The 72089-nt window shown below is 39.9% G+C and overlaps 2 protein-coding genes across 5 annotated transcripts; one reads left to right on the forward strand and one right to left on the reverse strand.

Annotated features, from left to right (window-relative positions):
* The first annotated feature begins 43269 nt into the window (after positions 1-43269).
* Positions 43270-44464, forward strand: LOC110901524 (tetraspanin-18). The gene is made up of 6 exons (XM_022148347.1): positions 43270-43487; positions 43561-43660; positions 43774-43854; positions 43944-44048; positions 44147-44356; positions 44435-44464. Exons 1-6 carry the CDS (start codon positions 43270-43272, stop codon positions 44462-44464), a joined length of 744 nt encoding a protein of 247 aa, XP_022004039.1.
* A 1150-nt stretch (positions 44465-45614) lies between these two features.
* LOC110899058 lies at positions 45615-49467 on the reverse strand. 4 transcript variants are annotated; one of them, XM_035989039.1, is made up of 7 exons: positions 49283-49467; positions 49114-49169; positions 48593-48745; positions 48413-48486; positions 46675-48303; positions 46487-46580; positions 45615-46402 (listed from the first exon to the last, which is right to left on the reverse strand). In XM_035989039.1, exons 3-7 carry the CDS (start codon positions 48729-48731, stop codon positions 45774-45776), a joined length of 2565 nt encoding a protein of 854 aa, XP_035844932.1. In that variant the 5' UTR covers positions 48732-48745; positions 49114-49169; positions 49283-49467; the 3' UTR covers positions 45615-45773. The 4 variants fall into 4 exon arrangements, with proteins under 4 accessions (XP_035844932.1, XP_022001616.1, XP_022001619.1 ...); XM_022145924.2 differs by having other exon boundaries at positions 49114-49172; XM_022145927.2 differs by having other exon boundaries at positions 48413-48508; positions 49114-49172.
* Positions 49468-72089: the final 22622 nt, after the last annotated feature.

The following is a 72089-nucleotide window of genomic DNA, read 5'->3' on the forward strand; positions in this document are numbered from 1 at the left end:
CACATACTTACAATATATGTATACTTATACTTACTACTATCCTCGGTTGTGAAGGATACTTACGTAATACCTACGTAAAACTTGTATGTACTACTGTTCTCGGTTGGGAAGAACACTTATGGTTACGAATAGTCTAGTGGATATACAACATGGGAAGCCCCCACCAATAGAACGTACTATCGGCCCAGTAGAGCCACATGTTACAAACAAATATACTATTACGCATTTACTTTCTGTGAACTCAATCAACTAGTTGTTGATCCTCTGTTACATGCCTTGCACGTCGTTAGATACATGGAGCTTGCATAGGGAGGAGCTGGTCGTTGTGGGCTTGGATCGTGATTGTCTTGTTAGACACTTATGACATTTGATACTTTATTATGATGAGTTTTATTTATACGCTTCCGCTAAACAGTGATAACTTACTTATGTTTTGGAACCCCTTTCATATGGATTTGGTTTGGTTTAATGGCAATTACTTTTACTATACATATTGTTCTATATGATTGGTGGCTTGATCCTGGTCAGTCACGCTCCCAAGCGGTGATACTCCGCAGGTGGATTTTGAGGGTGTGACAGATTGGTATCAGAGCCATTGGTTATAGAGAACTTGGTTTTAATATGGGAAAACGTTTTTTTTTTATTAAAACCAGACTATAACCAGAACAGTGCTCTCAACGATCCACAATGACGCTTCGCTCCACGTGCAAGACTCGACATACTAGGTAATAAGGTTTATGTTTATTGCCTACATGCTAGAATTACATAGAACTTTGCTCGTGGTATGCTTAGATTACATTGCTCACTACTTGTTATTGCTTGAGAACACCTACGTGCTTACACTCTTCTGTCATCGCATTATTCGCGAACCTCTCTCACTTACTTTACATTTGCTATGAAGATCATGGCCGGACATACCAACATGACACAAGCCCAGTTGACGGCTCTCATTAACGAACGAATTGTTGCGGCACTTGCAGCCATACAAGCAGGAGGTCAACACGCTCAGTCACCTGTTTACACCTTCAAAAATCTCAAGGATTGCCAACCTAGTACCTTCAGTGGAACTGAGGGAGTTGAAGGCCTCCTCCACTGGTTCGAGAGGCTCGAAACTGACTTTGAGGTGCATGATTGCCCTGAGTCTCGTAGAGTAAAGTTTGCTACTGGAACACTTGAAGGTGCTGCATTAACCTGGTGGGAAGCACAGGTTCAGATGTTAGGGCTGGCAGCTGCTAATGCCACCTCCTGGAACGAGTTCAAGGACCTAATTAAGGAAGAGTTTTGCAGTCGTGAAGACATCCACAAACTAGAGGTAGAGTTCCTCAACCTACAGATGGTGGGGTCGGAAATTGAAGCTTATACAAAGAGATCGAATGAATTAGCCACATTTTGTCCCACAATGGTATACCCTCCCACCAAACGCATCGAACTGTATCTCAAGGGTCTGGTGCCCGAAATTCAGAGTCATGTAACCGCAGCTAATCTTGGCACTATCCAGCAAGTCACTCGACTTGCTCATCGTCTCACAGACCAGGCTGAAGAACAAAACAAACTACCGAAACGTGTTAAAACTGATACTGCATGTGCTCCTTGTGATAACAAACGCAAGTGGGATGAAAACCTGAGCAAGGGATTAATTTTGGTCCAGCCTCTGACACAGCAGCAAGAGATAGATGACTACCAGAGCCCCAGACAGCAGTTTTCTAGTAGTCATGGGCAGAAAAGATATCGAGGAATTCACCCATGGTGCAACAATTGTAACAGGCACCACGGTGGCCAGTGCAACAAGGGTCGTTGCCAGCGGTGTCTCAAGATTGGTCATGAAGCTAAGGATTGTCGAAACTCACGTCCTGTAACTCAAGAACAACAACGACCGCCTCAATCTTCACAGAATCAGCAGCAACAACAAAGTTTTAAAGGATGTTTTCAGTGTGATGCTAAAGATCACTACAAGAGACATTGTCCGCATATAAACCAGGACCAGACTCAGAACCACGACCATGGAAACAGGGATGACAATGGGGATAGCTTTGGGGGAAACAATGGAAACAATGACGCCGAGGCCGCATGTACGTGATTAATCAGGGTGACGCAAGGAACGATCCAAACGTAATAATGGGTAAGTTTCTTCTCGACAACTTTTATGTTACTGTCTTGTTTGTTTTGAGTGTGGATACCAGTTATATGTTCTTGAAAGATAGTCAAATGTTACAACGTACACCAACTTCCTTGAACACCAAACCTGTCGTAGTGTTAGCTTATGATACAAGTCTAGAGGCCATTCATAGTTCTGGATTGTAATCTTATCCTCGCTGGTCAGACGTTTCCTATCGACCTCATTCCTACAGTTCTGGACAGCACCTATAGCTCACGCACCGTATCGCTTAGCTCTATCAGAATTGGAAGAACTATCGACGCAGCTACAAGAACTCTTGGATGAGGGATTCATCCGGCCCATCTTTTCGCCTTGGGGAGCTCCAGTATTATTCGTGAAAAAGAAGGATGGCACTTCGAGGATGTGTATAGACTACCGCGAACTGAACAAGGTCAGAGTGAAGAACCGCTATCCTCTTCCTCGTATCGACGACTTATTCGACCAGTTGCAAGGGTCGAGTTACTATTCCAAGATTGATCTAAGGTCAGGGTATCATCAGCTGAGAGTCCCGAATGAGGACGTCTCAAGGACAGCATTCAGAACTCGCTGCGGTCATTACGAGTTCCTAGTCATGCCATTTAGGCTTACGAACGCGCCTGCAGTTTTCATGGATCTTATGAACAGGGTGTGCAAAGCCTATCTTGACAAGTTCGTCATTGTCTTCATCGACGACATCCTGATCTACTCCAAGAGTCAGGAGGAACACGAACAGCACTTGCGTCTTATCTTGGAACTTCTTCGAAAGGAACAACTGTACGCCAAGTTTTCAAATGCGACTTCTGGCTTCCTGAAGTCCACTTCTTAGGCCATGTGGTGAACAGGGATGGGATTCATGTCGATCCATCCAAGGTAGATTCGATCAGGAACTGGCCTGCACCGCGTACACCAACGGAAATACGCCAATTCTTGGGTCTGGCGGGTTACTACAGGCGATTTATTAAAGACTTTTCGAAGATCGCACAGCCACTTACTATGCTGACACAGAAAGGTGTCACCTACCGTTGGGGCAACACGCAGGAAACTGCTTTTCAGTACTTAAAGGATAGGCTTTGCAGCGCACCTATTCTCTCATTGCCAGAGGGCACAGACGATTTTGTGGTCTATTGTGACGCATCGATACAGGGGCTTGGTTGTGTATTGATGCAGCGGGATAAAGTTATTGCCTACACTTCACGACAACTCAAAGTTCATGAGCGGAATTATACGACGCACAATTTAGAGCTGGGAGTTGTTGTTTTCGCGCTCAAGATATGGCGACACTACCTGTACGGTACCAAGTGCACTATCTACACCGATCACAGGAGTCTCGAGCATATCTTCAAGCAGAAGGAATTGAACATGCGTCAACGACGATGGGTCGAGTTACTTAATGATTACGGATGCGCCATCAAGTACCATCCGGGCAAAGCCAATGTTGTGGCTGACGCACTCAGTTGAAAGGACACTCTACCTAAGCGTGTACGAGCTTTGCAGCTCACCATTCAGTCTGATCTTCCTGCACAGATACGAAATGCTCAAGTTGAAGCATTGAAACCAGAAAACGTCAGGGCTGAAGCCTTACGCGGATCAAGGCAACGATTAGAACAGAAGGAAGACGACGCCTACTATGTAACAGGACGTGTTTGGGTCCCACTTTATGGCGGTCTACGCGAACTTGTGATGGATGAAGCGCACAAGTCTCGCTACTCGGTACATCCAGGTTTGGATAAAATGTATCACGACATCAGAACTACATATTGGTGGCCTAGCATGAAGGCCCACATTGCAACTTACGTCGGCAAGTGCTTGACCTGTGCGAGAGTCAAGACAGAGTACCAGAAGCCCTCAGGCCTACTGCAACAACCCAAGATACCACAGTGGAAATGGGAAGAAATTTCCATGGATTTTGTTACTGGCCTGCCTAGATCACAGCGTGGGAATGATACTATATGGGTGATCGTGGATCGACTCACCAAGCCTGCACACTTCTTGGCTATTAAGGAAACGGATAAGTTCTCCACTCTCGCAGACGTTTATCTTAAAGAAGTTGTTTCGAGGCACGGGGTGTCCACCTCCATCATTTCGGATCGAGATGCACGATTCACCTCAGAACTATGGCAAGCGATGCACAAAGCTTTTGGCTCTCGCTTAGACATGAGCACAGCTTATCACCCTCAGACGGATGTGCAGTCTGAGCGCACAATTCAAACCCTAGAAGACATGCTTCGGGCATGTGTTATCGATTTCGGCAATGGCTGGGAAAAACACCTCCCGTTGGTGGGGTTTTCGTATAACAACAGTTACCACACCAGCATTCAAGCCACTCCATTTGAGGCATTGTACGAGCGTAAATGCCGATCACCTCTTTGTTGGGCAGAGGTGGGTGATAGTCAGATCACAGGTCCAGAACTTGTAATAGACGCAACCGAAAGGATTGCACAGATAAGACAACGCATGGCGGCAGCTCGCGACCGTCAGAAAGCCTACGCAAACAAGCGCCGGAATCCCCTAGAATTCCAGGTCGGGGACCGAGTTCTACTCAAAGTCTCACCCTGGAAGGGTGTGGTTCGTTTTGGCAAACGGGGCAAACTCAATCCACGATATGTCGGACCATTCGAAATCATTGAGAAAATAGGCAGGGTGGCCTACAAACTGAACTTACCAGCGGAACCCAGCGCAGTTCACAATGTTTTTCACGCGTCAAATCTGAAGAAGTGTCTGTCAGATGAGACCCTCATAGTTCCTTTGAAGGAGCTCACTATCGACGATCGGTTGTGATTCGTCGAGGAACCTGTAGAAATCACGGACCGAGACGTTAAGGTCCTCAATCACACCGGAATTCCTCTTATTCAAGTTCGTTGGAACTCCCGTCGTGGCCCAGAGTTTACCTGGGAACGAGAAGATCAAATGAAACTCAAGTATCCCCAGTTATTCGGAAACAGTGCAACCACTACTGAGGCTAAAGCTACTACAGAATTTCGGGACGAAATTCCAAATCAACGGGGGGATGATGTGACACCCCAGGAAAACCAGTAAATCACGCAACTTAACTAGCTTCCTCAGTAACCGCATGCTAAATTTCGGGACGAAATTTCTTTTAAGTTGGGAATAATGTGACAACTCGAGTTTCCAAGGTTTCCATCTTCGCATTAATTACACCTTAATTGTTTAAGTTGTTTGTTTTCACGACTTGTTTGTTTCACGACGATACACGTTTGTAATATATTACATCGTATTGTGATTGACATGATTTATATTGGTGTGCATCATAGTGTGTTGTTATATATGTTGATGTATAAATAACATGCTTGTATTGATTATGTGTTTGTGTAACTAAGAATAACAAAAATAGAGCCATGACCGAAATCACCCCAACCCAAATGCCCCACCCGAAAACACCCCATGGCCGAAAACACCCCATGGCCGAAAACACCTCATGTGTTTTCGTCCACCATGAGACCAACGAAAAACAAATGGGCTTCGGCCCAGTAGTGATCGATTTTGATATTTAGTTATTAACCTTCACGCAAAAATTATCTAGCAAAACCCTAATCACCTCTCATACTCTCTCTCGCTTTTCTTTGAAACCCGACGGCGGCCCTCCCCTCGTTCGAAGTCAGACCCTCCGAGTTGGGTCGTTCTTTGTTCGGTTAGTGTTTTCACATTAAATTAACTTCAGTTTTATATGGATGTTCATAGTGTTCCGATTCCACTATGCATGATAAGATCAATTGTATAATTGTATGTGAAGCCTGATGATGATGTAGAGTTTTAGGATTGATGTGATTGAACGATTAATATTGAAACCTATGAATGTGATCTACTGAATATTATTAAAATAACCAACATGTGATCTACTGACAAGTTGTAGAAATATGTGAAAAGTATAAATGGACATCATAAATATTAACTGTTGGTGGTAATGATTATGAGCATATGTTTGGAATTGACTTGTATGATTAGAATCCCTCATAATTGTCGGCCATAGTTCTCATATTTGCATGTGTTTGTCAGAAGCCATGTGTTTGCTATTTGTGTTTTTAAATTGGATATTATATGCTAAGTGCTATCCTTGGTCCAATAGCCTTTGGAGGTGATTAAAGTTGTCAGCCATGATTGATCATGGGGGATGATGATTGTATGACTAGAACTGAGGACTTTAGGCCACTATTCAGGGTAGTTGATGTTTGAGGGTTACGTTATTGGAGTATTGTATGATTATGTGCTACTATTTTGTAAATACGTTGATGATTTGATTCAATGATTTCGTGATATTGATCATGTAACTGTAAACGATGAATAGGGTTGTCTTAGGGTGTAACTGTTTGATGAGGATACCTTATCTCGATGAAATCAAACCAGACGAAAACACAAGCTGGACGAAAACTCATACTCCAAACCGACGAAAACCAAAAGGGTTTTCAGCCCGAAAGGGGTTTTCGCCCAGAAATGATTTTCGCCAAACCTTTGTTTTCGCCACTAAGTGATTTCGTCCAACAAGTGTTTTCGGCCCATATGCTAGTGTACACCAACTCTGTTAGTTTGTAGCTCTGTTAGTTGGAAAACCTGTTATGTGATTAACTCAGTTAAGTATGTTAAATTGTTAACTACGTTAAGTGTGTTGAGTAGACTAACTCGGTCAAGCATGTTGATTCTGATTAACTCAGTTAAACTTATTATGCCTGTAAGTTGATAATTCATGTTAAATTAGACTGAGAATCCAACTACGTGAAGCATGAGTTGTGTGAAATTGAATAACTATCTACGTGTTACTTGATGTTAACTACCTAGTACATTAGTGACTTGGATTGTATGTTAAGCTTTGCGAACATAAACTGACTGAGTATTCATGCAAACGCTAGGCTTTGATTGATTTCTTGCGAGCATATAGTTTAGCATACCGAGCAAACCAAGGTGAGTTCACACTCTTACTAAGGCATGGGATTCCCAGGGCTTGGGAATGGGATTGAAGGAATAAGGTTGAGTAGATTCGTACTGACACTAATACTAGACTACCATACCATTGTCCTCGGTTGTGCAGGACACCTACTTATGCTACTCCCTGTCCTCGGTTGTGCAGGACACATACTTACAATATACGTATACTTATACTTACTACTATCCTCGGTTGTGAAGGATACTTACGTAATACCTACGTAAAACTTGTACGTACTACTGTTCTCGGTTGGGAAGAACACTTATGGTTACGAATAGTCTAGTGGATATACAACATGGGAAGCCCCCACCAATAGAACGTACTATCGGCCCAGTAGAGCCACATGTTACAAACAAATATACTATTACGCATTTACTTTCTGTGAACTCGCTCAACTAGTTGTTGATCCTCTGTTACATGCCTTGCAGGTCGTTAGATACATGGAGCTTGCATAGGGAGGAGCTGGTCGTTGTGGGCTTGGATCGTGATTGTCTTGTTAGACACTTATGACATTTGATACTTTATTATGATGAGTTTTATTTATACGCTTCCGCTAAACAGTGATAACTTACTTATGTTTTGGAACCCCTTTCATATGGATTTGGTTTGGTTTAATGGCAATTACTTTTACTATACATATTGTTCTATATGATTGGTGGCTTGATCCTGGTCAGTCACGCTCCCAAGCGGTGATACTCCGCAGGTGGATTTTGAGGGTGTGACAAATCCAACGTAACTCAAAGCTTCCTCTAGATCGCATGGCTACCTACATACGTACTACGGTTTATTAGGCGGGTGGGTCGTGCCTTAACCTTGTCTTAATAAGTGTCTTTGAGTTACGTTTCATTGTGTCTTTAATATTATTCCAAGTTATATAATTATTTGTTAAAATAATAAATATTGTAACTTAAATTATATTTATTAAATTTTTGGAATATTAGTTAAAATAATATATGTTAACTTGTCACATTTATGTATTTGTACATGTATAACTTCCCTGAGGATGGGTGTATTCATACTCGTATTCTTAACCTTGTGTATTTTTGCCAAGTATCGATGGCGTATTCCGGTGTAATTATACGTACGAGAATACCTATTTTCTTGCAGTTATCAAGTATTCTTATACTTAATTTTTGTACTAATTTTTCTAGAATAATATTTCTAATAAAAGTTTCACCTATATATATTCCCAAAATATATACTTTTAAGAAATCATTTGTAGAATTTTATCTATACATCTTCTTGGCAAAAATATTTACATTTTCATATAAGTCTCAAAAATAATATATTTTCAAGATTAACTTAGAAAATATTTGTAAATCCATTTTTCATCCAAAAATAATGTATTCTAAATTTGTTTGAGAAAATATATATTTTTTTCTCCCAAAAATAATATATCTTCTAATATATTATTTTTATTTTAGAGAAATGGAGGTTTCCATGCTTTCAAAGCATATCATTTTCTTTTATAAATCACCACAATCAACAACAAATATAATAACACTTACCAATTTGCCAAAATCATGCCATAATCACTACTTCATGTACTTGAAAATTTACAAAAATTTGTAGTAACTTACTAGTGTGTTTAGTAGGCTTAGCTACCCTTTAAAGTATGATTGTTTATTCAAAAACATCATTATTGAAGAAGTTAGATGTTTACAACTTGTATACAAATTTTCTAAAAATGTTTCTTGTTGAGTTTTTCTTGTTAAATATATATTTCTACACTTGATTAACCACTAAAAATGTGATTAATTTCTTTAAGAACCAAGTTTATGTAAATCTTGTATTTTTAACTTGGTTTCTTGAAAAATCATTCTTGAAATCGTATGTTTACAAGACTTTATATTCACTTTGATCATCATACTTCAAGAAAACAATTTATATTTCAAGTTCATGCTTTACATAAGGATGATCATAACATAACCATCCTCTCATCTTGCTAGATTATTTCTTTAATCACTATCTAGCAAGATCATATGATGTTTAACATCATTAACACAAACAATCAACAAGCAACAAGCATAGCAACACTTAAACAACGTGATTTCTTATGATTTTTAGCTTATGTTCATGATTTAAGTTCTTCATTCATAGTGTTCTTCATGATTATCAACTTATACCATCTTTTAACCAACTTAATAAGATGTAAAAAAATGGATGTAGATGATCTTACTACTAGCTCAAGGCTAGGGATGATCACAAGATGAAGAAGAGGTGGTTAAAAGCTTGTATGAGAGATCCTTCAACTTCCAAGAGTTCCTAGCTTCCTTGTATAGCTTCTTACACCTTTGTATATGTAGAGATTGGATGATGATTGAAAGATGAAGGTGGTGGTGTGGTGTGTGGTTCTCGGCCGTAAGTGGGAGAGGGGAAGAGAGAGTTTCAAGTGTTGAGGGTGTTAGAGAATGAGAGCTTATGGCACTTATGGTTACATATATTATCCTCTAACATGTTAAAATCTATTGGGTTATATGTTATAAAAGATGAGACAAGATCAAATAAAATAACAAAATAAAATCTTGAGGTGGGCCATGCTTGTAGCCATGAATAGTGGGGGGGGGTATAGATTAGGGCTTAATGTCTAGTTAGATCATATAGTTAAAATCCAAGTAATCTAGTTAGGTGTTTAGTTATTAGTATGTTATATAGTGTGTTATGTTGTTCGGGGACCATAACTAGCTCGGAAATATCAAAACAATGCTTCAAGTGAAAATTTGGCGTTTCGGGTAGTGTCCGGTTGTTCGGTTGGTTACCGGTTCGTTAAGGTGCTAAACTATGCAGTTTAGTGTGCTTTATGTTACCTTTCATGACAGTTTTGATTTCCGACACTTAGGAAAGTATTCTGGACCATTTAACCATATTTCTGCATGATATTAAGTTGTTTAAATGCTGAATTTTGCTGAATTCTGCAGAATTCTGCAGTTTCTGTGAGTTTTAGGCACTTTCCGGCACTTAAACTATCACTAGGAAGGCAGTTTTGTGATCCTTACTTTCCTACACACTACACTAATGTAACTCTTGGTTTCTGGCTCATTCTGTGTCTCAATACCATGTCTGTCTATGTACTGAACTCCGTCAGAAACTTTCTGATTTGTCTGATAACTGTGCCATCTTTGTTTCGTGCATCATTTGAGTCAATAGAGTATTGTGTGCAATAATGGTATGACATTATGCAAAATGTGATGCACATGTATGTATATGACAATAACCAGAAAGCATTCATATCATTAATTTAAATCAGCACAGTTATTAAGGCACTAATTACTGTTTAATCATTGTACGGATATATGCAAATTTTGACAATTGTCACAACCGGACCCCGTAAACCACCGCGCCAGCACCGCCTCCGCTGCCAGAACACCTCCAACCCTTCAACGGAAAGTTACTCTAACTATTCACCATATTTAGGCCATAAAACAACCTTTAAGGTTTAAGGTATACATTATATATGGTAAGTCTATTTATGTAAACCAGTTTCAAGGTGCCATGTATAAATTATATAAGGCCCACATATGTTACACAAATAATATGTAAATAATATTATTGAATTATCAGATTTAAGTATACCTCCCTGTATGCAATTTAAGAGCCATGTACTGAGTTTTTATTCTTGAGGGGTTAAAAAATTTAATGGCAAAAAATGAGATCCGGTAGCTAAATGGTTTTCTACTCCTCATGAGATGATCTAAAAGTTAAACCAACCAACAATCTTTGTAGTTGTGATCATATCGATCTCAAATCTATGTAACGGGTTTACTTATCTGGATCTTTTCTAGAAACCATCACATCAGATGCGCCACAGATGACCTTGTTGCTTCTGCTCCCGCTTTCTCCTGAATCATTACAACAAACACCTTAGGTTAGAGGTTAGTTAAAAACCCACAACTTGATAAAAGGAATTAAAAACAGCTGAAATTTACCTCTGATGTTCTTTAAAACGTTCAATGAACTCTGTCTCTATATCATGCCCATGATATGAAGCTAGTAAAGGTTGAATATCAGCAGGGCTAGGACATGTAACATCTGCAGTTAAAAACACCATAAATCTTAGCATTAAGTTCAATTTAAAAAAATCAAATAATATTATTTGAATATAAATTGAAGTGCTTACATTCAAGAAACGGTATAAGATCCAGAAATGTTGTGTCTTCAACTTCATATATCAATGGTTTTATTGTTACATAGTTCTCTAACCGAAGGCAACTCTCAAGAGCATTACCACTCACATACAAAACCCTTGAAGGATATCTATTAAGCTTTGGCAAATCCTACAAAAAGTAGCAACAGTTTTTGCTTTATCATATACTCTATCTACCACATAAGAACAATGAGAGCACATTCCGCCTACACTAAGACAAAACCACATGCAACCGGTCGACCTAATTCGTGAAACAAAAAATACAATAGGAAATCAGAGCAGCGTTTGAACAAAATCTAAACATAAGTTTGTAAAATAAATCCGACTGTGATTGGAATTCAAAGAAACACTGGTTGCCACCATCGTTCTTCTTCTAACAATCATCAAGACTTGGTCGCTGATTAACAGATAAAAATACACAAAGAATTCAAAGATATGATAGATTCAATTGAAAAAGTTACCGATTGAAGAAGAAAATCACACAACCTACACATGCCGAGAGGAATCCGAATAGCAATATTAGAGAATGTAGATGATTGTGTAACATCTAGGGTTTTTTATTTGAAATAAAATTAAAGAAGGAAATGATTTCATAATTTTGGTAAGATTGAGAATTGATTAGGGTTTCTAAATTGAAGAACAAATTAATGTAGGCGGTTTCAAAAAGAGAAGAGAAATGACGAAAAGGAATTGGCGCTTAATTCACAATTCTCTGGCTAAAGACCTATGCCACATCATGGTCAATTGGTCAAAGTCATTTTGCTTTAATATAAAAGATAGATTATGAAATATTATATTTTGATGATAATAAAAGTACATATATATACATATGATAATAAAAATAATTACACGTGAGTGATAGTAAGTACATGTGATGCAAATATTAAACATAATTATTAATTTGTTTATGCATCTTACATTTATATCTCCAACGTTAAAATAAGTCCAAAATCTAGACCAGACAACAACTTAACACGCCATATCATTCTAGACATCTACCTTAAAAACTTACATTTTCCCTTCAACATTAAACAAATCCAAACCTCTACCTCACACTCTACTTTTGATGAGGGGGGTAGTGCAAGAGTTCTACGTTCACAGCAGAATACGTCCAGTGGTAGAAGAATCATTTATCTCATTAATTCCAAAGTCTACTGACTCGAAGACACCAATTGATTTCCGGCCGATATCTCTTGTTGGTGTAATTCAAAAGTTAATATCTAAGATACTTGCAAACAGGTTATCTAAGGTAATTGACGGCTTAATATCGCCTAATCAGTCAGCATTTTTAAAGGGGAGGAACATTGTTGATGGTCCATTGATATTAAATGAGATGTATTCTTAGGCGAAAAGGAAGAAACAAGCCTTAGCATATTTTAAAGTTGATTTTGATAAGGCTTAATGATTCTGTAAATTGGAAATTTCTTGTATCGATATCAAAGCACATGGAAGGCAAAAAGCATGTCATTCACGGGTAGAGCATTGTTAGTGAAAGCGGTACTAGGTAATCTCCCAACATATTATGTCTTTATACAAAGCGCCGAAGCGTGTCTTGAAAACATTAGAAGGGGTGAGAAGGAAATTCTTGTGGGGGAATAGGTACGAATAAGAAGATACGTTGGATCGCACGGGAAAAGGTGGTGTCTTCAAAAAGGAAAGGGGGCTTGGGAGTGGGCGGGTTGCGGGAAATAAATCTTGCACTCTTATTGAAATGGTGGTGGCGGTTCTGAATGAATAAGGAACAACTATGGGCGAAAGTGATCGAGGCAATTCATGGAAATGGCAAAGGTAGGGAGATAATCCCTATCCCGAAATCTAACAGTGGGGTGTGGAAAGACATTCAGGGGGTGTTTGATTCGTAGGAATTCAATGGGACTTAAGGGAATTGGAACTTGAATTCTATCTCTTAAGATGTTTGGTTCACAGAATTTGATGGAATTGGAATCCCAATTCCAATCTTCATGTATTTGGTTGACAATGGAATTGGAGTTGGAATTAGGCAAGAATTCCTTCAAATTCCTTTAACTAAAGGAATTCAAAATCCTTCCTATATGTGAAGGAATTAAAGTAAATTCATTGGAATCTTTGACCATTTTGACACGCACTGTTTCAACCCGTACCGTTTCGATCCGAACCGTTTCGACCCATACTAGTTTTGATTCGAACCATTTCAACCCGTGCCGTTTCGACACGAACAGTTTTGACTCGTACCGTTTCGACGCGAACGGTTTCGACCCGTAACGTTTTGACGCGAACGGTTAGGGCTGTCCAAAAAGCTCGCGGCTCGGAGCTCGCTCGGATTTAGCTCGGAAAACGCTCGCTCGATATGGCTCGATTTGAAAGTGAGCCGAGCCGGCTCCGCTCGGTTAGAAAGTGAGCCTAGCTTGGCTCGGCTCATGACGAGCCAAATTGGCTCGGTTTGGCTCGCTTGGTAGCCCGGCTCGGCTTAGCTCGAATTATTTTACTTATAATATATTTTATTTTCATATACATATAATATATTATTAAAAAGTGATTATTATTTACATGTATTTAGGCTTGTAGTTTGATATCTATGACATATTTAAAGGTTGATTGCCGTGCTAATGAACAATTACTGTATTTATTTGAAATATAAATTGAACGTGATTTTGGCATGTAATGTATTAGGTTGAACTTATTTTGTATACGTTCTTTTGAACTATTGCATAATCTTTTAGAATACTGAATTTTGAGAGCCATGTATTAATTTTTATTTTTAAATCGAGCCAAACCAAGCCGAGCAGAGCCAGCTCAGTTTAAAACCAAGCCGAGCCCAAGCTTAGATTTTCAGCTCGGTTTCAAATCCGAGCCGAGCCAGCTCAGTTTATAATCGAGCCGAGCCCGAGCTTGCCCTAGCCTGGCTCGGCTTAGCTCATGAACAGCCCTACGAACGGTATTGACCCGTACCGTTTCGAATAGAACCGTTTCGACGTGTACTGTTTCGAGTCGAACCGTTTCAACGCATACAATTTCGAGTCGAACCGTTTCAGCGCGTACAATTTCGAGTCGAACCGTTTTGATGCAAACCGTTTCGACCCATAACATTACGGCACGAACCGTTTCGACCCGTACAGTTTCGAATTGAACCATTTCGACCGGTATCGTTTCGGCCCGTACCGTTTCGAATCGAACCGTTTCGACCAATATCGTTTCAGCCCAAACCGTTTCAAATCGAACCGTTTCGACGCGAACCATTTCGACCCGTACTGTTTCGACCAGTACCGTTTCGAATCGAACCACTTTGACCCAAACCGTTTCGACCTGTACCATTTCGATCCAAACAAGTGGTTGTGGGTGCCGGGGTGATCGATTCCAATTCATTTGACAACCAAAGACAACAAAAATGGAATTGATATTCCAATTCCAACAATTTTCAATTCCAATTGGAATGTTTAAATTCCAAATCCAATTCCTTCAAATTCTAATTTCTATACAATTTCCAAATTCCAAATCATTCCGCGAACCAAACGCCCCTCATAGTATTTCAAAGGATTTCTTGGAGTATAATCTGAGTGGAAAAAATAAATTGGCTTGCAATATGGGAAACGGGAGGAGTCTAATGTTTTGGGAGGATGAGTGGATACCAAATTTAAAATTGAAACAAGTTGCACCAAATATTTATAGGATGGTAAAAAAAGAAGGCATGGGTGAGTGACAATTATAAGGTTGTAACTGGAAAGGCCAACCTGTTAGTCAAGATGAAAAGGATGAAGCTACGTTCTTACAGCAACTCCTTACCACCACAACGGTGAAAGACGAACAGGATGTATGGGGGTGGGAGACGGATAATAAGTTAGAATTTACTGTAAAAATCGTAAGGGAAGAATTAGATAGTAAGGGCCAAATCATGGATTCGCAAGTAAAGGGGAGCTGGTGTAGTGGGGTAATACCGAATGTAAACACTTTTGTTTGGAGGGCATTGGCCGGAAGACTTCTTGTCAGACATGAATTGTTTAAATATGGAGTGTTTAGAAATGAGCTAGGTTGCCCGTGGTGCGATGCAGATCAGGAAGCTGTTGACCATGCGCTTATTTCATGTCTGAAGGCAAGACAGATGTGGAACGAGGTTAGTGTTTGGCTTAGTATTCATGATGTAAATCCTGTTACGACAGTCAGTGAACTTATGGCCAAGATAGGTGATGTATCAGCTACGAGTAAGAGAAAAAAGGCGCAGCATTGTGTGATAATGTATGCGGGTATCAACACATTTTGCCCAGTCCGAATCTGCAAAGGCTGTTAGATGAAAGGTACCGCCCTTTCTAAATAAAATGCCAGTGCCAGGGGCACCCTTTAAGTACCTTAACACTTTGAAGGCAATCTGAGTATGTGCCTCAGTCGGCTTATGCATGAACTGAGATAAGTAATGAACAGAATAAGCAATATCCGGTCTGGTATGAGATAGGTAAATTAGTTTACCTATCAGTTTTTGGTATTGAGTGACATCAACCGTTTTAGAGTCTTTTTGTGTTAAGTTTTTTAAAACGTGATTTTGTTCGATGGGACAACTGGTGGGCTTACTCCCACTCATCCCATACTCGTTTAGAAGGTCCATACAATACTTTCTTTGGGAAAGGCAAACACCATTGTTAGTTTTGATTACTTCTATCCCAAGAAAAAACTTTAGTAAACCAAGATCTTTGATTAAAAACTCAGTTTTCAAAAGACTCTTAATCTTAGTTATCTCCTGTTCATAGTTCCCAGTCAACACAATATCATCAACATACACCAAGAGAACAATAAAGACAGACTTCTCGGACTTAATAAACATGGAATGATCACATTTAGATTGAACAAACCCAAATTTAACTAATGCTTGAACAAGTCGTTCATTCCACATACGTGGGGCTTGTTTTAAACCACATAAAGATTTGTTTAATTTACAAACTTTATTTTGTTTTTCAATATTTAACCCATCAGGTAGAGTCATATAAACTTCTTCCCTAAGATAGACTGACAATTGTTTAAAGATTTGTTTAATTTACAAACTTTATTTACGTCAAGTTGATATAACGGCCAATTGTTTTGAATAGATAGACTGACAATACATCGAACCGTCACCATTTTGACAATAGGGGAGAATGTTTCCTCAAAGTCAATCCCCTCGCGTTGGTTAAAGCCCTTAGCAACAAGCCTAGCTTTGAATCTATCTATTTCACCTGTTGATTTGTATTTAACTTTAAACACCCATTTACACCCAATAGGTTTTTTGCCACTAGGTTTTTATATAGAGCAGACAATTCATCATTCATACCATCAATCCACCTTTTATCTTTAAGAGCATCTTCATAAGTGCATGGTTCAATGACTTTATTGATATTAGCAGCAAGACAGATATTTTCACTAGGTAAGTTGGAATAATTAACAACTTTATCATAACTATATTTAGCATTGCCAACAATAAAATCATCAAATCTTTTAGGAGCAGAGGCAGATCTAGTTATAACAACCCTCCAAGAATTTATTCCGACACCCCCAAAATATTTATAACATCCCTATATGTCCTAAAATACACCCCCAAATACGAGATTTGGCCCTAAATACCTTTATATAATTAAAAATAAAATAAAATCAAGTTTTAAGGGACGCTCGTGGGCCGCGAAGGCTTTGCCTTCAGGCTACGCTGGCCGCGACAGCTCAAACCTCAGGCGAAACCCTAGTGTGCCACGTGTCCCAATCCGTGTCAAGTCTACAAGTTCGAATCAGCGCAGCTAAAGCCTAGACCCCTAGGTCGCGGGCCGCGTAAGATCACCCTTGAGTCTTCGCGGGCCGCGAGAGACTGCAAGATCAGCACTATAAATAGATGGCCTCGGCCGTTCATTCGAAATCGTTCACACACAATTTCTCTCTCAAATTTCTACGTAGGAATTATAATTATCAGGCATAATACCCCCTAAATAACGAAGTTCTGCCTCGTTGTAAGTATCATAACCCCCAGTTACGTATTAGATACGTTGCCCGATTGATCTAGGGTTCTGTAACGGCTGTCGTGGTTTTGCTCGACGTAGTTAGTGCTGTAAATGAACCGAATGTTCAGCTTACAGTTCGTGAACCATTCGGCGGGAAGTTCGTTTATGTCCGTTCGTTTAGTAAATGAACGAACACGAACAAGAAATTTTGTTCGTTAAGTTAAACGAACGAACATGAACAGAGGTTGCGTTCGTTCATTTATGTTCGTGAACGTTCGGTAATGTGTTCGTTTATGTTCGTGAGCGTTCGGTAATGAGTTCATTTATGTTTGCTTGTTAATATTTATTTGTGTTAGTTCGTTAAAGGTTTTTATATGTTGTATTTTGTTTTATTATTTCTAGTTTTTAAAATTTTGAAACCCTAGTTATCTTATATGCTTCTCACAACATCCCTCATTTCACTATTTCAATTTTAGTTTCTGTGAAGGCTAACAAACTCTTAATTTTGTGTTTATCATGTTTTTGATAATCACGCCAACTCTGTTCGGAAAATTATGTTAAGTGTTTATTTATTTTTTTGTGGATTCTTCGTAATGTTTGTGATGAAAATGCAGATTTTATTCTAAAATGAATATTGTGTTCGTAAACGTCGTTTGTGTTCATTTATGTTCATAAACATTTGTAAGAGTTCAGTAGCATATGGTAAGTGTTCGTGAACAGTTCACGAACATGTTCGTTTCCTTCATGAACGAACACAAACAAGAAATCTCGTTCGGTAAGCGTTCGTGAATAGTTCATGAACAAGCTTGTTCCTTAACGAACGAACACGAACATGGCCTTGTTCGTGTTCGTTCGGTTTGTTTACAGCCCTAGACGTAGCCATTGGGATGCCGTCTCGGGGAGGGTATTACTAATGTAAATATTGGGTTATTATACTAACGCGTGTGCATTTGTGTAATTAATAGATAATCACCAGGAAATCTTAAAGGAAAATCCTAAAACAGCAATGTGAGTAATCTCCTTTTTATAAACTGGTTTTACAAAACCTTAAATATTTTACAATGTGATTAGCAGTGATTGAGTCTTTGTAATTCTTCAATTACTATCGGTATGTTGGGGTTTTTTTATACAAAATGTGGAACACGTTACCATTGGACAAAGAGTTAGCCAATCTGTAATATGACCCACCAGTCAGGATTGACAATACTGAATAAGTAATTGTGTAGATGTAAACATTGTAATCGCTCTCAATACTGTAAATTAATAAAACTCTTCTTGATTAAACTGGGATTCCTCACCAGTATTTCCCACTGACAAAATGTTTTAAACACGTTTCAGGTAACAAAATGTGAAAGCCAAATAGAAGCCAGCTAGACAGCACTGAAGGCTTGGAAAAGTGGCTATAAAAGTTACCTAAATTAAGAAGATGTTTATTTCAATAAAATAGGGTTTATCCCTATAAATTAGTTTTTAATGAAAACTTGGGCTTTATTCCAACATACTGATTTATATAAAATGTGGTGTTTTACTCTCATAAAATATTTCCTAACTACGGTCTTGATGAAATTTCCGCTGCCAAAATTGATAAACACCGATACCACTAAATCTGGTGTCGCGACCGCCCGTTCCCGGGTAATAAGGGGACAGGGGTTGCGACAGAAGGTGGTATCAGAGCTAAGCCACTGATTCAGCCACAGAAGTGTTCTGCTGACACCAAAATTTATTCAATATGTTAGAAAATTAATTATGGAACAACGTGCATATCTGTATATTATTATTGTGTGTTATTTGACTATTTGTAGTTTACAGTATGAGCGACCAAGGACCTACCGAGGCCTACCGTCAGTTGTCCAGCTCACCTAGGGACGAAGGCACCTCTTCACAGCCTACCCTTTCAGGGTATTCGGCTGACAATGAAGACGGATATTCGTGTTCAAGGCCCAATCTGAAGAGCCATTCCCTCCTAAGAAGAGAGGATGGTTCAGCAGAGGAGCACATGAACGTAGGAAGAGGATGAAAAAGTTATAACAACAACGAGCTTTAGCAGCCGCTAAGAGAGAAACAGATGCTCACAACCAGGATATGCTCAATAGGAGTCTAGCAAATTTTCATATTCTAGCAACTACAGGTGCAGGCCCTAATCTAGAGCAACTCATGGCAGCCCAGCCCTTACCACTATTTCCCACATAGCCAATGGAAATTGAAGCCAACCCAGAAAACCAAATCCCAATGCTTGACCTTGACCCAGCTGAGATACCTAGAATACCAGCACCCAATCCCTTAGACCCAGACTACGACCATTGGTTTGACGACCATAGGGATTACCAGCAACGCTACCCAATACCAGAAGAACCCATGCCAAACCTAGCAGCCTACCCAGACTTGGACCCTCTAGATCCCTACTATGATAATGACCAATACATCAGGGAAATTTTAGAAAACCCTTACCCTTACCAAGAACCCATGCCCCAGTTCCCAAACCCAGTACCAGCCCCTGCACCACCAATGAGTGCAGAAAATGTGCAAGAACTCCAAACCTTTGGTGAGGAGATTTTAGAAGGAAGCGAGAGGATGAGGTAGATAGGAGAACGACTCGTCTGGAAGTATGACGAGCGTAATATGGAAGTATGACGACTCGTCAGGAAGGTTTGACTCATCATGAACACTACTAGACTCAGCCCTCACAGGTTCAGTTGTAACACCTATGGACTCATTATTCTCAGACACATCATCAGTTCCTGATGATTGCTGAGCATCACTATCAATAGTTGACTCAACTGCATCACTGTGTTGCTGAGTCGCAGTAGTTGAGTCCGTGACACCCTTCTCTTCATCATTGGGATTTGTATCACTTGAAGTTTCAAGGTTGTCAAAAAAGTTTAGTTGGTTTAAAAGGTTTGTATTGATTTGATCAGGAGAGTTATTTTTAAAAGGGAAAACAGTTTCATGAAAACTGACATATCCGGAAAAAATGAATTTTCTTTGGTCCAAATTCCAGACCTTATACCCCTTTTTAAAGTTAGAATACCCCATAAAAACACATTTTTCAGCTCGTTCCTCAAGTTTATCAGAATTGTCTAAAATGGTGAAGAAACAAAGGCAACCAAAAACTTTCAAGTGATCAAGAGAAGGTTTAAAACCAAACAGCATTTTATAAGGAGAACAACCATTCAACATAGAAGAAGGTAGCCTGTTAATTAAGTAGGAAGCAATAAACACACATTCAGACCAGTATTTAAGAGGTACTTTAGACTGAAAGAATAAAGCTCTTGCAACATTTAACAAGTGTCTATGTTTTCTCTCTACAACACCATTTTGTTGTGGGGTATAAGTGCATGAGGTTTGATGAATGATTCCTTTAGTTTTAACAAAGGCAAACATTTAAGAGTTAATGAATTCTGACCCGTTATCACTTCGAAGCACTTTGATATTAACTTCAAATTGAGTTTTGACTAAATTGTAAAAACTTTGTATGTTTTCAAAAACTTCAGATTTGGATTTCATTAAATATACCCATACGGATCTGGTAAAATCATCAACAACAGTGAGGAAATATTTGTACCATCTATGCTAGTGACTTTGTATGGACCCCAAACATCCAAATGTACTAGATCCCCTACTTTAGTTGACCTATGGTCACTTAGAAGAAAAGGTACCCTATGTTGTTTGGCCCTGTGACAGTTGTCACAAGGTTTGGTATCATTAGGCTCAGATTTAATTTGTAAAACTTTTAACACTTGTTCAGCTGGGTGACCCAGCCTTGAGTGCCAGAGCTTTATGTTTTCAGTTTTACTTAAGCAAGAAAAGTTAGTGCCTAGAGGGTTACCACAAAAGTACAAACCCTCAGTTTGTCTACCAGTCACCAGGGTTTTCTTGGTGCATGAATCCTGAATGTAGCAAGTATTTTCATCAAATATAACTCTAAGCTTATTATCTTTAGCTAATTTATAGACAGAAATGAGATTCACATAGTATTCAGGCACAACAAAAACATCCTTTAAAATCACAGAATCTGATAGCTTAAAACATCCAATTTTAGTGACTTTAGCATCTGTCCCATTAGGATGCTTAATAGTTATATTATATTCAGAGACATCAATCAAATTAAACATATTTTTACTGGTCATGACCATATTCTGTGTTGAGGAGTCCATAGAGTTAAAACAGAAAAGATTTGGGAAATTTCCTAGATTAGAGAAGGAATTAAAGCATTTACATCCTACATTGGACTTGTTTTGGTCAAAAATCACACAAGGATAATGCAACCAAACTCTATGTAAACGGGGTATGATGCTTGGTTTATTGAAAAAGTAAAGGATCACTTCAGTATGAAATATGCAAAGACACAATGATTTATACGAGGAAAAAGCCCTTGATCAATGTATGATCTCCGGCATAAAAAACCTCGGGTGATGGCAACTACCGATCACCAAACTTCAATATAAGAAAAATGGTTACAACTTCGGATGATAATGAGCTGAGTACAAGGATCACTATAGTTTCGAGTGTCTAAGCGTGTGAGAATTGTGTTGTGTGTTCTTCCGAATGGGGAAGAGTGTTTATATATACAAGTGTAGGTGACCTATTTTAGGTAAAAAGACTAATAATCAGCTCATTACCCCTTTAGAAATAAAAGCAAATATAGCCTAAATTGTCGCCCTTAAATCATGCCTAGTTTCCATATCCTTTGCAACGTCCATCTCCGATTAAGCACATGCTATAATTGTAAAGACGCGTCCTTTGATTGTGATGCTAAGAGCGGATCCTGCTAGATGTTCCTGCAAAACAACATTTAATTCAATGAAGGTAACTGTTAGCATGAGGATCCTGGGATGGTCCATGATCCTGATCCTGAAGTCCTGCTGAGGATCACTATCTGCTAAAGAAACAAGGATCACTGGTTAGGATCACATGTAAGGATCATGTATCACAAAAATTCAGCCCTAACAATTGCCCCCAAAATATAAGGAGTTTATTGTAAATTAACGAGTTATATTTTGCTTTGATCTTATCTGCAACGGGCGACTCGGATAACTAGCCGTTATAACCGGACTAGCCGTTGCAACCTTTACGTCACTGAAGTGACATCCCTGCAAATCATGATTATAAATAGGAGATAGGGTTAGGATCAATCTGCATTTAAATTCAAGATATACTCCCTTTATAATCTCTACCGAAGATCGATCAGGTATTCTCTTCTCTTCTCTTTCTTCCTTCTCTTGCTCTGTTTTTCTGCTCCCCTATTTTTATTCTGCCATGAGTATGTTGCTCCGAAATTCCCCTCACAAGGATCACAAGAAGAGCAGTCCCCTGAAAAGCCAAGGGATCATTAAAGACTCTCCTACCGAGAGATGCTGCTTCACCGATGCTCATGTTGATAGGATCCGTCACTGTTTTCCGGCGGATACCATCTTCAAGTCTTTCACTCCCACCGCTCTAAGCGATTTTATATCTGACACATGGGCAGCCTTTCCTGTGACTCTGTTTACCATAGGATATTCGTATCCTTTTCCAGCTTTCACCCAATCCTTCTTTTCCCTGACCGGCATGTCTTATATCCAAGCCATGCCGATGATCTGGAGGGTTCTGTATACCCTTGAGAGGATCATCGAGCAGGAGGGGATTGACTTAGGGATGTCGGAGCTGGCTGAGCTATATGATCTTACCACGTTTGGTTCCTGTCGATACTTGTTGAAACGGAAAGCTGGGGAGGATCACCCTGTTCTTAAGGTCACCAAGAATGATACAAATTGGAAGCGACGATTCTTCTTTGTTAGGAGGGATACCATCCCTAATGGGAAGGATCTGCCCAAGGAGTGGGCTACTCATGGTAGGATAGAGGATCCTGGAAGGATCACCATCAGACTTGTCTCTTATGATGAGGATCACTAATGTCTTTCTTTGTTATTTGTTTATTGTGCAGCTATCTCCATCTCTTATCTGAAGCTGACACCTGCGGCAAAAGAGAGGCTTTTGGCCTTCAAGAAGCTTGATCCGGAAACAAGAAGTTTTCAAGTTGCCATTCAAGATTCACAGGAAGTATCCTCCGCATCTGCCACAATGTCAAGTAAGTATCCTCATTAAAAAGTAGTTCTATGTAGGATTTTTTGAATTAGTTAAAGTACTTATCTTATTTTGATTGTGTAGGCGCTGGGAAATCTGCTAAGTCTGCCAAGTCTGCCTCCAAGTTCGGGATTGATGATCTTGCCAATGTCAAGTCTTCAAGAAAGAAGACTTCTGTTGCCAGTCCCTCTGCTTCAGCCCCTAAAGCACCTGTTAGGGGTAAGGGAAAGAAGAGAAAGACTTCTGAGGATCTCCAAGGATTTCCCCTGCTCCGCCAGCAGTTTCTTGATTATGTTAATGAAGTAAGGATCATTGCCCCTGTTGGCTATCCTTCTTGAGTATCCTGTCTGTGTATTCTGTTTCTTTGAGGATCACCTGGTCCTGATCTTACCTTTTTCCTTTTTGCAGAAACTTGCTGAAGTAGAGACCTACCTTGGCCATGTCGAGGATCAGGAAGGCCAAATCGCCGACCTTCAACAAATGGGCGTGTTGAAGGATCTGAAGATAGCTGATCTTGAGAAGGAGCTCCGGGCTACAAAGGATGAGGCTGCTCAAATGCTGATCAACATGGATGGCGAAAAGCAGGAGATCACCCAGGATGCCAAGGTCTCTGCCGCGATTGCTATGTATAAGATACAACTGCAGATGGCTGCGGAGGCTCAGGATCCTGCCTTCGACAAGAGCTCATGGGATGTGGAGGGTTGGAAGGCAAGGCTGGCGGAATTGGAGGACGATGATGAAGCTGAGGATATCCCTATGCTTGAAGGTGGTGATGCTGGCAAGGATCAAGGTGGGGAAGCTAGTGGTGATGGAGCAGCAAAGGTTTGAGCTGCTGGATTGGGCGATGATGGATATTTGTGACTAGGCCGGAGCCCAATTTTTTTAGGTTTGGAAGTGGTTTTTTGTGGTTGTGATGTTTCGAAACAATTTATGGTTTGTAACTTAAACAATAGTTTTTAGGGTTAAGGATCATGGATCCTTTGAACAATAGGTAGGATCGCAAGTGGTGGAGGGATCCTCTGTTTGGGGGATGAAGCCTTTGTGATCCTGCCGCCTTTAATTTCCTGCACCTGCTAAGACCGCATAGACAATGGACACCCTTTGCCAACCCATGTGGACGGGCCACGTTTTGCTGGTAGAAATGTGGGTTGGCAATTTTGACAACTTTTTGAAAGGGTTTAAGATCCCTTTTTTTTTAATAATATAACTTTAATTTTTCTGGCTTATCTCGTGTTATTATCCTTTATTTATCCTCTTATTTTCCAGTTGTTTTTAGAAATATATTTGTTAGAGTAACAAGAGTTTGAGCAAACCATGTTTAATAAATTTAGGATATGATCCCAGATCAAATATCCTGACACTGAAGATTTTTGAAGCAATCAATTTCAAGGATCATAGGTTTAGTTGTCAAAGTGTAAGGGTTGTTCAGTATAATCAGAATAGTCAAGGATCATACCTGAGGATCCAAGTTAGGATCCTAACCTTTAATCAAGATAACCGTAGATGAGATTTTAATGGATAATAAGGATTAAGGATCCTTATGTGTTTAACTTTGAAAACCTGAAAAATGAAACATAACTTGGGACTAAGCCAATGTGAAAGATAAGTTAGTAGCTGGGGACATGCCCAAAGGGTAACTGGGGATGATCCCAAAGGATCACTGGGGACAAGCCCAAAGGATAACTGGGGACAAGCCCAAAGGATAACTGGGGACAAGCCCAAGGATCGTATGTAAACTGGAGTATGGCCCTTACTGGCGACTATCCAAACTTAGTGACATGAAGATGTCAAAACCTTAGCTAACGTGAAAACGTTAGAAACCTTAGGAACGGATGTATGGTACGTCTACCATTATACGTAAGATCCTAGACATAGCCAGTACGATGAGGTTGTCAGCCCCGGAAGTGGGTACTGGTCCCAAAGACGTGAACTATATCAGGATCATCGTGCGCTGCTGGCGGAAACTGGGGATAATCCCAAGGATAACTGGGGTTGAACCCAAGGATCTGCGTTGCTTTTGAAGATCTTCGACGATATGCTGAAGATACCTGAACTATCATAACTCAAATGGTTCGTGAGAAGAGGATGAAGGATACATGACCCTTATCCTTAGGTAAAAAGTAAGGAAATGTAATAGTTTTTGTATAAGGACATTACCAGAGTAAGGATTACTGACATCACCGGGATCCTTCGAGGATACTTCAATGTAAGGATCACATGCTTGAAGGATCATGTTCACATGAAATATTTCTTTAAGTGAACAGCATTCCAGGCTCTTGGTAACAAATTTCCTTCCATGGTTAGCAATCTGTATGCCCCCTTTCCTGCTTCAGCTTCAATCAAGTAAGGGCCTTCCCACTTTGGTGCTAACTTCCCGTCAGCAGGATTGATAGTGTTTTGGAATGCTTTTCTCAACACCATATCTCCGACTTGGAACTTCCTTATCCTAACATTTTTGTTGTAAGCACCAGCCATTCTTTGTTGGTAGCTTGCTATCCTTATCCTAGCCAGATCCCTGATTTCCTCAATAGTATCCAAATCCTGAGCTAGGATTGTAGCATTCTCTTCAGGATCACGAGCACTTGTTCTAGCAGTTGGGACCACCATCTCTGTTGGGATCACTGCTTCTGCCCCAAATACTAAAGAGAAAGGTGTTTGACCAGTGGCATTCTTGGGAGTTGTCCTATCAGCCCATAGCACATAAGGTAACCCCTCTGCCCATTTCCCCTTCTTGGATCCTAGCTTCTTCTTCAGATTGTTGATGATGATCTTGTTGGATGATTCTGCTTGACCATTGGCTTGTGGAGGAACTGGTGTTGATGTTATCATCTTAATTCCCCAACTGTCACAAAAGTTAGTGGTTCTGCTTCCAATGAATTGGGAACCATTATCACATACAATTTCAGAGGGAATGCCAAATCTAGTTATAATGTTTCTTTTGATAAAGGATATAACTTCCTTTTCTCTGACTTGAGCAAAAGCTTCAGCTTCTATCCACTTAGAGAAGTAGTCAGTCATGGCAAGCATAAATACTTTTCCACCAGGTGCTTTAGGGAGCTTGCCAACTATATCCATCCCCCATCTCATGAATGGCCAAGAGGATGGTATAGGATGTAGCAATTCGGCTGGCTGATGGAGGATATTGCTGTGTCTTTGACAAGGATCACACTTTTTAGCATATTCTACAGCATCCCTTTTCATAGTTGGCCAGTAGTATCCTGTTCTAAGGATCCTTGAGAATAATGCTCTGCCCCCAGTGTGGTTTCCACAATCTCCTTCATGGAAGTCTCTCAACACTTCTTCAATTTCAGGATCCTCGATACATCTTAAATATGGTCCTGCAAGAGATCGCTTATATAATACATTTTTCAAAATTGTGAATTGAGATACCTTAATCCTGAAAGCTCTAGGATTTTCTCCCATCGGAATCTCCCCGTGTTGCAAGTATCTCATGATTGGTGAGATCCATGATCCTGAATAAGATTGAGCTTCTTCACTAGGGATTATTGCAGTATCCTCTTCTATTTCCATGGCCACCTGATTTTCAATAGCAGGAGCCAGGATATGGATGATAGGGATACTTATATCTTCTGGAATCTTCAAGGATGATCCCAGGTTGGCCAATGCATCAGCTTCTGTGTTCTCCTCCCTTGGTACCTGTGTTAAGCTGAAAGAGACAAAAGAGAGTGCCAATTCCTTGACTATCTCTAAATATTTGGTTAGTTTTTCACCTTTAACAGCATAAGATCCATTAAAGTGATTGGTGATCAATAATGAGTCTACATATACTTTAAGATACTTCACCCCCATATCCTTAGCAATTTGTAAGCCAGCAATTAAGGCTTCATATTCAGCCTCATTGTTAGTTGCTTGGAACTCACAGGCTATGGAGTGGGGTATTATGTCCCCCTGTGGCGATTTTAGTAGTATCCCGAGCCCTGTGCCCTTGACATTTGAGGATCCATCAGTGTGTAGTATCCAAGGATCCTTGGTCTCATCCAGCTGCTGGACTTCCAATTCTGCTTCCTTTTGTAGATCACTACTGAAATCAGCCACAAAGTCAGCTAGTGCTTGGGATTTGATTGCTGTTCTAGGCTCGTATCTTATATCATGGGCACTAAGCTTTACTGCCCACTTAGCCATTCTTCCGGACATCTCTGGTTTCCTGAGGACATTCTTGATTGGAAAATTAGTTCTAACAACAATAGTATGGGTTTCAAAATAATGCCTTAACTTAGTTGATGCCATGATTAATGCAAGAATAAGTTTTTCGAGGTGTGAGTACCTGGATTCGGCATCAAGTAAACTCTTACTTACATAGTAGATAGGATATTGTGTACCTTCGTGATCCTTAACAAGGACAGCACTTACAGCGGTTGAGGATACCGCTAGATATAAGGATAACACATCTCCTTTTTCGGGTTTTGTTAATGCTGGTGCTGAGGACATATATTCTTTAAGGGCTTGTAAAGCATTCTCATGTTTCTCAGTCCATTCAAACTTCTTGTTCTTCCTTAGGATATCGTAAAATTCTTTACATTTTTCTGAGGATTTTGATATGAACCTGTTTAAAGTTGCTATCCTGCCTGTTAGCCTTTGCACATCCTTAGCATTGGCAGGGGATTTGATATTCACCAGCGCTTTTATTTGCTCCGGACTTGCTTCAATGCCCCTCTGAGTTACCATATATCCTAGGAATTTACCTGCCTTAACACCAAAGTGGCATTTTGAAGGATTAAGCTTCATGTTATAATTATCAAGGATATCAAATGCTTCTTCCAAATCCCTTAGGTGATCCTCAGCTTTCTTTGATTTGACTACCATATCTTCTATGTATACTTCTATAGTTTGTCCGAATTGATCTTTGAACATCATATTCACCAGCCTTTGATATGTTGCACCTGCATTTCTTAATCCAAAAGGCATGGCGATATAACAATACAAACCGGTTGTGGTCATAAAGGCTGTATCCTCTTGGTCAGATGGTTCCATCTGAATTTGTTGGAATCCAGATGATGCATCCATAAAGGTCAACAGTTCATGCCCCGCTGTTGCATCCACCATGGAGTCAATGTGGGGTAATGGGAAAGGATCCTTGGGACATGCCTTATTCAGATCAGTGAAATCGACACATACCCTCCACTTTCCGTTTTTCTTTTGGACAACGACCACATTGGCTAACCATTTTGGATATTTTACCTCTCTGATCATACCTGCTCGAAGTAGTCTCTCTACTTCTTCTTGGATAATGGCATTCCTTTCTGGTGCAAACTTCCTCCTTTTTTGATGGATTGGTTTGATAGACCTGTCAATGCCAAGTTTATGAGTTATGATATCCTTAGATATACCTGTCATATCTTCGTGCTTCCATGCAAAGGTAGACTTTCTTCTTTTGAGGAAGGATATCATGTCTTCTTTCATCTTGCCAAGGATCCCTGATCCGATATAGATTTTTGATTCAGGATCACTAGGATCCAAGAGGATTTCGTCCACATCTTGTTCCCTTGCCTCCAAGACATTCCTCGGAGGATACTGTAATTGCTATTGCTCCCTTGGCTTCGAGGTTGGCTTCATGGATGAGGTATAACAATCCTTAGCCTCCTGCTGATCACTGTCGATCTTGATTATCCCCCATGGGCTAGGGAGTTTCACACATTGATGATAGGTGGATGGGACTGCTTTCATATCATGTATCCAGGGCCTGCCAAGGATAACATTGCAACAAGATAAACAGTCAATAACACAAAATTTTTGATAATTATGTAATCCTTCCACGTAGATTGGGAGTTTGATGTCCCCCAGAGTTTTCTTCGTTTCTCCACTGAATCCTACAAGCACGGAGGATCTTGGTGTGATGTCTGATTCTGGGATACCCATTTTCTTCAGAACATCAAGCTGGATAATGTTCACTGAGCTTCCTCCGTCGATAAGGATCCTGCGGACAAAATGGTTAGAGATAAAGAGAGTAATAACTAAACTATCATGATGAGGATCCTGGATGTTAATGCGATCATCCTCATCAAACGTTATCGTCTTTCCTTCTGAGACACTTGATGTTCGAATAGGTCTCTCTCCATTATCCATTTTTGCTTCCTTTGCATGCCTTTTGGCCGCCGAGAAGGATGTACCACAGATGTCTGATCCTCCGGAAATAAAGTTGATCACTTGTGCATTCGCCGGAGGGGCTGGAGCCTTTTCAGGGATCCTTTCAGGATCCTGAGTCCTTTGCTTTTTTCTTCCCAACAATTCTTTTAGATGCCCCTTGCTTAATAGATATCCAATTTCTTTTCTTAAAGCTATGCATTCTTCAGTTAGATGCCCGAAATCCTCATGGTATGCACACCATTTTGACTTGTCTTTAGTCCCGGATGGTTTATCATTCTTCCTGGGCCACCTAGCTTTTTCTCCTAGATTCTGCATTGCAAGGATTAGTTCATGATTATCAACGGAAAAACAATATTCGGAGATTGGAGGATAATCTTCATCATCCTCTTCTTGGTCAACAGCATGCACATTCTGGTTGTCATTTCTATGGTAGGATTTGAATTTATTGTTCTTGAAGGAGGATCCTTGCTTCTCCTGTTTTGAGGATCCTACTTGTCTCTCCTGGATCCTCTTGTCATCCTCTAGCCGGATGAACCTGAGTGCCCGAGTTCTTACTTCATCTAGATTCCTGCATGGTGTCATAACAAGATCATCATAGAATAATGAATCCTTAAGCAGTCCCATTTTGAGGCTTCAACAGCCGTAGCCATATCCAAGTTGGGAATGTCCAAGGATTCTTTACTGAATTTAGTTATATAATCCCTTAATGATTCATTATGACTTTGAGTTACCCTATATAAATCACTAGTTAATCTTTCAAATTTTCTACTACAAGAGAATTGGTTATTGAATAAATTAACTAAATTAGCAAATGAAGTAATAGAGTAAGGGGGAAGACTTAGCAGCCATTTAAGAGCTGATCCAGTAAGAGTGGATCCAAATCCTTTACATAGGCATGCTTCCTTTAACTTTTCCGGGATTGGATTGATCTCCATCCTCTCCCTGTATTGTGCTATGTGCTCCTCAGGATCCGTTGTACCATCATACAGCTTCATAGTAGGGATATGGAACCTTTTGGGTACCTCTGCATCACAAATTGGTGGTGCAAAACGAGATACCTTATGGCTTCCATCTGCAATCTCCGGGATAGGCTTGACTACCCCTGGAACACTTGAGATCATATCCTTCAGCTTCTGTAACTCCCTGGCCATAGCATGATTGATACCTGTATCCTGCACGAATCCATGGTTAGTGGTAGGATAATTATTTAAGGTGTTACCTCCCATCGGGTTCAAGTTAGGAACATTGGGTGTGAATCCATATTGCTGGGATTCTGGGATAATGGATGGACCAGTGGAAGCAATGGTCTGCATTGGAATAAAATCTCCTTGATGGACATCTAGACTTCCTGTTTGCAAACTTTTTAGGGATCCTGGCATCTGGAAGGATCCGGGTATCTGGGATGATCCTGGAACGAAGGAGGATCCTTGAACCTGGGACGATCCTGGAACAAAGAAGGATCCTTGAACCTGGGATGATCCTGGAACAAAGGAGGATCCTTGACCCTGGGATGATCCTGGAACAAAGTAGGGCCCTTGAAACTGCTGTGCTCCCGGATAGGCTCCTGAATTCATGAAGGATCCCATATGCTGGGGATAGGATCCTGCCGGCTGAAAGTGTGAGCCTGATGCCTGAGTCATTGCTGCCGATCCGAGGTGCAATCCTCTTGATTCTCCCATAATTTGCACGTCTGGGACTCCCGATGGCTGAGAAGTGATCATTGGAGTATCAAAGCTCAGGGATTTGGGCATCAGTGGGGAATGATCCTCTGCCGCTATCTTTTGCCTTTTGAGGTCTCCAATTTCCCTGAGGATCCTGTCATTAGTTTCATCCTGCCGCTGCATACGATCCTTCATCTGCAAAATTAAAGCAAACACATCACTAGTACTAGGAATAGAAGAATTCATAGCAGAAGAAGATGGAGGTTTAGAGAAGGTAGGATTTGGTCTCTTCTCAGCATTTTTCTGGGATCCTGCCGGTGGTGGAGGCAGAGTGTTCTGGGACGAGGTGACTGCAGACATCGTCATGGACGTATTATTCAATGATGAAGCCATGTAACTCTTTGAAATGATTTCGAACAAAAGGTTTTCTTATGAATGAAGCACCAATTGCCCCACGGTGGGCGCCAAACTGTTTTGGTCAAAAATCACACAAGGATAATGCAACCAAACTCTATGTAAACGGGGTATGATGCTTGGTTTATTGAAAAAGTAAAGGATCACTTCAGTATGAAATATGCAAAGACACAATGATTTATACGAGGAAAAAGCCCTTGATCAATGTATGATCTCCGGCATAAAAAACCTCGGGTGATGGCAACTACCGATCACCAAACTTCAATATAAGAAAAATGGTTACAACTTCGGATGATAATAAGCTGAGTACAAGGATCACTATAGTTTCGAGTGTCTAAGCGTGTGAGAATTGTGTTGTATGTTCTTCCGAATGGGGAAGAGTGTTTATATATACAAGTGTAGGTGACCTATTTTAGGTAAAAAGACTAATAATCAGCTCATTAACCCTTTAGAAATAAAAGCAAATCTAGCCTAAGTTGTCGCCCTTAAATCATGCCAAGTTTCCATATCCTTTGCAACGTCCATCTCCGATTAAGCACATGCTATAATTGTAAAGACGCGTCCTTTGATTGTGATGCTAAGAGCGGATCCTGCTAGATGTTCCTGCAAAACAACATTTAATTCAATGAAGGTAACTGTTAGCATGAGGATCCTGGGATGGTCCATGATCCTGATCCTGAAGTCCTGCTGAGGATCACTATCTGCTAAAGAAACAAGGATCACTGGTTAGGATCACATGTAAGGATCATGTATCACAAAAATCCAGCCCTAACAGGACTTATTAGAGTCTTCTGTTTTATTTTCATTCAGCAGCCCTAGCAACTTAGAAAACTGATCAGCAGACAGAGTATTTAAGGAACTAGCACCTTTATCACCCACAGAGTTATTCACAAAAGGACTATTGCCATTACTAACAGAATTATTTGACTTAGACCACTGACTATTTGGTTTTTGTCTATAATTGGTAGGATAGCCATGTAGCTCAAAGCATTTATCAATAGTATGCCCAATTTTATTGCAATGAGTACATTTAAGATTAGGATTAGGGCCTTTCTTAAACTTTTTCTAGTCATTAAAGTTATTTGACTTAGCAAGAAAACCAACATTAGGAATTTTAGACCCACTATTTGCTCCTCTATGAGATTCTTCTCTAGAGATAATAGAGAAGGCAGTTTTGATAGTTGGTAGAGGATCCCTAGTCAAAAGATTAGTCCTAACAGGTTGGTAAATATCATCAAGACCCATCAAGAACTACATAAGTTTGATTAACTGATTAAACTCATTGAACTTAGATGAGGCATTGCAAGTACAAGAGGGCAACTGTAACATGGCATCAAATTGCTTCCACATAGTGTTTATTTTATGATAATACTCAGATACACTAGAGCCATTTTGACTTACTGAATTGATTTTCTGATATAAGCTAAACACAACAGACCCATCAACTTTATCATAAGTATCTTTTAAATCATCCCAGACTTCTAAAGCAAGTTTTGAATAGACTTGACTAACATATAGCTCATTAGATACAGAGTTCAGAATCCAGGTTAGAACAATAGAATTACACCGATCCCACTGACTAGCAAGGACATCATTGTCTTTGGACTTAACACATGTTCCATCAATAAAGCCTAATTTGTTTTTAGCCATAAGAGCAAGTTTCATAGCATTAGACCAGACCACATAACTTTTAGTCCCTTTTAGTTTTATATTAACTATTGTGAGACCACTAGAGTCACTAGCATGGAGATATAACGGGTCACTAGCATCAAGTTTGTTAATCAAGGTCACAGATGGCTCAGATTTATCACCCATTTTTTTAAAAGGCAATAAAAAACAAGTAGGAGCACAGTTTAGTAGCAAGAAGCACCAAGATAATATAGCACAGTGTTATGAACCAAAACACACAAGCAGATAGAACACAGAGACAAACATAGACAAGACACGGCGAAGCCTGTACAGAGGTCCGTTCAAAGGTTCGTCACTCAAGGTGCCTCCGCAGACGGTAACCAGGGAGCCACAAGACAACAGACAGACCACAAACGCAACAGAGTGTACCCTATCTGTGTCCCAATCACGTCGGTCTTGCCTAAAACCTGGTATCAATATGCCTAGACACAAGACTCAGTGATGCAAAAAAACAGTAAAAGAGAGAGAGAGAGAGAGAACGATCTCACAGTGGGTGCGTAATACTCCAGCGGATCAGGCTTGTAACCTTCACTTAGGGTTACAAGCACTTCATTCGTAAACCAAGCACAGGACATGTTAGTTTGCCCTAAGAGGGACCAATGAGGACCTTCTTTAAGATGAAAAGGCACCGCCATCAAAACCAGAAACCGATTCACCAAACCCTAGAAATTAGGGTTATAACCACAGCCGCAGTAAGAGAAGGGGAAACGCCACGGATTGAAGTCGGCAGACCCTAAGGACTACCAAGACGTCAAGTTGACGGAAAAACCTTTGCCTCCGAAACGAAAGCCCTAGGTTGATTCACTGTTGAAGGGGTAAGGTCCCAAAAACCTTGCGTAGGTGCTCGGGACCATACTACAACTTCACCACCAATGAACCTCTTTCAAAGAACCTTGTGTGGCAGTGCACTTGTTCTAAAGAAGAGAACTTAAAAGAAAGCAGTCTCCAACATCCGCGCGCCAAGATAGAGCCAATATCCTTGCGCAAGCTCTCATGAAGCAGAACAGTTAGGATAAAGCCTTAACAACATATCCGCGCAAATATCACCCAGACTTGGACAGAAAGTAACCCTTCTGTCATAACAGAAATAGCATAAGAAAGAGCCACATAGGATTACAGCTGTAATCCTTCTAGAAGGCTTTATCGTGCACAACCATTCGGTTATAACCGAATGGCCACGTGGCATCATTCTGAGCATCCCTCAAGATCACGGTGATGGCACTAACTTGGAGAAGGATCCACACTTGCCCACTTTCCACGTGGCATCTCCCCAGCCGTTGATCATGCCCACGATCCGTGTGCCTATGCATCACGTTAATGATTAACGGTGGATATAATAACCGCTTACGGAAAATGCTTTCCGTTACTTCCTCCGTCAACAAACTTTCCCGCCCAAATTCGGTTATGAATAAGGAAAATTCAAGTACAATTTATCAAGTTACACTCACTTCACTTTCAATACTACTTCTTCTTCTTTGAAACATGTACTTATTCTCACGCCGGAGGGTGGTCATAGAGAGAACCCCCATTCTCCCCGTGGCGAGTCTAACGGCTGTTTGTTTTGTAGTTATCGTTCGAAGAAGAAGATAAGCCAAACCCTGAATCAAACGAGAGGACTCACCTCTTTTATGCAGATCCAAACCCCCTGGTCCAATTGATTCCGATCTATTGAACCTGTGTTTCTTCATTGGGCCCACCGATTCTTCAATTTCATTTTTCATATTCTCGTTTTGATTCAATCCTCGTCAATCTTTGTTTTACAATGGAAGAAACTCCGACAAACCACCAATCAGGCCCTCGGCCAACAAATCCCGATAAGTTCAATTTTACCTCCCAGTGAAACTCCCATCTCGTGGTACATCAGATCCTAAGGTACGATAAATGCAGTATACGCACAACTATGTGCACAAACTGCTCCTCCTGTAACTCAATCACGAAGACCTGAATCTCATGCACGAGCACCATCTGCACCACGTGCATCACACCATGACGCACCATCACGAGTGCAGGTAGATGACACAGAATTTTGCTCCAGATCTCCTGCTAGGTATGAATCTACTCACTCTAAGACACGACGAAGGGATTACCGTGATGAGCCATATTCTCATAGAAGACAGTCAGTCCATTCTCGGTTGGGCCCGCGTTCTTACCAAAAGTGGGACACCCACACCGACAAATACGACAGAACATATCAGGAAGGAGATAACACAAGTGTGTTCAGCCGGCTGCAGCGGGATCATGCAAATTATAAACCTCACGCGGTTTATAATCCGGATGCTGAACATGATTATAACTTAATATACCGCCCATCAGAAGCTGCTGAGAACTCGAAATTCGTCACTGAAATCGCTCTAGCTCCCCTCGAAAAGGCGAAACTACCATCAAACGTCAGATCCGGATGATCACCTTCGCGTATTTACCAGCGTAGGTCTGGTAGGGGGTTGGACATTGCCTATGTGGTGTCACTTATTCGTCCAAACCTTGACAGGTGCGGCACGGTTGTGGTTCGATAATTTACCGATAGGGAAGCTAACGTCGTGGGTGGATTTAAAGGAGAAGTTTCTGGTTCACTTTAGACAACAACGAAGATCTATCAGGGACACCGCCGATGTGATGAATATCTGGAGGCGTGATGATGAAAGCCTTGAGGACTTCATAACACGTTACAACAAGGAGGTGCTAGAGATTGGGGACGTTCAAGAACATCTGATATGAGCACAATTCAAGCATGTTGTGCGCTGTGACGACATGATCAACGTTCTGTCAGGAATAGAGGGTTTACCCAAGAGTTGGGAGAAACTAATGGCTGCAGCAAAAGTTTACGCGCAAACCGAGCGTAACTTGAGCTCTAACAGGCCACCGACACCACACAATCGTCCACAGGACATGAGTGGTAGCAGTGGAAAGAAATTCAAGAAGAATTGGCGCGACTCAACCTGTGGAACATACTCGTCTGGCGATGCGCGTGCAATAATAAACAAATTAGCAGCGCAGAAAGAAGCAAAACAGGAAAATCATGAGCGGCAATGGACTCCCCTCACAAAAACACCGGCGGAGGTACTCAGCACAGAAGATTATCAATTTAAAACTCCTCCGCCAATGTAAAACAAGAGGGGTCAAGATCCAAATCAGTATTGTGACTACCACAAGGATAACGGTCACACTACAAACAATTGTATAAGCCTCTGCACTGAGATCGAGAAGGCACTAAAAAGTGGTGAACTCACCCACTTACTTCAGAATGTGCGGAAGGACATCAAACAGATTACTCGCGGAGATGAAGGCCCGAGGAAAAAAGCGAAAACTTAAGTCGCGCAAGTGCAACAAGCATACAATAGCTTCTTTTCATGTTGGTTAGGTTCTCCAACCTACCAATCCATGACGTAGAACTATTAGTATGGATAAGTTAAGTCTCAACTTTATAACCATGGCCTCTGAGCCTTATCCTTAATCAATGCAAAGTTTGTTCTATTATTTCTATGTTTATTACAAAGTGCATGCAATTCCTTTTGGTAAGCGCAAAAACTCTATGGTAACTTTAACACAAGTCTCATAAACGGTCTGCGGTCGCAAGTATCACGCAAGGCCCAGCCTTACGTTCACACATGAGCTTTATACCACCTTTATTTGCCTTACCTACTCAAAGAAATTGTACTCATGCAAAATATTGTAATTCAAACAAATATCATAACAAATTACTGGCACACCGCGCGCCTTAACAGGAAAAACCATTTACATATACGGCAGTATATCAACAAAGTTACTTGCGCCACAACGCATTAACAAATAGGGATCTACATCCCAAACCTATGTCAATTACTAATTGTCCATACAGCCACAAAACAAAGAAAACCTAAGCTAGGTCTTTATCATCATCATCTCTATCAGTGAAAACTTCCCTCAGCTGCGTCACAAAATCTTCGGACTACAGCCCAACAGTGACAAGGTCCATGACAGGAAGCTGCAAAGTGTTGAATTGAGTCTCCGCAGTAGCAAGAGCAGCTTTAGTATCAAAACCATGTGTAGCAGACCTACTAGTGTCCCAGTCAACTTTTAAAGCATTAACCATATGATGGGAACACTCTGCATACCCTTGGGCATACCCATCGTTCCCCGCAGCAACGAGAAGGTGCGCAACTGTTTCATCCAGTTCATCAGCATTAAGAACAGAGTTGGCAACCTGCACAATAAAACAAATAAGAAGGCGAATAATCATCTCCAGACATTATCAAAAGCAGATACACTTACGCTTATGACTCCACGATCTTTCAACCATAGCATGTCATTTTTTAAGGGTTCAAGCTGACTCTCCGCCGTCACCCGAGCAGTTTCAGAACTCTCCAACTTTTCTTCAGTTTCATTAAGGCGGCGGGAAGTCTCAGCTCTTTTAACCCGTTCAAGCTGCAGATATTTCTTGGCAGACTCAAGCTCCGCCTTAATTTGTTCCTGCTCAGATAATAAAGCAGTAAGTTCGTCTATCTCTTTATCCCTAAGGGCAAGAGTAGCGCAGGTCCGTACCTCTCTCTGTTCACTTCTCTCTCGGTGAGAGCGCGCTTCGTCATGAGCCGCTTCAGCTTCAGCTTTTTCTTGTTTCAGCTTCTCAATATCCGCATCTTGTTTTTTCAATCTCTTAACTTTAGCCTTGAGATTGTTAATAATATTGCGGAGACCTATCTTCTCGTTGTTATCTTTCTCACAAATCTCCCTCCAATTTTTGCGCTCATTAGAAAGGAGAGCAGCTTCAGCCTCTGCCTTTCTTTTCCACCCAACAACAGACCATTCTTCCGTTTTCAGGCCACTTTCAAACTTGGCTCGGTCAGCTTCCAACGTAGCCTTCATCTAGGCTACCCGGGCCTCATCTTCAGAAAATTTTCTCTTGGACACCTCAAAGGCAGCCCATTCTTTGTGCATGCTACGCCATTCGCGCACTATCCGATGCATAGTAGACGTATACGTAGCAGCTTCCTCAAGGTAAGCATGGTAAGCCTGTTCGGGAGCACGATCTTCTTGAACTTTAATCTCTGTAGGAGGAAAAGTACCCTGTAACCAATCACGGCAAACCCGTCAGTTTGAGAAAGTATCACCTTTCTTCAAATTCCAAACTAGAGTATGAATCTCAGATGCTTTCTTCTCCGTATAAGTTCTGTAGTAATGATCCCCCAAAGTTTCATCTAGGCAGGGGGGATCATTTTCTTCATCATGAGAAGGAGCACCCTGGTCTCCAGCTAGATTCTCTTCAACATTTACCGGCGCAGAAGTAATAGTAATCACCAGGTCTTCAGAAACGAATTTTCCTTTCTCCGGATCACGCGCCACAACTTCCGGAGACTTAGGATGAGTGGCATCAACATCCGTAGTCTCTGGGTCCACAGTCTTCTCCATTTCCACTTCAACAGGCTTCTCCACCTCAGGATTTTCCGCCTCGGTAATCTTCTTCGCCTCATCTTCAGCAGCTTTAGAACTTTCTAGCTGTTCGCTGATCAGCGCACGAAGGGGTGAAGGCGGGAGTTACTCATTGACTACGGATGATGGCTCTGCATGAATAGGAGAAGCTGGTTTTTCTGCAAAACAAAAATTCATGTTACAAACACATTGCGCGCATAAAAAGTAAACAATGCAAGTACTTACCCGGAAGAGGTTTCGCAATAAAGGCATCAAGATTGCCCCTTCTAGTAATCTTTCTTCTCTGGACCCTCTTGGCAGGCTGCGCCTCAACCTCATCTTCAGCCTGTTTTCTTTTCCCCGCCTTCGTCTTCAACAAAGGTTCCGGACTTGACTCTAAGTCAATTGGGTCATCGCCATTTGAGGCAGGGACGTCAGCAGCATCTCGCGGCTCCGCCTTCGGCTTCTTCATAACTACAGGCGCAAGACCTTCCAACAAGTCAGACACCACTACATAGTCACACCAGGAGTCAGAGAAATGGCGCGTACCTTTCTTCTCCCCTTTAACATTTTTGGCCTTGGACGACTGGGCCTTCGCCATGTCAGTCTTTTTCAAGGAAATATTAACAGCAGGGGTACGCCTTTTCTTCTCAGGGCCTATGCCCAGGTTGGTCAATTCACCTACTGGAAAAAGCAAAAAAAAATTGCAATATTATCACGCGCACAGGCAGCAGAAAGTAGCATTGCAATATCAAACCAAGAGATATATACTTACCAGCACCACTTGGGGGTTGCGCGGAAAGATCTTCATCTCGAGGCAAAGCAAAATTCTTGACTATACGCAGGTACCAAAGTTCCTAGTCAGCCTTTTTTGGAATAGTAGCCATTTTTCCACCCTCTCTCTTATACGCAATAACATATAAAGAGATAACTATAAAAGGGAAACCAGGAACAGTAAAAAAAAACGGGGAAAGAGATCCAGAATCTTACTGCTATCGCCTTCCATATACACCGGTTTGTCTTTTTCTTCCATCCGCCAGAACAGACTCATGCCGGCAGCAACTAAGGCTTTTTCTGGATGCTCAATCGACGGAACATCCTTTAGATCCTGGTGCCAATTCTCTGAGAAAGGAGTTTGTATGGTCTCCGGCACAACATCTTCTTTAACTCGGAAAACCATCTTCATCGGAATCACACCGGCCTTAATATAAAAGAATTTAGGTTTCCAGTCATGAAAAGATTTCGGGGGTTGCAACAAAATCTTCTTTGCCGAAGCACGCTGAACAAAGGAATAAAAGCCCTGAGAACAATGCATTTGGTGAAACACTCGGAAGCAGTTAACCATCGGCTCAATATGCATTGACCCACAAACGAATTCGAAATGGCAAACCCAAACCATTCCGATAGGATGCATCTAAGAAATATGAAATTTATAGTATGAAAGGATTTCAAGGAAAAATTTTGTTACATGCAATCGAAAGTTGCCTGCAGAAAAATAATCCCAAAAAGGGTAATGTATCCGGCCGGAGCGTTCGCTTCCGTCTGACCTTCGTCAGGATATCGAGCATCCCAACTAGTGGGGAACTTAAAATTCTGAACCATGCCATCAAATGTCTCTCGGGACCACTTCAATGGTGGAAGACCGGTAGACATCTCTTCAGAGGAATCTTCGTGACGTTCTCCGGTAGACATAAAAGGGAAAATTACAGAGTTCTTCAAAGAAAGTAATGGGGAAGACGAAGAAGAATAGGTTTCAAATGGCAATACTAACAAAAGAAGGCAATCAAAGGATTTATATACCCACCGCCATCAATGACCTAGGAAACCGCAATAACACCTTTATTCGGGAAAACACGGTTATCTAAGCATCAGGGGCGAGTGGGAAAAACCATAATGCGAGTTCACGCGCGCGTGTAAGCCACGATTGACGACGTGCAACTGACAAGTGACAGCCTGTCCCTCAAACTGTCACACGTCAACAGTCGTCACTGTACCTTTCACTTGCCAAGAGTCAAGATTTTTAAAATTGAAATCATGAGCAAAAAGAGTATCTTCCTCAAAAAGATTCTCCATTTTTGCGCCAAAAACTCCACGGCAAAAACACCCATCTCTTATAGTCCAGTGCTCCACTTATTTGCATAAGAGCAACACTAGACTGGGGGGACTTGAAGGGGTAAGGTCCTAAAAACCTTGCGTAGGTGCTCGGGACCATACTACAACTTCACCACCAATGAACCTCTTTCAAGGAACCTTGCGCGACAGTGCACTGGTTCTAAAGAAGAGAACTTAAAAGAAAGTAGTCTCCAACATCCGCGTGCCAAGATAGAGCCAATATCCTTGGGCAAGCTCTCATGAAGCAAAACAGTTAGGATAAAGCCTTAACAACATATCCGCACAAATATCACCCAGACTTGGACTGAAAGTAACCCTTCTGTCATAACAGAAAGAGCATAAGAAAGAGCCACATAGGATTACAGCTGTAATCCTTCTAGTAGGCTTTATCGTGCACAACCATTCGGTTATAACCGAATGGCCACGTGGCATCATCCTGAGCATCCATCAAGATCACGGTGATGGCACTAACTTGGAGAAGGATCCACACTTGCCCACTTTCCACGTGGCATCTCCCCACCCGTTGATCATGCCCACGATCCGTGTGCCTATGCATCACGTTAATGATTAACGGTGGAGATAATAACCGCTTACGGAAAATGCTTTCCGTTACTTCCTCCGTCAACAAACTTTCCCGCCTAAATTCAGTTATAAATAAGGATAATTCAGGTACAATTTCTCAAGTTACACTCACTTCACTTTCAATACTACTTCTTCTTCTTTGAAACCTGTACTTATTCTCACGCCGGAGGGTGGTCATAAAGAGAACCCCCATTCTCCCCGTGGCGAGTCTAACGGCTGTTTGTTTTGCAGTTATCGTTCGAAGAAGAAGATAAGCTAAACCCTGAATTAAACGAGAGGACTCACCCCTTTTATGCAGATCCAAACCCCCTGGTCCAATTGATTCCGATCTATTGAACCAGTGTTTCTTCAACTGTGAATCAGACCTTCAAGATATACAGCGGAAGAACACCAGAGCACCGACTCAACCTCGGAGTTCTGATACCATGTCAGAACTCAAAGATCAAATGAACAAAGCTGTTTTATTATGAAATCTTAGTATCAAATACAAGGAGTGAACAAAACAGTCATCACAGACTGACAAGTAAGCAAGAGATCTCCAACAGGATGATCAATACAAGATGAAGATAAACCCTAGACTCACGAATGTACGTGTAAGGATAGGGAACAAGAGCAGCGACTAAAAAGGAGAAAACGAGAAATGAAGAGCTCGTGTATTAAAGCCTGGAACCTTCTGCCCATTATAAGGGTTAGTAACCCTAAACACCAGCTGTCATTTAACGGCTACAAGCCCAAGTGTAAGAGCCCAGCAACAAGGCAAGCCCGAGACAAGGAGGGAGCCCAAACACCAAACCTCACAATAAAACAAATAAGAAAGAATTAGAGAAGGAAAAATAAAAGGAAAAGGAAACATTTAAACTGTATTTTAACATGGGGATTGTGCAATTGAAAGATTGTTGAATGACATAAAAGAAAAGATATTGTTATGGTTGATGTGCAAGCCAAATTAGAGAATATAGATTATGGGGGATGGATTATGGGTGGAACAAATGTAATTCGTGATTGAATTAGTTGGTGTATATGCTTCTCTAGCATCTTGCTTATAGCTTTTTTGTGTGATTTTATAAAAGATAGCTTTGTGGTTCAAAAAAGTTATTAAAACTTAACTACTTTTTAACAATCAAATCAAATTTTAGTTGATGATTGAAATTTGACCTCTTTTATTTTTCTCGCATCATAAAAAAGGGACTTGTTTTCACCTCTTAGGCCTGCTTGTTTGCATCTGAATGGAATCAATCAGAGGTTGGCTCTGATTCGGTTAGAGGTTTTGGTGTTTGGTTCGACATCTGAATGGCATCTGAATGAGGATTTCAAGCTCTTAACCATTCAGCTTTGAGCAACCGCTGAACTATTCAGAGGAGTGGAGCCTTTTATTTGGTCAGAGGCTCTGATTCACCAAACAGGCCCTTAGTCTCATATTAAAAAAAAAAAGTGATTTCTTTAACTTATAATTATTTAGTTATGTATTCACTAAATTTCAACATATTTGAAATAAATATGAAAATCAAATTCGTTGGCAAACAGTTTATTTTTCAGTTTTTTCTGGATATGTTGGAGTGAAGAATAAAATCCAGGTTAATTGCGTTATGGTACCTTCTGATGCATTGACAGCTCTATGACCTTCTAAAGTAGAGATCATGAGTTCGAGTATCATCTAGAGCAAAATGTTCTCGGTTAAGCCAAAATGGAGACAGGCTGAGTCACCAACTCTGTTTGCGTTCGTGGACGTGGATAGCTTTTTGGCATTAGAGTTAACCCGGGTAATCAAGCTTTTGTTGGTCGTTAAAAAAACAGGCTAATGTATTGACTGAGTCAAACAAATGAGAAGTTATTTAGGATTGTTAACATAATTTTATTTCAAAATTTACAATTTATCTCGTCTGGTTTGTGTTTATCTACTTATTTAAAATGAAATCATATCCATTATCAACTATTGAAATTTACCCGGTTTTCTATCGTTTATTTAGTAATTATCTACTCATTTAAAATCAAATCCTATCCATTATCAACTAGTTCATCATACTTTCAACAAAAATCAAAAAGTTTCGCTTGAGGAGGATTAACATACTTGGTTCATAACAAATCTGTGCTTAATAAAAATTCCAAACTTCAACAAAGAAATGAGGAAGAGTTGTTGCCATTCATGTCTTGCATTCATTCTCAAATTCCTCAATATTTTCCAACTCTTTGTTGGGATTTCGATCATTCTTTACTCCGTTTTTATGCTACATCAGTGGAACAAACACTTGCCTGATTCTTCCGATGCGGTTTCAGCCGCTTTCAACGCGGATCGTGTGATAAGTCTCGGTAACATGATCGGTGACAGTCATTCCCCATGGTAACTTGGTTATAATTTTTTAAGTTTCTTGTTTAATTATTTGAGTAACTTATTATGATCATATTCATGACAGGTTCATATATGCATTTATGGGAATTGGTGTTATGTTATGTTGCATCTCATGCATAGGTCATATTGCAGCTGAAGCCATTAATGGATGTTGCCTTTATTTTGTATCCTTTTCATGTGTTTTATGGTGTCACTATGCATGAAATAATAATAATCAGAGATTACTAACATAAAAAGTTGTATCATTTTTAAGCTTTTGTTTCCTTAAATTTTGTAGTATGCTGTTCTGAAAACTCTATTCATCCTGCTAGAGGTGGCTTTGATTATGTTCATTGCATTTGATCGTCATTGGGAAAGTGTACGACAATTAAATTATCGTACAATTTTATACTTATATTGCTACAAAAGTAGGTAATTAATCATATATGTTATCGATTTATTTGTTAGGATCTTCCCTTGGACCCAACGGGAGCGATTGATAAATTTCGAGAATTTGTTGAATCGGATGTTGATTTTTGTAAGTGGATCGGCAGTACAGTTGTTGTAGTTCAGGTTAGTATTTTCATGCATTGGTATTCTTAAAGATGATTTTAGTTGAAATGGTTCAAAACCGATTATTACCCTTTAAATTCGTTGTCCATTTTTTTCAGGTTGTGTGTCTGTTGTTTGCTGTGGTGTTGAGAGCAATGGTGAATTTACAGATGAAACTTGATGAAGATGACATTGAAGAAGATGGTGTTGTAAGATGTAACGCTTGGGAGCCGTTGCTCAACCCGAATGTAGCCCAAACATCCGTGTCGGTTAATGTTAATGGTAAATCTTTCCATTCTGACATATGGAGTTCAAGAATGCGAGAAAAGGTAATTTTCTGATATCTAACTACTATACATCGGTAACATTATCGGCAACGAACTAATATTCATTTATGTGTATTGCAGTATGGACTGGGTAGCAGTAATGTCAAGTAAGCAGGCAAGTCTAAGCAAAACTATTAGGGTGAAAGACTGATCTTGTGTATATCCGTAGGCATGATTCGTGTTTGATTTTTCTGTGTATTCACCTACTTGATTGAGAAGGGTGAAGGTAGAATTTTTCACTTCCTGTTTGTGGATTTGCTTTGAATTAAAATCAAGATTTTACTGGTCATGACTCTCTTGGCATTTTACTGTAACCTTTTGGATACTTGATTTAACATATGTATAGTCCCTTATCAACTGATTTAATTGTTTACGTATTAAGGATTTAACATAACTAAAAATCATATAAGGATCCTAATTTAGCAATCTAGTATATATAAAAGATAAAAAGAGTTTGACTAGGTCCTTTTCTCGTGACATAATCAAAACATAAGTTTGGTTAATATCAATCAGCGATGATCATGCAAAGTGTCGTTGGATTCTGATAAAAGTTAGCATATCAATCTATGACAATCTATTAGGTTGCTAAGCACATGCGCGCGGAAGGGTGTCGTATATAACTAAGAAAACATGATGAATGATGGGTATTTTTCTTATTTTTTGACCGTTTGATTACTTTATCACATTTTGGCTGCTACTGGTCATGATTAAAAAACATAAAACACACATTACATACATGACAAATTCCCTTTACTTTTATAATCCAATAAAATTTATAGTCTTCACCTTCCATGCTCACACATGTGCCTTATTATTTTCAACAACTGTTCCTGCCCCAACTTGTGTTTTGTTAACTTCCAATTTGGCACTTTCTGTCTTGATTCTTCTGCCTTTGGGACCAACTAAATATTTCTATAGACCCATGATGGATTTGTTATATAATTTCTACAAGTGTGAGTAGTTAAAAATGTTTCAGTTTTATTTATTTCTAAGGCTTTATAATTAAATTTGTTAAGTTTCTAATTTGTCATTAAAAGTTACAAAGAAAAGCCTTAACCTTTACAAAATGTTCCCTTCAAGATATAACATCTTAAGCTCTTGCCATTTTTTTTTGTAAAAAGCCGAATCTTAAAACCGACTTCTTTGCAGGCTAACCAAACAAAGAACAACCCTCTAAAAATATTTTGTAAAAAGCCGAATCTTAAAACCGACTTCTTTGCAAAAAACTTTGAACAAGATCAAAAAAAAAAAAAAAAGACTGTACAAAAGAAACCCTGAATTTGGATTTAAATAACTTGTATTTATTTTGTACTACACAGACACCCAGAAAAGACCATGATTGTTGGAAACTCACAAGACATCATAATACTGTTATTAATAACAAACAATTGTGTGATTAATTAAGGAGTGTAAGCCAAAATCACTCTAGCACAAGTTCTTCCACAAGTTGTTCCACCACCTTCTCTTCTATTTCCTTACTAATATCATCAATTTGCACTTTCAAACACTTCGTCCAAACCTGGCCCGCAACCTCTTTCCTCACCACCCACTCCACCGCCAGCGGGGTGATGGTGCCGCCACCATCTTCCTCATCACCATCCCACACACACCTTTCATCCCCAGATAACCATTCCTTCATCTGGCCCCACACATGGTCTTTGTGGGTCCCACCTATTAAGGCTTCGTTGACAGCGTCAAAAACAAGCTTTTGAAAAAATCTTTGGTGTCTTTGTTTGGATTGGTCAACCACCTTATCAGTTTGGTTCATGTACTTGTCCCGCAAAGATGGATCCAGAGGGCTTTCGGGTGAATGCCACCTGGCGATAACTGTATCTGACTGGACCTCACCGTTAATTCCAGATGCTGATAATAGTGTTTGTACATACAATAAACATTCTTGCTCTTCTTCCTCTCGACTCAAGGGTTTTGTTGACGTTTCGCCTAAAACAGGAGAGACGGTCCCCACATCAGAATCGTCGAATGAGAGAGTCCGTGCAATTGATCCAATTAGCGGTGATTTGCCGATCAGATTGCATTTATTTGAATCTCCTGTAAATACAACATGAAACATAAGATGCACGTAAAAATAATATTAATTACCATGATCGTTCAACTTAGCCGTACGAGAATAACCTGATGTATGATCGTCATCTTCAAAGGGTAACTCCAATACCGAAATAGGGCTTGGCTGTTCTTGATTCTCGTTTGCATTTCCAGAAAACACCCCCTGCAAATAACCAATTACACACGCTTAAGATTTCAGTATCAAATATATTAGTTAGAAATATAACTTTTAACTAATATTTTGACTGAGTGCATACCTCAGGTAGATGTTGACTCGCTAGCTCTGCATCAACGCCTTTAACCACGACGTCACTAACGCACTGAGATCCATCATTACCAATGTTTCTTGACGATTGATGAGTGTCATCATCGGACTTTTGGGACTTCTGCTTGCTAGATTTTCGACTCTTGGAAAAAAATAAACTTGAAACTTTCCCTTTAAACAGCGATGATTTATGACTTTTTTCCTTGGTCAACTCCTTATCATCATCCTTTTTGCCTTTCAAGAAGTCGGTAGAAGATACCGGAAGCGATTTCGACCTCATCAAACTTTTAGGACTACGATCAATATCAATATCAGCATCTTGACACTTGTTTATGTTCAAATTGCTAGTATTTTTACAATTTTCTTCTGATTCTACCGATCTCTTTATATCGGAAAGTGCAAGCATTTCTCCCAATGTACTGGAGCTTCTTCTTACATGTCTTTGTTCTTGAACATTCCCGTTTAACGACATCATAGCCCATCTTTCAGACAAGCGCTTTTTCGCCTCTCTGCAAACAGACGATTCCGGAGAATAAGATGCGTGACTGAACGAGGAAGAAGAATACGGGCTTCCGAAACGGTTAACGTAATCCCAGGACTGTTGAGACGTTGGTGACATCACCTCTGAATCACTCAGATTCCCTGATGCATAATAAACTTCAGATTTACTAAATGAACTCTCGTCACCAACATAACCATTGGAAAAAACAGAGGAAAGAAGAGTTTCGTCTCTTCTACGGCCACTCGGACTTTCTGGTATGCCACGTGTACTCTCTTTTGGCTCGTTGTCTTCTAAATCTCCGTAAAATCCATCCTCCTCGTTTGATGTTTTTAATGATGAAGGAGACGAAAAGGCTTTCATGTCATGAGGCTTTCCAGTACTAGGTTTCAGTACAACGATACGCGTTGGCTGATTTGGCTTATTCGGGTTTCCATCGTATTTATCCCACACAATTCCGTTTACTTGTTTCCCATTTTTCTTTCCGGAACTAGGTAACTTATGAGCGTCTGACAACTTAGACGGTTTAAGAACCGTAATGCATTTTGAGTCTGGCAGTGGGGGTACAGACGGTAAATTTTGATGTTTAGAGAACAACGAATTCGGTTCTTGAAGAAGCTGGAGGAACAAATCTTTATTCGAGCTTAAAACTTCTAGCGCATCTTGAAACTGTTTAGTTTGTCGAAGCTTTTCATCGGTGGATAACCGTTTCGCTTCTATGAATTTCTCCCGAACGAAAGCCAAGCTTTTCTCATTCTTGCTTTCTTTGCATTTTCTCCCCTTTTGTGGCGCCTTTTGCGGTGAAACGTCATACGTTTTGCATGATTGCTGCCATATTTCAAAAACATCTTTGTACTGATTAACTTCATCATGTTCTTTTTGCATAAAGTCCAACGATCCAGAATGGCTTCTTGATCTGGATCTTCTTGAACTGCTTCTGCAAGAAGCTGAACCAAGTTGATGCTGCTGTGGAAGATCATCTAGCCCCATTAACTTGGCGACCAAGTTAGGTGGGCTTTGCTTCGGGACCTCTTCTTTTAACATTTCTTGCGCAATAAGCATCTTTATAGGCGTCCCGTTTAACTTCCTATTCGACCCAGATTTTGCTAACTCAGACACCATCTAGATATACCAACAACAGAAATCAAAATATTCCGTCAATAACAAGACACAAGCCGAAAAAATTACCACCATGTTAAAAGTGCCCAACTGAAAGTAACTAACTAATTACCGGTTTATCATGCATCCGACCATCAACTACTCGAGACCTTGACACATTCGACTGGCTCCTAGACAACGGGGAACCTATTTCAAGCAATATTTAAGACTTTTGCATATGAATTAGGGAAACAATACACAAACAATAATTCTAATAATCAAAATTTATATATATCAAAAAAATTAAAAAAACCTTCATAGTGTGGGTTGTCAGTCAGCAATCTGTTTCCTCCTAAACTCGCATTCAAATCGAAAAGGTTCACCATTCTTCCCAAACATCCCGGAATCGGACTATTCAAGCTTTTATTTCTCTCAAACTGATTCCTATTCATTTTAATTTTAACACCTGCTAATGCAAATTTCAGAATTTGTAATCAATAAAAGTAAATAAAATAAAATTAAAATTAAAATAAAAAAAAACTCAATAATATTACAATTTAATAAGTCCAATTTCTAACTTCAAATGTGAAAAATCACATCCATGAAGCGGTAAATTTACGAAACAATCACGGGTAGAATATATCGAAAGAAACAAAAAACGAATATATAAAATAAAAATCGAAAGAATCAACAAAAGTACATGAAATCAAACAAACAGAACCAAAACCATCGTATTCACACCAATATTTAATCAACACATATAGTTTCATCCAATAACCGCTCAGATTCAAGCTAAGTTGCAAAATAAAAAGAAGAAAGTAAAAAATGAATTACCTATGAATATCAGTAACAACAGTCAGTCAAAAAGTACTAGAAGAAGAAGAAGAAGAAGACTGTAGAAAACCAAAAAGGAGAATCAGATTCCGTGTTTACCGTAATAGCCGCGATCAAATCATACGGTAAAAAAACAGTAACGTGTGAGTGGAGATTGTTAATTTATTACCTAATAATGTGATTGAATTGTGGACGGAATCTGATATTCCGGTAGGAGAATGGAGCCGGAGATTGACCGGTAAGGAGTAGTGGAAATTGCGGTGGGGTGGAAATGCATTTGGAGTTGTGATTTACGCGCAAAACAGAGAGAGAGAGAGAGAGAGAGAGAATAAATGCAACCAAGCAAGCACAGATGTTGATGTTGATGAAGAAAGAGATGCGAAACTAATAGGAAACCGACGACGAGATACGGTGGTTTTACTTTTTGCTATTTCGTCCTTGTAGTTTCGGTTGCTTTTATAATTTGTTTCAACTTTTTAGTGACATGATTTGAGAATTATGATTATGTTATCATTAATTAAATTAAAATATAATAAAGAATAGTAAACGGATGGAAAAAGAACAACTATTTGTTTGTGTTACGAAAATAAGTTGAAGTTTAGTGATTATCGGGTGGATCATTCTTATATTACATTGTTATTTTATATATATTTTGTCTTGTGTTTTTTAAAGGTAATTTTACTTTTTTTTTCTGAACCGAAAATACTAAAAGTAATTTTTTTGGGCCAACATAATCAATTCCTAGCATTCTCGGCGCATTCACTGGATAAACGGAGTACTCTGAGAGTAACCTGAGTCCACCACCAATTCCGGGGAAAACCCAATAACCCACCCGTCCGTAGGCATGATAGTGAAATTATCGGTAAAACCCGTTTGGTTCAAGGATTCAACCCAAGTTTTCCTGAGTCTTCTATCATTACCCACCAGTGTTTTACTCTGCACCAAGTGAGAATTGAACTTGCATCTCTCAAGAGAAATGTAAGTCTTCCACCACTTGATCTAGAGATCATTGTCAAAATACTAAAAGTAATTAAGTAATTATCTTGATAGTTTAAAAGATAAGTAGCTAGCTAATATAAAATTTCAATGGTTTAGGCGTGGTACAAATGGTATCAAACGGACTCCAATTGACTTAATTCAAGCGGCAATAGACCCGTCTCATCGAACTCTACAAAATGGTATTTTAGGTTTTCACTTTTAGATTTATAGGTTATAGGTTTTAGAAATTTTGTTTAGTATCATTGTGTTTTTTTATATTTGTGTCTTTTTGCGACTCATTGTGACTTTTTTCCTAGAAATTTTGTTATATTTTGCTCGACATTATTTCATCTTGTACCATCCATTGTGTCTTTGTACACTTCTTATTTTTAAGACTAATGTAACCCAATTTTAATATATATACATTTAGGGAGAACCAGGATGAAATTATAAAGTAAAATTTTCATACAAAGCATAGCAATCATCAAACATTTTCAATGGTTGAAGTTGAGATGGTGGAATATCCTGATTAGTCTAAAATAAAAAAAGAAAAAGAAATTAGTGAAATCACACAAAGCAAAAAACAGACACACATAACTTTTATTGATGGCAACAAAACTTAAATAACTTTTATTGATGTTTTTTCTAAAATTTACACGATAAAATCAACCAATCATCATTTATAGTTTGAGTAGTATTTTTATGTTTTTTTTTCATTTGAAATCGACAATTTTTTATATATTAGTTACAATGGGGCTTTCAAACTATTTGAATCAATGTGTCTAAGTTGCTCAATTACGATGCGTCAAAGTTATTCAGACATGAAACATGAGCAAACTATCCTATTAGAAGCAGCATTCACATCAATAAAACGACCATATATAATTATAATACACATATACTCTTGCCAATATGTGTTGTAGCATGGATACTTCGAATGCAAAAATCACTTTTATATGGAAAATTTGTGTATATGTACGTACGTGCTTATTTATGTATGTTTGAATAATAAAGTTGTCAATCATTAAAACACTTGTACAGTTAGTTTGAAAATAAACAAAGGTGGTTGGTATTTAAATATTGAAAGGAAGGTCGATTATCCATTATAAATGGTGGTTGGTATTTAAATATTTAAAGGAAGGTCGATTATCCATTATTAGCGGTATGTGTTGATAAAGGTTAGAAGAATATCTGTTCAACCATTTTTGAGTTCCTTTTGGTTGATCTTCTTTATTTAATTCCAAATGTTGCCCATTTAGCAATTTTAAATTTAATCAATCATTAATCTTCATATCATGCAGTTTTAATTATCAATCCGTTGTAATAAATAACTTATTTTCTTTAATTGTATGTCAATAGATGATAACAGTTTTTTTTTTTTTTTTTAAAGTAAACTTCATTCACAACGAGCCGATCTAAACCGGGCCAACTACAAAACAACTACAAGAAAATTACATATTTACAAAAGAGAGCCAATCCTCCCAACTGATCCCTTTGTGTTTAGATCTATTCGAAAACCAGAGAAATCCTAACACCTTATTTAACTTAAGGGGTGTTTGGCAAAACTTATTTAACTTAAAAAGGACTTTTTGCTAAAATAACTTATTGACTTATAACATTTTGAAAATGAGTTTTTAAAAAGGTGTTTGGATTAGCTTATATGGTGAGAAAAGCCAATAAGTCAATAAATTGTTTTTTAAAAAAGTGTTCAGTTTAGCTTATTCATGTAAAAGGACTAAGGAGCTTCAAAAATCACCATGTTCTATGAAAAGTTATAAGAAGCTTCAAAAAGTCACAATGTTCTAGGGATGAGCTCGGTACCATCCGGTACCGAATTGGTACTGGTACCAAAAATCCTCAAAAGTGAGTACCGGTACCGAATATACCCGGTTCGGTACCGGTACGGTACCGGACCGGTACCGAACCGGACCGGTAACGAAAATGCTAAAAGTCGTACCGAATCGGTACCGAAAACGTACCCGGTTCGGTACCGGTACCGGGAACGAATTGCTCATCCCTACAATGTTCTAACTTTTCGAAACGGACTTTTCTTCTCTATACAAGAAGACAAGAAGTCATTTTAAAAGTTCTTTTAAGTTTGCCAAACACTTATTCTCCTCATTAACTTTTTATAAAAGTCAATAAATTATAAGAAGGTGTGGAAAAACTGTCACACCCCAACCGATGGCGGAATCATCGGGGCATGGCACTGAGCGAAACAGATTGTCCAGAAGTTTCCATAACAATTATCATTACTATTCAATTTAAATAATACGTCTCATACCGTATCTCAAACAGTAAATAAATTATTACAGACAAAATCCAGGCAAATATTCCGTTCCGACAACTCAGATTTAAATAAACAGCAATTGTTTATCTGCTTCTAGAGACCCTTAACTTGACTACTACAGACAACTATTTGTTGAGCTCTAGAGCTTTATTCTAGCCTCGCTTTCCTAGCAGATAAGCATCTTAAACACTTGTCACATACGTTAAAATAAAAGTCAATACACATAGTGTAAAGGTGAGCATACAAGTTTAGTAATAGGATATAGAGTTCGAAATTGTTTACGCATAACCAGCACGTACACAGTGGAAAATGAAGCATGTTAATTATCGACACGGATCTATCATACCAATGACTGCGGGTTGACTGCCCGAGGCAGTTCGCAATACATGATTACCACCGTAATCCATGCAAGTAATTGTCCTTAACAACCCCCGTGTGAACGGGTGCTGAGTCCAAACTATAGTACTATCGTCGTTAAGGCAGGTAGACAGCATTCCATGTGTAAACATAACAAACAAGCATTCATTAAGTCACGTAATACATGCGGTAACGGTTAGCGTTTTAAAATATTGCGTAGTGTGTTCGATGTAATTTCGTATATGTAACACCCAAAAGTGCATAAAGCAAAAAGGGATCGAGTATACTCACAGCGGTTGATGGATTGAAGGGAGTGCTTGAGAGTAAGGTTAGCCTGAATAGTTTGATAGCATAACGATAAGCAACTCGTAAAACAGAAAGCAAGTGTTGGAGGGTCGGACAGCTGGTCATCGGACGCTATTCCGATCGGACGGCTGACCGTTCGGTTGACAGTCCGTTCGGACAGTTGTCCGGTCGGACGGAAGTCCGATCGGATGGCTGTTTGAGTGGATTGTTTCTTCCTTTGAGTAGGATGTGTTTGTGTATGATGGATTGACTTTTGAAGTTTTCGTTGTAGCATTTGAAAACCTTGAAGTATCTTTACCTTTCAAGTCGGTCGATCGGATGGTCGTTCGATCGGCCAGCAACCCGATCGGTCAGGTACTTCAGCAGACAAGTTCTCAGCAGGGTGTCACCTGATCGGACGACTGTTCGATTGGGTGGCACTCCTAGCGCGTCGAACATGTTGAAAAATCGATTAAGTGTTGAAGTATAGTATCTCATGATCCGAAGAGTAATCCAATCGGACGGTAGTCCGATCGAACAGCAGTTCGTTCAATACTCAAGTTCAAGAGGATAAATTGATTAAGTGTGGGACCTTGTGCTAGCCGATCGGCTGGCCAGTCTATCGGCTGACTGTCCGATCGGCTGGCTGTCCGTTCGGACAGCAGTCCGATCGGCCAGCACCCTGACCTGGTCGTCCTATTCGTCAAACACTTGGTTGTTCTGATTGTTTGTCGTTTTATCGAGGTATTTTGAGAATGAGTCAAACCACAGAGCCTCGTCTTTACTTGGTTCCCCTGATCGGACAGGAATCACCCAAATCCGGTTGGTGAACGGTTCGCGACGGTGTTTAACGTTTAACCCGAAATCGGTGAACCTCATGGATAAATTCTGGATCTTGAGTCACACAACCATCGAAATGGTTAGTAAGGCGGCACAAGCTCCGTTTCTATCGGTTTTAGAGGTATTGAGTGTAAAAGAGTTGAAAGAAAGTTGGAAAACCATCTTTCAATCCCTTTTTACCGTGAATATGTTTAGATCCGTGAAGGATCTTTGTTTGTTTATGTGGAAATCGGTTAGATCCAAGTTATCCTTGGTGGATTGAGGCCAAAACATGAAGTTCTTCAAGAACCCATGATGACATCATCATAGAAAACTTGAATCTTGATGATTTCACGGTTAAAAGTTAAGATTTGAAAGATAGAAAGGTGTAGGAGTGCGTGTAGATCAAGAAAGTACAAGATTTAGGACGAAATCTTACCGGAATCGAAAGAAATCTGAGAAGAAGTGAGCTGAGCGTGCTGGTCGGACAGAGTTTCCAAAAGTAGAAAGTTTGACAATGACAGGGGTATTTATAGGATGCCAAAAGAGGTAAAGGCTGGCCGATCGGTCGGTCAGCACGATCGGACAGCCTGTCCGATCGGACAGCAGTCCGATCGGCTGGCTGTTCGATCGACTGGTAGCCTGATCGTTCAGCTGCCTGATTCGAGTGTTCGGCGCGATGATTTCTGATATTTCGATTTCGATTGCGAGCGATGCGAGCGCGATAGAGTTTCCTATGCAAATTACTTTTAATCCCAACTACTATATCTAACATACAAGCATCTATATTTCGCGCTGTCTTTTCGCCACCAATTATCATAATTCGATTTCGATTGAGTTTGATTGGGTTTCGATTGCGATTCGATTGATTACCACACATAACATAAAGTAAACATGCACAAGTAACACATAAGGCGCACACACACGTACAACAATAACCAATCATTGCGATATTCGAGTTTCGAGTTCGATGATGATTAGATTAGTTCGATTATTGATCAATTGACTTTATCGCATTGTTACTTCCTATTATTCACAGTCGTAAAGCGGTTCGCACCGAGAAATATACTTTGATTGTAATTAATTACTCCACATAATACAATTAACGTAAAAACATAAAAATAAACTAACTACAGTCAAAGAAGTCAAAACAAGGATTGAGCAAGGAGAGATAGATTGCTATTAGCAATCTTTTCTTCCTTTGACTTCAGTCTTGACTTTGACTTTGACTTTCGAAACACTGGGGTGTTACAGTCTCCCCTTGTTTAGGGAATTTCGTCTCGAAATTAGGTCGAAGCCGTATCAAACAACTGCGGGTACTTCGCCTTCATATCACTTTCGAGTTCCCAAGTGAACTCTGCGCCTCGTTTGCCTTCCCATCGGACTTTCACGATAGGAATGCGCGAGCGTCTGAGCTGCTTGGTTTGGCGATCCATGATTTCAACAGGCTTTTCCACGAAGTGCAGTGTTTTATTTATTTGGAGATCATCGAGCGGTACAATTAAATCATGCTCAGCCAGGCACTTTCGGAGGTTTGACACGTGGAAATTCGGGTCGACGTTACTAAGTTCCTCCGGTAGTTCGAGTCTGTAGACGACTTTTCCGATCCTTTCCAGAATCTTAAAAGGTCCAACATATCGAGGCGCTAGTTTCCCTTTCTTGCCGAATCTGACCACACCATTCCAAGGTGATACCTTTAGGAGTACGTAGTCGCCAACGTCAAATTCAAGGGGCTTGCGTCGTTTATCGGCATAACTTTTCTGTCTACTCCGAGCTTTCAACAAGTTGTCTCGAATTTGGAGGACTTTGTCAGTCGTTTCTTGTAATAGCTCAGGACCAGTTAATTGCGAGTGACCGATCTCGTGCCATACAATAGGCGATCGACATCTTCTTCCATATAGAGCCTCGAATGGTGCCATTTGGATGCTGGTATGATAATTGTTGTTGTACGAGAATTCGACTAACGGCAGGTATTTGTCCTAATTACCACCGAAGTCTATGACACACGAACGGAGCATGTCTTCAAGAGTACGAATTATTCTTTCAGTCTGGCCGTCGGTTTGAGGATGAAATGCGGTACTTAGGTTAAGCGTAGTACCAAGAGCAGCTTGGAACGTTTCCCACAATCGCGAGGTAAACCGAGCATCACGGTCAGAGATGATGTCACGAGACGTCCCATGATTACAAATGATCTTGTCGGTGTAGATTCGGGCTAATCGTTCTACCTTGTAGTCTTCCCGTATTGGCAAGAAGTGGGCTGATTTGGTTAAACGATCAACAACAACCCAAATGCTGTCGTGACCTGATGACGTGTGCGGAAGTTTGGATAAGAAGTCCATAGCTATACTCTCCCATTTCCATATAGGGATTGGGGGTTGCTCGAGTAAGCCAGAGGGCCTTTGATGTTCAGCCTTGACTCTTGCACAAGTCAGGCACTTCCCAACGTAGAGAGCGATATCCCTTTTCATTCCCGGCCACCAGTACTTCTAACGAAGATCCTGGTACATTTTATCGGCACCGGGATGAATAGAATACCGGGATTTGTGGGCTTCGTCCATCAAAATCTTTCGCAATTCAGTCCGCTTAGGGATCCAAATTCGGTCCAGAAAATAGAAGATCCCGTTCGATTTGCTTACAAGCTGAGCTCTATCGTGATAGATTCTTTCCTTCTTCAAGGTGCGTTCATTAAAACAGGCATGCTGGGCTTCGCAGATGAGAGTTTCGAGATCGTATTGGGCTTGGTATTACGAATGCTAAGCAAATAACTCCGTCTGCTGAGCGCGTCGGCAACGACATTTGCTTTGCCTGGGTGATAACGAATCTCACAGTCGTAATCGTTGAGAAGTTCTACCCATCGGCGTTGACGCATATTAAGTTCTTTCTGATCAAATATATGTTGCAGGCTCCTATGATCGGTGAAGATCGTACACTTGGTACCATACAGGTAGTGTCGCCAAATCTTTAACGCAAAAACAACTGCGCCTAGCTCGATATCATGGGTTGTAAAGTTCTTCTCGTGGATTTTGAGATGTCGAGAAGCGTAAGCTATAACCTTGTCTCGTTGCATGAGAACACAACCGAGGCCGAGGTTGGAAGCATCACAATAGACAATGAAACCGTCGTTTCCATCGGGCAATGTGACAATTGGAGCATTGCAAAGCTTATGCTTGAGGGTTTGGAAAGCAGACTCTTGTTCAGTTCCCCAAACAAAAGACTTGTCTTTGTGCGTAAGGGCGGTAAGTGGCACAACGATCTTTGAGAATTCTTCGATAAATCGTCGATAATAGCCCGCTAGTCCGGGAAAAGAACGGACTTCAGATGGGTTCTTTGTCGTAATCCAACTCTTAACTGCTTCAATCTTCACGGGATCGACATGAATACCTTGACTATTAACAATGTGACCTAGAAACTGAACTTCCTCTAACCAGAATTCGCACTTGGAGAATTTGGCATAGAGTTGATTCCCCTGGAGTAGTTCGAGAACCAAACGTAGATGTTGCGCGTGTTCGGCTTTCGATTTCGAATAGATGAGACATCATCGATGAACACAATGACGAAACGGTCTAGAAATGGCTTACACACACGATTCATCAGATCCATGAAGACCGCGGGTGCGTTGGTTAAACCAAAAGGCATAACAACGAACTCGTAATGGCCGTAGCGAGTGCGAAAAGCGGTTTTAGGTATATCCTCCTCTTGAATGCATAGCTGGTGATAGCCTAAACGTAGATTGATCTTCAAAAAACACGTAGCACCTTGAAGTTGATCAAACAAATCGTCGATACGGGTTAGGGGATAGCGGTTCTTGATGGTTAACTTATTCAGTTCCCGATAGTCAATGCACATCCTGAACGACCCATCCTTCTTTTTGACGAAGAGGACTGGTGCGACCCAAGGAGGGGTGCTCGGGCGAATAAAGCCTTTCTCAAGTAATTCCTGGAGTTGGTTCGAGAGTTCACACATTTCGGACGGAGCGAGTCGGTAATGAGCTTTGGCAACAGGGTTGGCTCCAGGAATGAGGTCGATACGGAAGTCGATATCACGACTTGGCGGTAGTCCAGGAAGATCATCAGGGAACACCTGAGGAAATTCACGAACCACTGGGACGTCTTTGACTTCTGTCTTCCTTTTCTTTTCCTTTTCCGCTACTACAATGTTAGCCAAGAAAGCCCTGTATTCCTTGCGGAGATACTTGCTAGCTTGGACACATGACATGAGCTTGAGACCTTTCGAAGCAGTTTCACCGTATACACACAATAAATCACCATTCGCGAGCGAGAATCAAATCATCTTGTCGAAGCATACAACTTCAGCATGGTTTTCACGAAGAAAGTCCACGCCTATTATGACGTCGAAACTTCCGAGTTGCATCGGAATAAGGTCGATTGGGAAGATGTGATTGTTCAGCTCAAGAGTACAATCACGAAGAACAGAATTGACGGCGACGGTTCTTCCAGTAGCGACTTCAACTTCGAATGTCGAGGGCAAATAAGAGCGCTTACGACTAAGGAGCTTCTCGAATTCAAACGACACAAAGCAGTTATCGGCTACAGTATCAAAAAAAAAAAAGATGCAAAAATGCCATTCACAAGGAACGTACCATTAACCACATTGTTGTCAGCCTGGGCTTGACGAGCATTGATGTTGAAGGTTCTGGCGCGTGCTGCTTGTTGATGCTGCTGAGGCTGCTGCTGCTGGGGCTCTTGCTTCACAACCCTGTTCGGGCACATGTTTGCAAAGTGGTTAGGATCACCACATGCAAAGCAGACTCGAGCATTGATCGCGGGTGCCTGAGCCGCGTGTTGGCCTTGCGGCGCTGGGAGTAGAGCTTGATGAACAGTGGTAGGAGCTGTGGTGTTACGGGGACCATAGCGACAGTTGGCGGTGAAATGACCGTACAAATTGCAATGAGCGCAGAAACGACAGGCAAGACCCACCGGATGATGATATGAGCATGTCGGGCAGAGCGGGTGGGGACCTGTGTATGCACGCTTTGCTGGCAGTGCATGAGTAACTGGTGCTGGTCGATGATGAGACTACTGCTGGGCCGGTACGGCTTGTAGAGGAGCTGCAGTGGTAACGACAGCACAGTTCTTGTTGCTGGAGCTGCTGTTGTGCTTCTTCTTGCGGCGTGATGACTTGGACGGTTGAGCAGTGGCAGTTTCAGCGGTCGGTGCAGTGGTGGCTTGGTGCAGAGACTTGGAGGGCTTATCCCAGAAACCAGCTTTTACTCGCTTGTCGTTGATCTCGGCGGCAAGTAAGTAAGTCTCTTCAATTGATGAGGTCTTTGCGGCGTGAACAAAATCGGCAACACAGTCGGGTAGAGCTCGAATGTACTTCTTGATTGCTATCTCTGGCATCTTGACTTGATCGGGATAGATAATGATGAGCTGCTTAAAGCGAGCAGTCAAGGCAGCGTTGTCTCCATCCTTCTGCTTAATGTTCCAAAACTCGTCCTCCAGCTTTTGGCGTTCATAGGGAGGGCAGAATTCGTCCATCATAATGGCTTTCAGCTCTTCCCAAGTCAGCTCATAAGCTGCATTATTCCCGCGTTTGTTTCGCTCGACCGTCCACCAGTCTAGAGCTCGGGACTGGAATACGCCGGTTGCGTTTAGGGTACGGAGATTTTCTAGATAGCCGCTTTGGCGCAGAGTGACTTCGACGGAATCAAACCATTGAAACATAGGTGTAGGGCCATCTTCTCTGGTGAATTCATTTGGTCCGCATGCCTTGAACTGTTTGAAGCTGAAAACAGTCTTGGTAGTATCTTTGGGAGCTTCAGTTCTCGACTCCTCAGATGATTTGCTGACGTTCTCATACACTTCACTCACAGCCTTTGCTACTTGCTTGGCGATGATAGCAGCAAGACGTTTGTCTCTCTTTTCTTAGCGAGTAAGTGGGGTTTGGTGTCCAGATGACGACATTGTCTGCAACAGACATCGTCGTAGGTCTCAGACACATCTTAATCGAATCTCACCTCACACGTCTACTACTTACTAAAGCTTAGGAACACGCATAATCGCATAACACATAGGCACGAAATCACAGATTCACGTAATCACAGAAGCACATAAGCACGTAGAGCACAGAACAGAGGCACATAATATCACGTAATCCTCTTATCAGTACACAGAAGCAGTCAGAATACAGAAACCTATTATTCAAGGTCACGAGTCGTTCGTATATAGCAATCGCGTATAGCATATCGATTAGTAGAGTATAAGCGCATAGCATATTGCCGTCCAGATTGTAGCGACTTGTTGGCGTATTGAGATAGGAGAGCAATGCGGGTTGTGTGTGTCAATCGAAGTGAGTGCAAAAATCGAATAAGTTTTAAAATTTTAAACACATAAACAGTTAAACACATATAACACATAAAATCAACGAGTCATCAGAGTCAGCAGTTGCGGGCTTAGAATCGAAACTCATAAAAATCGAGAGATACATTGTCTGCGGCTATTAGCAATTAGCTACCCAAAGTGATTCGAATATTCTCAAGGATCTGTCATACACATTTTTGACCTTCAGGATAGGGCCTCTGCCTTGATTCTTGGGCATCCGGCGCGCATCCTTCTAGTCCTACTGTGGGTTCAGGTCGTTGGAGTCCGTCGAGACTTTGGTGAGAGTTTTGGGTAAAATCCATGGACAAGCCATCAAGGTAGGGTTTCGCCCCTAGCTTGACAACTTTCCCTTGATTTTAGTAAAATAAAGGAGATTATTCATCAAAATATGGATTTCACTCCTGGTTTGGTATAATTCTCCCGTTGAACAAGCGTTCGTTATTGAAAAAGAATAATGAAGAGATCATTGATAAGTTGATAAAACAGCACTGATCAAGTAATTTCGTTGAGAGTTTGCGGTTTTCACACCTAATCTTGACTAAATCGTTTTCTCATTATTGAAAATTCGAGTGCGGTGATAGTGTAGCGTAGGCGAGAATAGCGAAGAATACTAATAAGCTCATACATAGTCCCTAAATGGACATGCACAAATCGGTCTATTGGGTCCTAACAATAGTCTAGCTCTCTAAGACATCGACCCGGACTAGGTCGAGTCTTGCCTAATTCCCTATAGTTATGGCTCTGTTACCAATCTGTCACACCCTAACCGATGGCGGAATCATCGGGGCATGGCACTGAGCGAAACAGATTATCCAGAAGTTTCCATAACAATTATCATTACTATTCAATTTAAATAATACGTCCCATACCGTATCTCAAACAGTAAATAAATTATTACAGACAAAATCCAGGCAAATCTTCCGTTCCGACAACTCAGATTTAAATAAACAGCAATTGTTTATCTGCTTCTAGAGACCCTTAACTTGACTACTACAGACAACTATTTGTTGAGCTCTAGAGCTTTATTCTAGCCTCGCTTTCCTAGCAGATAAGCATTTTAAACACCTGTCACATACGTTAAAATAAAAGTCAATACACATAGTGTAAAGGTGAGCATACAAGTTTAGTAATAGGATATAGAGTTCGAAATAGTTTACGCATAACCAGCACGTACACAGTGGAAAACAAAGCATGTTAATTATCGACACGGATCTATCGATACCAATGACTGCAGGTTGACTGCCCGAGGCAGTTCGCAATACATGATTACCACCGTGATCCATGCAAGTAATTGTCCTTAACAACCCCCGTGTGAACGGGTGCTAAGTCCAAACTATAGTACTATCGTCGTTAAGGCAGGTAGACAGCATTCCATGTGTAAACATAACAAACAAGCATTCATTAAGTCACGTAATACATGCGGTAACGGTTAACGTTTTAAAATATTGCGTAGTGTGTTCGATGTGATTTCGTATATGTAACACCCAAAAGTGCGTAAAGCAAAAAGGGATCGAGTATACTCACAGCGGTTGATGGATTGAAGGGACCGCTTGAGAGTAAGGTTAGCCTGAATAGTTTGATAGCATAATGATAAGCAACGCGTAAAACGGAAAGCAAGTATTGGAGGGTCGGACAGCTGGTCGATCGGACGGTAGTCCGATCGGACGGCTGACCATTCGGTTGACAGTCCGTTCGGACAGTTGCCCGGTCGGACAGAAGTCCGATCGGATGGCTGTTCGAGTGGATTGTTTCTTCCTTTGAGTAGGATGTGTTTGTGTATGATGGCTTGACTTTTGAAGTTTTCGTTGTAGCATTTGAAAACCTTGAAGTATCTTTACCTTTCAGGTCGGTCGATCGGACGGTCGTTCGATCGGCCGGCAACCCGATAGGTTAGGTACTTCAGCAGACAAGTTCTCAGCAAGGTGTCACCTGATCGGACGGCTGTTCGATCGGATGGTACTCCTAGCGCGTCGAACATGTTTAAAAATCGATTAAGTCTTGAAGTATAGTATCTCATGATCCGAAGAGTAATCCAATCGAACGGTAGTCCGATCGAACAGCAGTTCGTTCAATACTCAACTTCAAGAGGATAAGTTGATTAAGTGTGGGACCTTCTGCTAGCCGATCGGCTGGCCAGCCGATCGGCTGACTATCCGATCGGCTGGTTGTCCATTCGGACAGCAGTCCGATCGGTCAGCACTAGTCGGCCTGTTCGTCTAACACTTGGTTGTTCTGATTGTTTGGCGTTTTATCGAGGTATTTTGAGAATGAGTTAAACCACAGAGCCTCGTCTTTACTTGGTTCCCCTGATCGGACAGGAATCACCCAAATCTGGTTGATGAATGGTTCAAGACGGTGTTTAACATTTAACCCAAAATCGGTGAACCTCGTGGATAAATTCCAGATCTTGAGTCACACAACCATCGAAATGGTTAGTAAGGCGGCACAAGCTCCGTTTCTATCGGTTTTGGAGGTATTGAGTGTAAAAGAGTTGATAGAAAGTTGGAAAACCATCTTTCAATCCCTTTTCACCGTGAATATGTTTAGATCCGTGAAGGATCTTTGTTTGTTTATGTGGAAATCTGTTAGATCCAAGTTATCCTTGGTGGATTAAGGCCAAAATATGAAGTTCTTCATGAACCCATGATGACATCATCCTAGAACACATGAATCTTGATGATTTCACGGTTAAAAGTTAAGATTTGAAAGATATAAAGGTGTAGGAGTGGGTGTAGATCAAGATAGTACAAGATTTAGGACGAAATCTTACCGGAATCGAGAGAAATCTGAGAAGAAGTGAGCTGAGCGTGCTGGTCGGACAGAGGTTTCTAAAAGTAGAAAGTTTGACAATGACATGGGTATTTATAGGATGCCAAAAGAGGTAAAGGCTGGCCGATCAGTTGGTCAGCACGATCGGACAGCCTGTCCGATCAAACAGCAGTCCGATCGGCTGGCTGTTCGATCGGCTGGTAGCCTGATCGTTCAGCTGCCTGATTCGAGTGTTCGGCGTGATGATTTCTGATATTTCGATTTCGATTGCGAGCGATGTGAGCGCGATAGAATTTCTTATGCAAATTACTTTTAATCCCAACTACTATATCTAACATACAAGCATCTATATTTCGAGCTGTCTTTTCGCCACCAATTATCATAATTCGATTTCGATTGAGTTCGATTGGGTTTCGATTGCGATTCGATTGGTTACCACACATAACATAAAGTAAACATGCACAAGTAACACATAAGGCACACACACACGTATAACAATAACCAATCATTGCGATATTCGAGTTTCGAGTTCGATGATGATTAGATTAGTTCGATTATTGATCAATTGACTTTATCGCATTGTTACTTCCTATTATTCACAGTCGTAAAGCGGTTCGCATCGAGAAATATAGTTTGATTACTTTGATTGTAAATGATTACTCCACATAAGACAACTAACGTAAAAACATAAAAATAGACTAACTACAGTCAAAGAAGTCAAAACAAGGATTGAGCAAGGAGAGACAGATTGCTATTAGCGATCTTTTCTTCCTTTGACTTCAACCTTGACTTTGACTTTGACTTTCGAAACACTGGGGTGTTACAAAAACTTAGCCAAACATCCCCCTGGAACTATATAATTAAGGAGTATTGTAATAGAGATTAAAAGTTATTTGCTAGTTGGTGAGAGTAGATTAAAAATCATTTTCTTGTCATGTAATTGACTCTTGTTTTCTTGCTAGCATTTCACTAGTTAATTATATATACCTGATATTCTAAAAAGGGATAAATGTACAACTATATAATTCAGAGTTGTAAAAATCGGGACTAGGCGACGACTAGTTGGTGATTAATTGCTAGTCGTCCAGTAACTCGGTAATTTTTCATTAATCAGTCCATTAATCGCTAGTCGAACCTAGTCGGCCAGCCAAAAATCGACGATTCCGGCCAGATTCCGGCAAAAAACCAGTATATTCCGGCCAAAACCTCTAAATTCCGGTCAGTTTCCAACCAAACCATATGAATTCCAATAATTAATCTTGTATACTTAAAAAAATGAGTTGAGTAAGAGTTAAAACCTAGCTATTTAAAATATTTACCTATAAAAATATGTATATGTATACATAAAACTGAAATTTCATATAAAAAACCAATCCAATTAATCCCGAGTAATCCCTAGTAGTCACTAGTCCCCACCTCACCTGCCGACTAACGAGTTCTCCAACCTTGATATAATTAAGGGTTATTGGACATTAACTTGACATTTTATATTTTTTTTATCATGACTTGTACTTTCGGTATTTTGATGGGTTATATGATATCTTCCATCACACAGTGTGCCATTTTTAGTAACTAGTAGGGTGTTCGCATGTTTTGGCAGGAACATAACACGTAAGCAATTTTTTCAAAACTTACGGGGAGATCTAACTAGACGACTCGTTCACTTAAATCATTAGTGTTGCCATTAGCCTTACACATGTTAATTAGATAATAATAAGATACAAAAAGTATCGAGTACGTATGAAAACCATTGTTGCATCTCAATAAATGTACACACAAATACAAAAATAGAAGTCATCTAACTGTAGTTTTATAATTTATTTAAGGAGTAAATTACAAGTTTTGTCCTTTTTGTTTACATCAAATAGCAAGCATTGTCCTTTTAGCCAAAAGTTTACAGCCGGTGTCCTTAACCTTCCAAAATCTTGCACGTTTTGTCCTTTAGGCCAAACATGGTTAGAAATCTCAGTTAATTCTTATCATGTGCATTGCACATGAGGGTACAATGGTCTTTTTCCAATTATTATTAAAGTTTCCACACTGTACCCTTCACCTAATCTTCTTCTATTTCATTACACACCCTAATCAACACACATGATCTCCAGCTCTCGTAGTTTTGTTTTACACTCAACCACTTCCTCAAATCCCTCTAACATCAAATCCCTCTAATATCTTCCTTCAATTTCACTTTTTGCCCCCAATTCAAAATGGGTAATCGGTTTAGTGTGACAACTGCCAAATTTGCATGCATCCGTACAATTAACTAGACAATAATTAATGATTAATGACTGTGCTGATTTACAGTTTATGACTTGAATTGCTTTCTGATTACTGCCATATACATACATGTGCATCACATATTGCTTAATGTTATATCATTACTGCATAAAGACTTTATTGACTTAGACGATGCATGAAACACAGTTAGCACAGTTATCAGACAAATCAGAAAAATGCTGACAGAGTTCAGCAGATAGACAAACTTTGTATTGAGACACAGAATGAGCCAGAAACCAAGTCTTACACTAGTATAGTGTGTAGGAAAGTAAGGATCATAAAACTGCCTTCCTAGAAATAGTTTAAGTGCCGGAAAGTGCCTAAAACTCACATAAACTGCAGAATTCTGCAAAATTCAGCAATATACAGAATTTAAACAATCTAATATCATGCAGAAATATGATTAAATGGTCCTAAATACTTTCCCAAGTGTCGGGAATTGAAACTGTCATAAAAGGAAACATAAAGCACACTAAACTGCAAGTTTAGCACTTTAACAAACCAGTATCCAACCGAACAACCGAACACTACCCGAAACATCAAATTTACACTAGAAGCACTGTTTTAATGTTTCCAGGCTAGTTATGATCCCCAAACATCATAACATCTCCTAAAAATATCTAATAACTGAAACATGTAACCGATACTTGGAATTGAACTATTAAGTAACTAAATGGTTAGCACCTACACCTAGACCCCCCCCCACCTAGTTCACGGCCCCAAGTTGTAACACCTCGAAAAATTTCGTCCAATAATGTCTTGACACGTGTCATAAGGTTCCGTTATGTGAAAACATACTTTAGAGGGACTAAAAGTGACAAACAGTGAAAACTATGGAACGTAAGGGTCCAAAGTGTCAACAATGGATAAATAGGCTCTATGATAACCCTACATAATGTTTATAACCTTAAACGGATGGTTCATGGATCATACGACGCGGAAATTGCACAAAAGTGAAGTATTGTAAACTATAGGGGCCAAAAGTGTCAACATGTTTAATTTATACCTCTGAGTGAACTTTTGGCAGACCCGAAGCTTTGTATAGCTAAAATATACTCACTAGAATATGTGGTAAAAATTTCATGAAGTTTCGTCAACGTATGAGAAAGTTATGGCCAAAACCGTACTTAAGGGACTAAAAGCGTCAACGTCGAATTTCAGGGCTTTTCGGTTGAGCGCAAAGTTATCCGAGGGCATTACCATGTTGGTAAAAGTCCTAAGGTTCTTAGAAACCAAGTTTGGGGGTTTACGGGCCGAGAAAAGTAGCCGAAACATCGCATACAAGCTCAGGGACCATTTCTGCCAAAGTTTAAAAGTTTTTGGCTGATCAGGAAGGTCAGGCGACCCGCCTGGGAAAGCCCAAGCGGGCCGCGTGGGTTGCCCAGCGACAGGAACTTCGAAAATGGTTAGTTTGGGTCCGATTTTGGGTGGTAAACAGCTCAATTGCACCTCCAATTACTCCAATCAAAGGCCTTGCATGGCTACTACAACAGTAAACCTAAAGAATTCAGCTTTAAATTCAAATTGATCTCATTTTTGATCATTTACAATTGAAGAACAAGTGCTCTCAACATTCAAGAACTTCAAGGCAGCTTTCTGGAGGAAATCTGATCATCAAGGCCGACTTCTAGTGTTCACTAAACCTCTATAGGACTCTTGTAAGCTTTCAATTCGTTCTATAATCCGTTTTTGCTTTGATTATTAGTAAAAGTCAAACTGGGTGTTCATAACCTTTGACTTTCCGATTAAACGGATTTCTTTCAGTCATTTCTCGAATTGAAACTTGTTAAAGATTGGTATTTATGTGGGAAACAAACCCTCTAAAGGGTACTACCTGATTCCCACTACATGCATGATAAATGTCGAGTCAAACCTATTTCTAAAAAGTCAACAGAAGCGATTTTTGTGAAAAATGACATGATTAATGATATAGATGACATGCAACCTGATTGATCATCATAAATAACTTGTAATACATATAAGAATGTGTTTTAATCATCATCAACTCGACAATCTATAGTATAGCCACGAATCGGAACCGAAAGTCTTGTAAAACGATTATTCCGTAGACTATCGATTCGGATTCGTACATGCATGTTCGAGATCTGTATTGGAAAATATTTTTGACTATTTTTATTTTAGTTAAACTTTCTGGAATTTTCTTTGATTGAGTCTATGCTTAGTCTATTCGAATGCATGTTTCCGATTTGTGCATAAAGTTGACTATTTTGCCCTTTTTGATTTAAAACGGGATTTTTGGAAAAGTGAAAGTATAGAAATCTTTATTTCTAATATATGAACTTGCACCGAAAGTTTCGGATCAGTTGGTGGTCCAGATTTTGAGTTATGGCCATTAGCGTAAAACTATATTATAAATTTACATAAACGGTCCTTTTCGCGTAGAACCCGTTTCTGGCCACGTTTTGGTATAAAACTTTTTACCAACTGATGTATTATAATATTCTGGGAATTTTGATGATTTTCAATTAATTTTTGGCTGAACGGATCCTAGGTCGCCTAGTCAATTCGGCTTATGTCGGTTTTGACCGTTTTAGCCATAAAATGAGTTTTACACATCCTTTTGACCCGAAACCTTTTTCTACTGATTTTATAAGATGAATAAATTATTTTAAGTATTCTGGAAATATAAAAATCTCAGATTTAATTTGAAAACCCGAAAACGCCCTTAAATCGCATATTTAGCGTTTTAAGCGCATAGTAAGCGTTATACTTGTTTTAAACATATAAGACCTATACCTACTGATGTGTTTAGCATATTTTCATATAAAAACAGTAAGTATAAGTATATGAACTCAGACTTCCAGTTTTGGCACTTTTAGCCCTTGTGAAATTACTAAAATACCCCTACGGTGCATAGTTTGATTCTAAATGATAAATTTGATATATGGGTCATACCCTACTGATATAATATGTTATATTAAGTATATTTACTGTATGAACCAGACCCGAAACTCAGAGTTCTAATTTTACTCTTTTATTATCTTTTAAATGACCAAAATGCCCTTCTAAGGCATAAATTGAGTTTAAAATTATTCCGGGCAATATAGAACATAACTTACTGATATTATATCATATTTAAAGCTTATTATATCAGGGAACTTGCATTTGAATCATTTGTCTACCCGTATCGCCCTTTTCGCGTTCGGTTCGGTTTACGTAACTAGTTTGTGTAAATTGACCGAAACGGGTCAAACGTTATCATTTTTGTCTCAAAATCCAGAATGTATTTTGTATACCCATATTATACAAGTATTCAAACTTGTCGGGTCTAAATCACGTTCTATCCGGTCTTCGCTTAATCGTGCGCTTGAACCGTATATTTCCTTAAAACTAACCGGTCTAAGCTTATGCTTAATTAAAGACCCGTTAGTATTCTAATTGGTTATTTATACCATCGTTCCAGACTAGAGCCTTCCGGTAAATTGTACCTACGCTTACTTAAGTGAATACGGCTGAGTTATTATAATTCTTGCTATTTAAGACAGGAGCTAGCTCAGGTAAATACTCTTAACTTATTTTCCCTATTACGGGCTTGGGATACGGTAATATAAATACCGCATGGTCAGGTATGGGATTCGAAGACCAATGTGTCGGGAAATTCAAATAACCTGTTTTAATTCGTATTGCTTGACTGAAACATTGGGGGTTAATGCGACCGTGTCCTGGATATCCTTGACTCATTAATTGCAAATGGCCACGACCTAAGCACGGGGTGTAGGCATACACCTGACAGATGCTTTATGCTTATTATTTGATTATACCCAATATGGGATTCCCAATAAGGGAATAGTGGTGTGTCGGTTAATCTTGAACCGGCATAGGACCGGGCCCCGTATGTAGAGCAAGTTATGTAAAACTGATAACATGAGATATAGTTTGTCCCAAGTATAAAAGATTAATATTGCCTTGTGCATTTTAATCAAGTGTCAAAATAGTTTTGTGCCTTGTGCGCCTAAACCAATTTTCATAAACTCTTTTCAAATGAGTCAGTTGAGTGTATTTACCAGTGAAAACTGACGTATTTTCCAAAGTCTAAGTGACAGGTACAAGTACGTAATAGGCTGGAAGCTGCTCAGGGCGTTAGTAAGGAATCTTGCAAGTTCTAGGCGTCTAAAGTCTGTTGAACATTTATCTTATTTTATTTGATCCGCCTGTGGATCCGTTTCAACTACTTGTGATATTAAATAGTACGTTTATATAAAGTTGAAATGAATCTATTTCTGCTTCCGCTGTGCATTTATATATTGTGTTGTTTGACTATGATGTTATCAACTACGTCACGTTACCCCCACCGGGCCCACCGGTGACACGTGGAAATTCGGGGTGTGACAGGTTGGTATCAGAGCCAACATTGAGTGAATTAAACACTAGCTTTTGTGTTTAATCTCAATGACACAATTGCACATTCCTATATCTTCTGAGTCTAGACTTAACATAGGAATACTCCCGATTCTAATCTGGAATTTACTGCTTCCAATTATTTTATATATTGGATACGTCGCCAAGCGAAGGAACCGTAATAGGAGTTCTCCACACCCGGAGTCCCGAGATGCTGAGCTCCGTACCACGGCTAAAGTGAAACGAACATCCAAGGAGAAAGCATTCAGAAATAAAATGAAGAAGAAGCTCCTTTTACTGAAGATCGTTTCCTTATTAGTCCTTATAAGGACATATTTATCTTTCAGTCCCTGCGAGGACAACATTATTCCTTTCAAGTCCCGCTTAGGGCAACTTTATACTTTTACTTTTATATAATGGAATGATTACGTTTGGACTTCCATTCTAAATAAGAAATATTAAATAAATGGAAAATATCAATTTTTATTTGATTTGCCATTTAACAAGAATCTTAGTAAGGTAGAAACCTAGCTTGAATGTCTTAATAAAAGGCCTGGCCAATATGGTAAAACCTGGTTGAAAAGATTCAAATCTCTGTTAACATCTGAGAACATGTTAACATTCTGGGCTAAGCGTGATCTGTAGAATCACACAAGCCACCCTTTTTAATAAATTATCTACAGATTCTATCTGTATACAAGTCTATTTATGACTTGATACCTTCGGGTTATGACTATGTCATAAAGTAGCAGTTGTGATTTATAACTCCCTGCCAAGAAATGAATTATCTACAGATTATATCTGTATACAAGTCTATTAATGACTTGATGCCTACGGGTAATAAATTTGAAAATTGGGATTTATTTAAAATTCCCTGTAAGTAAAATAATCATCCCTTAAGGATGAAGTGCCACGAGCTATAATACACTGTCCGATTGCGACATCGACAGTTGTGAATCTTTTGAGATTCCCTGTCCTAAGGGGGTGAGCTATGCTCAAAAGCCCTCTAGACGATAATCTGGTCGTCATGTCATTATTATGACCGCTGAATGACATTTGATTTAAATTAAGTACTAATCCTGTCGTTATGTCATTATTATGACCGCTGAATGACAGTTGATATAAATTAAGTGCTAATCCTGCCGTCATGTCATCATTATGACCACTGAACGACAGTTGATTAAATTAATGACACTGATCATGGCGTCATGTCATTACTTTGACCGCTGAACGTATCATCAGTACAATGACTATATGTCTTAACATCTTACGAGATGTTAATTGATAGGCCCACGGGCCAGAAATTTTAATAAATACAGTGGTAGCTATGACTCCCTGTCAGAAAAAAGGTAATGAACTAGGTTCAAACCTCAAGGCTTTGATTCTCTGAAATCCTAGCTTATAATTTATAAATGTCCTTGTGACTAGGCCTTTGTGCCACCTCAATATCCGTAATGATTTATAACTAGGATAAATTGTAATGCCTCGATTCTCAGAAATCATGGGTTACAAATTAAACTTGTCTACGTGACTAGGCTTATATGCCAAAGTTATATTTTCAATAAATTTGGGATAATTATAATCCTGAATAAAATAAATATCATTCTTTTCCTGCCTGCAATTATATTAAAAAGAGTCTCAGAAGGTATAACCTAGCTTGAATGTCGTTAGGGACCTGGCTACGATGGTAAGACCTGCTTAAAGAGACTCAGGTCCTTGTTAAACACCTGAAAACGTGTTAACACTCCCGACAACAGTGATGCGATAAAATCACGATGGTCACCTCTATATTAGGAACTTCCAAATTCCTTAATTAGCCTATATGATCGATAGGAATCATGGCTAATAAACGTCGAACATGATGTACACATCTAAACATCCACTGGGATGTATACCTACGGGCAAAGATGCATACATGAAAACGATAGTATTATTTCATAACTTCTTGTCAAGACAATGAATTATGAAATTTTCCGATCCAGAGGAATCATTGATTATGTATTAAAAATTTCCCTTGTGACAAGGCTTCTGTGCCATCGAAAAGTCCTATGGAACAAGCCGTTGTGCTATATAAGATATCGCTATGACATTGACAGTCGTGATTTATGTCCCCTGTCTAGTAAGTATAAAGGATTTATTCCATTTAAACGCCAAAGATGGTTTATTTAAAATCTAGGCAAAACATGATCAAATAAACTAAATACTATCTATTAGCCTATATGGTTTGTTTGCACCATGGCTATTTAAATTATCAAGTTCGACAGTTCCCTATAATTAAGTAAGCTATTACTTCATGGTTAGTTGGCCTTCAAGGCTTCACCATGGCTGACTCCTCTGGGGCTCACAATCATCTAGTTAGTCAGAATGATGTACATTGACTAGCCTTTGTGGCAAATAAATTATCTTTCAAAAGATGACGGTTGTAGTCTTTGACTCTCTGTCCAAAGGTGAAGAACTATGTTCGAACCTTAAGATCTCTGATCCAATAAGATTGCAGCATA

This window comes from Helianthus annuus, chromosome 4 (genome assembly GCF_002127325.2).
Source record: "Helianthus annuus cultivar XRQ/B chromosome 4, HanXRQr2.0-SUNRISE, whole genome shotgun sequence".
Taxonomy (NCBI): domain Eukaryota; kingdom Viridiplantae; phylum Streptophyta; class Magnoliopsida; order Asterales; family Asteraceae; genus Helianthus; species Helianthus annuus.

Coding starts and splice junctions, on each gene's coding strand:
- LOC110901524 (XM_022148347.1), top strand. CDS start 43,270: ATGAGGAAGAGTTGTTGCCATTCATGTCTTGCATTCATTCTCAAATTC. Junction 43,661..43,773: donor ATGGATGTTGCCTTTATTTT/GTATCCTTTTCA, acceptor TAAATTTTGTAG/TATGCTGTTCTGAAAACTCT. Junction 43,855..43,943: donor TTGATCGTCATTGGGAAAGT/GTACGACAATTA, acceptor TTTATTTGTTAG/GATCTTCCCTTGGACCCAAC.
- LOC110899058 (XM_022145925.2), bottom strand. CDS start 48,731: ATGAATAGGAATCAGTTTGAGAGAAATAAAAGCTTGAATAGTCCGATT. Junction 48,304..48,412: donor GTCGGATGCATGATAAACCG/GTAATTAGTTAG, acceptor TGGTATATCTAG/ATGGTGTCTGAGTTAGCAAA. Junction 46,403..46,486: donor AGATGACGATCATACATCAG/GTTATTCTCGTA, acceptor TTGTATTTACAG/GAGATTCAAATAAATGCAAT.